Source organism: Prunus avium, chromosome 6 (assembly GCF_965620075.1).
Source record: "Prunus avium chromosome 6, drPruAviu1.hap1.1, whole genome shotgun sequence".
NCBI lineage: Eukaryota > Viridiplantae > Streptophyta > Magnoliopsida > Rosales > Rosaceae > Prunus > Prunus avium.
The window spans coordinates 4084483-4143122 of record NC_142289.1 but is presented as its reverse complement, the minus strand read 5'-3'; the positions used below and the strand labels follow the sequence as shown (position 1 = coordinate 4143122).

The 58640-nt window shown below is 40.3% G+C and overlaps 4 protein-coding genes across 4 annotated transcripts; 2 read left to right on the top strand and 2 right to left on the bottom strand.

The window, feature by feature from the left end:
• Positions 1-2209: 2209 nt before the first annotated feature.
• LOC110771955 (putative LRR receptor-like serine/threonine-protein kinase At1g06840) lies at positions 2210-8635 on the top strand. The gene is made up of 21 exons (XM_021976306.2): positions 2210-2252; positions 2404-2506; positions 2641-2791; positions 2897-2968; positions 3087-3158; positions 3278-3421; positions 3516-3587; positions 3692-3763; positions 3907-3981; positions 4272-4340; positions 4452-4520; positions 4720-4791; positions 4886-4969; positions 5080-5148; positions 5700-6223; positions 6446-6604; positions 6708-6976; positions 7125-7176; positions 7368-7618; positions 7761-7895; positions 7986-8635. Exons 2-21 carry the CDS (start codon positions 2413-2415, stop codon positions 8307-8309), a joined length of 2829 nt encoding a protein of 942 aa, XP_021831998.2. The 5' UTR covers positions 2210-2252; positions 2404-2412; the 3' UTR covers positions 8310-8635.
• Positions 8636-24996: 16361 nt separating this feature from the next.
• LOC110771960 (ZIP metal ion transporter family) lies at positions 24997-29656 on the top strand. Its single transcript, XM_021976314.2, has 6 exons — positions 24997-25265; positions 25899-26531; positions 26802-27086; positions 27564-27692; positions 27852-27949; positions 28077-29656. The coding sequence occupies exons 2-6, from the start codon at positions 26067-26069 to the stop codon at positions 28888-28890; spliced, it is 1791 nt and encodes a 596-aa protein (XP_021832006.2). The 5' UTR covers positions 24997-25265; positions 25899-26066; the 3' UTR covers positions 28891-29656.
• A 6911-nt stretch (positions 29657-36567) lies between these two features.
• Positions 36568-38019, bottom strand: LOC110771970 (alphavirus core family protein (DUF3411)). Its single transcript, XM_021976333.2, has one exon. The coding sequence runs from the start codon at positions 37829-37831 to the stop codon at positions 36737-36739; it is 1095 nt and encodes a 364-aa protein (XP_021832025.2). The 5' UTR covers positions 37832-38019; the 3' UTR covers positions 36568-36736.
• A 5671-nt stretch (positions 38020-43690) lies between these two features.
• LOC110771971 (RNA-binding KH domain-containing protein) lies at positions 43691-48384 on the bottom strand. The gene is made up of 7 exons (XM_021976334.2): positions 48031-48384; positions 47782-47870; positions 46483-46634; positions 45357-45473; positions 45142-45258; positions 44825-44968; positions 43691-44433 (listed from the first exon to the last, which is right to left on the bottom strand). Exons 1-7 carry the CDS (start codon positions 48108-48110, stop codon positions 44287-44289), a joined length of 846 nt encoding a protein of 281 aa, XP_021832026.1. The 5' UTR covers positions 48111-48384; the 3' UTR covers positions 43691-44286.
• Between the last annotated feature and the right edge of the window lie 10256 nt (positions 48385-58640).

Below are 58640 nucleotides of genomic sequence, written 5' to 3'. Positions count from 1 at the left end.
CAAATTGGATATGTCTGTTCCCCATCATCTTTGAGGGCATTCTGTTATGTCCGCTGCCTATTTGATTCATCGTACTCCTAGTCGGGTTCTTGATTTCAAGACTCCACATGATGTGTTTGGTGACCATGTTTCCCATGTCTCCATCTCCAAGTTGCCCCCTAAAGTTTTTGGGCGTGTTGCTTATGTTCATGTCTACTCTCATCAATAGAGTAAACTTGATCTTTGTGCTCTGCGATGTGTCTTTATTGGTTACTCTTCTACTCAGAAGGGTTACAAGTGTTATCACCCACATACCCAGAATGTGCATGTTACTTTGGACGTGACTTTCCATGAAGAAGTGTCATATCATCGTTTGTATAAGTCATATGCGTCATATTTGTGTCAATTATCTAGTGTATGTGTGCCAACTAAGCTGCAGGATGCTTTATCTAACCCTAAATGGATGGATGCCATAAATGTTGAAATGGATGGCTTGAACAAGAATAAAACATGGGATTTAGTTCATTTGCCACAATGGAAGAAAGCTGTTGGATGCAGATAGGTGTTTACTTTGAAGCATAAGGCTAATGGTTCCATTGACTGTTACAAGGCTAGATTGGTAGCAAATGGTTATACTCAGACCCATGGAGTGGATTATTTAGAGACCTTTGCTCAAGTAGCAAAGCTCAATATTGTGCGTGTACTATTATCCCTGGCTTCTAACCGCGACTGGCCCTTTGCAATTCGATGTCTCAATACTGTGCGTGGATTATTTAGAGACCTTTGCAATTCGATGTCAAAAATGTGTTTCTACATGGTGACCTCAAGGAGGAGATTTACATGGATCTCCCTCCTGTTATTCATATGACCTCTAAGGAGGGTGTTGTGTGTAAGCTGCAAAAGTCCTTATATGGATTGAAGTAGTCTCCAAGAACATGGTTTGGGAGATTTGCAGCATCTATAAAGAAATTTGGGTATGTGCAGAGTAACTTAGATCATACTTTGTTTCTAAAGCTTCATAAAGGTAAATTGACAGCTTTAATTATTTATGTTGATGATATGATTGTGACTGGAGATGATCAGGCAAAAATGCAAAATCTTCAGAAATATATGGCTTCCAAGTTTGAGATGAAGTCATTGGGTGATTTGAAGTACTTTCTTGGGATTGTAGTTGCCAAATCTAAACATGGTATATTCCTGTCTCAAAGAAAGTATATTTTGGATTTACCTGCAGAGCAGAGACTGGAATGTTGGATTGTAAACCAATTGATACCCCTAGTGAACAGAATCATAAGTTTGGGTTGTATCCTGATCAAGTCCCTACAGATAAAGAGGGTTATCAACGACTTGTGGGGAAATTGATTGATTTAGGTCATACACGTCCTGATATTGCATATGCAATGAGTGTAGTGAGTCAGTTTATGCATTCTCCTAGTGAAGATCATATGGGTGCTGTGATGCGCATTTTGAGGTATCTGAAAGGCAAGGGGTTAATGTTTTGCAAGTATAGTCATACAGATGTGGAAGGGTATACGGATGCTGATTGGGCTGGTTCAGTCATTGATAGATGTTCTACGTCTGGGTATTTCACATTTGTTGGTGGTAATCTTGTTACTTGGAGGAGTAAAAAGCAAAAAGTGGTGTCTAGGTCTAGTGCCTAGGCAGAGTATCAAGAGATGGCTCAACGTGTGTGTGAGTTACTATGGTTGAGAAGATTGTTGAGAGATCTTGGGTTTGGACCCCAGAAACCCATGGATTTGTATTGTGATAATAACGCTACAATTGCAATTGCAATTGCGCAGCGCATAACCCTGTGCAACATGATTGTACAAAGCACATGGAGGTTGATCGACATTTTGTTATAGAGAAGTTGGATGCTGAAATTATTTCTTTTCCGTTTATATCAACCGAGTATCAACTGGCAGATGTTCTATATCAACTGGCAGATGTTCTTACGAAAGCTGTGTCTACTACGGTCTTTCTCAACTCGCTTGATAAGTTGGGCATGCGTGACATCTTTGCTCAACTTGAGGGGGAGTGTTAGCAAGATCCTAGCTTAATTAGGAGATTTGTTTTCTAGTTTATTAGAAGTTTAGAACTATATTTCTTTCCTTTTGTACAAATATTGTGTAATTAGGATTTTATCTTGTTTCCAAGTTTGACCCTACTAAGGTTACATCCTTGTATTATAAATACCTCCTTTTGGAGAATGAAATACAACCTGAAAATACTCTACCCATATTGTTTGACTGTTCGTGTGTGCTTCCTGAGCAGTATCTTTCTCTCACTTCCAACTGTTTCCTTATATCTTTCTTTTGTGTTTTGTTGCATGTTCTAGTTTTACTTCTTATGACAAAGAAGTCAAGATTTTGAATTTAGTGTTTGCAAGTTTTATGGAAATTGCTCATTGGGTTGTTTCCATAGGGTGTTAGAATGCTAAGAATGAGAGTCTGTGGATGTGTCATTGCTCTGTTGTGTTCTTGCTTCGTCCTCCTTGCGGTTGCACAAGTTACAAATCCTTCTGAAGGTGAGTTTGCTGCACATATGCTATATTTCTTACTTGTTATATCCAGATTTAATTCAATGCATTTCAATCATTTATATATGATTCTTATATGATTCAAATGAAAAGTATGAATTATGTTTTGTGCCCTTTTGCAGTCAAAGCATTGAGAGCAGTTAAGAGCAGTTTAAGTGATCCTAGGAAGCATCTCACGAACTGGAACAATGGGGATCCTTGTAAATCTCACTGGACTGGAGTTTTTTGTAATAATACTGTTGGGGCTGATGGGTACTTGCACCTTGAGGAACTGTATGCATTCTTTTTTCATACTGCTCTTACCTTTTCCATTCCAGATTACGTTACCCTCACAGTGAGTGATAATGGTTTTTTTTTCTTAATTATGATTTGATGCAGCCAACTGCTGAACATGAATCTCTCAGGAAGTTTAGCACCTGAGCTTGGCCAACTATCTCACCTTCTAATATTGTGAGTCTGGCCTCTCAAAAATTGATCTGTGATTCCACTTTTTTGGAGGTTTTTTTTCCTGATTATCTTTTTAATTGTTTTCTAATGTTTTGTATTTCGTTTTCTTCTCTTCCGGAAGAGATTTCATGTGGAATGAATTAAGTGGCACTATACCAAAGGAGATAGGAAACATGACATCCTTGAAACTCTTGTAAGTTGAGTTCAACCAATCTATAGTTCTGGGTACACTTGTTTTTGGAATATCAACATAATTTTCTGTTTTACAGTACACAATTTTCATAATTTTTTTTGTGATGCATTTGTATGCAGGCTCTTGAGTGGAAACAAATTATCCGGTTCTTTACCTGATGAGCTCGGTTACCTTTCAAATTTAAATAGGCTACAAGTTGACCAAAACTATATGTCAGGTCCAATACCAAAATCATTTGTTAACTTGGTCAAAGTAAAACATCTGTAAGTACATGTTCAAGCTAAATGCTACTTGAAGTTAGCTAGCATTTTATATTTCTCATGTTTGACAGCTGCATGTACATTAATTGCTTTGCAGCCACATGAACAACAACTCCTTCAGTGGTCAAATTCCGTCTGAGCTTTCTAAAGTACCCACTCTTCTTCATTTGTGAGTTCTTAAAGCCTTATTTCCTTGTGTTTTGGGGAAATTGTTCTGTATTGATACTTGTTGACTGATACCTGATGGTGTATACTTGACGCAAACTTTTACAGGCTTTTTGATAATAATGACTTATCTGGATATCTTCCACCAGAATACTCCAACTTACCAAACTTGCGCATAATGTACGTCCTAATTCAACACTGTCCGGATTTTTAGTTTGGAGTAACTTGTTTCCTTTTGTGTGATCTCAGTAGGTAATCTGTTTTTTCTTGACGATATTTTCTTCTTGGTTGATGGAAATTATTGTTTTCTCTTCCATTTGCAGTCAATTTGATAACAACAACTTCAGGGGGACTGAGATTCCAGCTTCTTATGGAAACTTTTCCCAATTAGCAAAAATGTAAGTTTTAGTATTCGTATCTTTCTCTTGTTGAATCGATGGTTCATGTTTATACTGCTTTACATTAGGACTATAAGCAAGTTGCATTAATTTGGTGATCCAGGTCGTATGCAAGGTAATTCCAATAGGAATTTTAGAATTTCACTGATATCCAAATGACCTCTGTAATCCAGTATTTCCACTTCTCGAGATGTTTTAAGTGCTTTAATTTTGTATTTATTACATGTTGCATAAATTTGCTTGAAAGGGTTGCTAATAGTTTTACTTTTTCCTTCTTTCTGATTTGGCAGAAGTCTTAGGAATTGTAGCTTGCAGGGAGAAATTCCTGATTTTAGCAGGATACCTAACCTTCTTTATCTGTAAGTATGGAGATGGCTCAACAACCTTGAATTAATGGACACTATAATGCATTTATTTACTCTTCTATTTATACCTCTATTATCTAACCTTTTACTGGGTTCATTGCACAGAGATCTAAGCTGGAATCAACTGAGTGGATCCATACCTTCACATAGACTCTCTCACAATATGACAACAATGTATGCAAATGGCCCAAGTAAACTTTTAACTTGTCTGTCCAAAAAAAAAACTTGTAACTTGTTCTATTTATACTTCTTGCTGCATCAGCATGTTAACTTTAAATAAAAGTGACACAAAAAAATTATTACATATCACTGTCTGTGTTTAATCTGAGTAATTTATAAACTTTTCCTGTTTAATTTTCATTATTTATTGCAGCGATCTGTCAGATAACCAGCTTAATGGATCTATTCCTGAGAATTTCTCTGATCTTCCTTCACTTCAGAAATTGTGAGAATCTCCTAACTTCCCTAAATCTGTATTTCGTATAATATTGCACTTCTATGCAGACTGGATCTGATTTCTGTAATGACTTGTATTACAGGTCACTCGAGAATAATTTCTTGACTGGTTCTGTCCCTGCTATATGGTGGAACATATCTTTTAGTACAAGAGCAAGACTTAAACTGTAAATTCCTTTACCAAAAAAGTAGCATGAACATTTAAAGTTTGAGGACCTTAATGATTTAGTGTAAATTTTTAGATTGAGCTTATTTAGAAGTTTGATGAATTTTGCAGTGATCTCCGGAACAATTCACTGTCGAACATATCGGGAGAGCTAAATCCTCCAGCAAATGTCACCTTGAGGTATGTTTCCAATGCAATGGCTTCAATCATATCCCTATTTTCAGAGTTGTTTCTTATATATTGTTCTGGATTTATTAGAGAAGAAAGAACAAAAAAGAACTCTGCATTGTTAAGGATGTTATTATAGCTGGACATCTTATTTTTCTCAGTGCAGTTAAAAATGGGGACTTTTATAGATACACAAATTGATTAAATAGTTTCATGGAAATGAGGAAATGCACAAAATAATTGCATGCAAATTAAGAGTGGCATGAATGGTACAATTTCAATTAGGAGAGATATGTTACCAAATTTTAAAAAGCAACACACATTGTTCTATAGTTGTACTCTCTACACAGGTGGATATAGCTAGGATTCCTTGGAGCTTTTTTCTTTTCTCGTCTTTCATTTCCCTTATCCAATGGCATATATTGGGAATTTTATGCTTGCTTTCATGTTATGGAGTGGTTAACTTGCCCATAAATTATGTCCTGTATTTAAAATTATTAGCAAAAATATACCATGTTTTACTTCTAGAAATTCAAATTCTCACTTATACCAGATTTTCTCAGACTTGAAGGAAATCCTATTTGCAAGAATGCAAGCATACAAAATGTACGCCAGTTCTGTCGATCCGAAGCTGGAGGAGATGGAACCCCTGATAGTTCAACAAATTCAACTCCAAAAATGACCTGCCCTAGTCAAGCATGCCCAATAGATAATTTCTACGAATATGTCCCATCTTCCCCAGTGCCATGCTTTTGTGCATCACCTATAATAGTTGAATATCGTCTGAAAAGCCCTAGTTTTTCGGATTTTCCTCCACATATTCAGAACTTTGAAATATGCTTCACTAGATCTCTCAACTTGAGCCTTTACCAATTATTTATTGATTCATTTGTCTGGCAAGAAGGACCTCGTCTACGGATGCATTTGAAGCTTTTCCCTATGTTCATTAATCCCCACTCAAATACTTTCAACTTTAGTGAGGTTCATCGAATTAGAGGAGTTTTAACATCGTGGGAAAATCCTCTACCTGATTTCTTTGGACCTTATGAGATTCTCGACTTCACTCTGCTGGGACCTTATTCAAATAGTATGTGCTTTAGCCTGGACATCTTCGTTTCAAGTCATTTTGGTCTAATTTATGAAATTATGCTGCATTTTTCTGTTTGCTCATCTACCAGCACCAGCCTATGAGTATATTGGTCAATGTTCCTCCTGTTTCTTAATTTTATTTTGGAATCAGGTTGACTGCAGGTTTCTTGTTCTTAATTTCATTCTGCATCATGGTAACTTCATTATATTGTTGTTATAGTGATTGTTGGGCCACGAAGGATGGGCATTAGGAAGGGAATTTGGGCAGCTATTATAACAGGGGCAGTTGCATCGTCTGTCATTCTTTCTGCCACTGTCATGCTTCTGATCACAAGATGCTTGAGACACCGGGACAGACCACCTTCTAGGAGACATTCATGTAAGTCCTGAATACTTGGAGATACTATCAGGTTGAATATCAATTTATCATCCTAGAAAGTGGTATAAGTTCTTATCACTCTTTGCATACTCGAACATTACAGTGAAAATTGATGGCGTAAAGGCGTTCACTTTCAAAGAAATGACACTAGCTACCAGGAATTTTGATAATTCAACTCAACTTGGTCGAGGAGGTTATGGGAAAGTTTACAGAGGTATTTTATCTGATGACACAATTGTCGCCATAAAGCGTGCGAAAGAAGGATCCTTGCAGGGTGAAAAAGAATTCTTGACCGAGATAGAACTGTTATCGAGATTACATCACCGAAACTTGGTCTCTTTGGTGGGATATTGTGATGAAGAAGGGGAGCAGGTATGAGGTTTGCAGTCTTGGGAAATTAGTCATTGCTTCCAAGTTGCAACTAGTTTTTTTGTGCAGATGCTGGTTGAGTGCTTCAATGTATTAGAATCACATGAATGTAAATATCATTGATCAAATTATGTTCTTGGTGCTTGTGCAGATGCTGGTTTATGAGTTCATGCCCAATGGTACCTTAAGGGACTGGCTTTGTGGTATGAAATTTCCAACATTCCCAGATTCTTAAATGGCTCCTTCTATTCATCCATGCCTCTTTGGTTATTTCCATTGTTCTTCTCATCATTCCCCATTTTGGGACAAGATTTCTTTCTGCAGCTTGAGTTTCATCTAGCTAATTCTGCATTGAAATTTCTTCTTAAGTTCTGTACTTGCTGTGATATGATAGTTACGGCCAAGGGAAGCCTGAGCTTTGGTATGAGGTTACAAATTGCATTGGGTTCAGCTAAAGGCATTCTTTATCTCCATAATGAGGCAAATCCTCCCATATTCCACCGAGACATTAAAGCCACCAACATACTTCTGGACTCCAACCTTATGGCTAAAGTAGCTGATTTTGGACTCTCACGGCTTGCTCCTCTACAGGATGATGAAGGGACCGGACCTTCATATGTATCTACAGTTGTGAGAGGAACACCGGTACGTTTAGATTCTGCAAAACTTGAAATCAATCAAGAATAATATAATATCTGCTACTTTCAAATCCGTTGTGAGAAATTGAGAACCAAGAAGTATGCTTTGTTCCATTACTCTTTTGTTTTGGAACCAATCATACGTGCAGGGTTACCTGGATCCAGAGTACTTTTTGACAAGTAAGTTGACAGACAAAAGCGATGTCTATAGCCTTGGGATTGTGTTTCTGGAGCTCTTGACTGGTGTGCTGCCAATATCACATGGCAAAAACATTGTTCGTGAGGTAACATATTAAAACACCACTGCTCTTTCTGTGATCCGTCTGCATATACCAAAAAAAAAAAATTCATAAAAAATTATATTTATTTGTCAGGTGAATCTAGCTCATCAGGCCGGGTTGATGTTCTCCATTATAGACGGCAGAATGGGCTCCTATCCGTCGGAATGTGTAGAGAGGTTCCTAGCTTTGGCCCTTAGATGTTGTTATGAGAAGCAAGATAAGCGGCCAGCAATGCTGGAAGTGGTGAGGGAGCTTGAAAACATAATCAAAATCATGCCGGAAGCTGACACCATACTTTCACCATCTGCTGCCTCAACCTCATCATCCTACTTGACTAGAGACACACCCTATATGTCCTCCAGTGTTGTAGGAAGTGATCTTTCCAGTGGTGTCGTCCCAACCATCGCGCCTCGATGATGAAAAATCTCCTCACATGCTAGTCACGTGACGCTGTATATATTCGTGTCGTATGAAAAGAAGTTATCCTTGAGGAGAATCTAGGGGGTTTCTTTGAACCCTTTTCTCTGTTTTCCAGATTACAGACAGAAAAATAACATCTTGTAGCTGAGCTTCGGATCTAAAATGTAGTTTTGTCTCTGTTTTTTTGGCTATCTAGAGAACGAAAATGTGAGTAATAATGAGTAGTGTATGTACATAGGTTAGCATTTGAGATGTTGTGGTGTAACAAAAGAATGATGGTCATTTTACTGCATACTGAATTTTGAGTTCTTAGTTGTTACTAACTTTAACTGAGTCAAAACTGCACCCTCTTCTTCATTTTTTCTGAGTTTCGGTCAGTGAATCAAACCGAATCAAACCGAACCGGGTGCCAAAAATCCTTAACGGTGCATTTGGATGAGGGAAATAAACTTAGGATTTTGACAAAAGTCAGAATTTCTAAATTGATATGAACCAATTCCCGTGTTTGGATTAAAAAAAACATAGAAATTTAGAAATTTCACGTGGGAAAATACATGGAATTTGGAGATCATAAATCTCAACTTTAAATTCTATCTAAAAGTCGTCATTTCTAAAATCCTAAGAGAGATTGAGTTTTAAAAAAAGATAACTTTACAAATAAAAGTTAAATCCCGTGTTTTAAATCCGTCACCCAAACAAGAAACTTTACAAACTCTAGAACATTAATTTCCGTCATTTTAAATTCCGTCATTTATGAAATCCTTTGCACTTTTAAATTTCCTCATCCAAACGCACTGTAATGTTTCTGATTGAAAAAAAAAAAAAAAAAAAAAGTTACCAAAATCTTTACTCTTTATAAAGTGCACACAAGCCAGTGGGTGTTTACCCCAGTGGTTGAGGTCTTTATTTGCAAACCTCATGGCATCAGTTTGAATCCCCTTGTGAGTGCCCCTCTCCCCTTAAAATAGAATTCGCCCTTCCTTTAGAGCATTTCCAGCAAGGGGACCAAGGGGAGGGGTGGGGGTGGGGGTGGGGGGGTTGTTTTGGCCCAAAATGGTGTTTCCAGCAACAAAACAAGGCCCGGGCAGATGGTGGGGCCCAGCAACCTGGGCTGGCCCGAGGGCAAGGCTAGCCCGAGCTCCAGCCCGAGTTTTGGTGCTAACATCAGCTCGCTGACGTCACGACGATGTCGGCCCTGACGTTCAAATTTGAATGCGCCGCTACAGTCAGAGCCGGTCCATTGATTTTGGGGGCCCTGTGCAAATATGGATGTCGAGGCCCTACATATATACAAGTAGGAAAAAAAAATCCATATAGAAACAAAATTTTCTGACACGGGAGGAACACCTTCGGAAAGAGCTTCCCAGAATTTTTTTTTTAGTCACTCTTCCAAATCACAGAGCTAATAAATTGATTTCCAATTTCAATGCTCGGTGAATTCTCATGTGAATGAGGGAGGGAGAAAAGAACTGTGATTTTGGGGAAAGGGCTAAAGCTTGGGTTTTTACAATCCAAAATTTGATGGAAGAGGGTGGTACACTGGTACTGAAGAGAAAGGGATGATTTATTTTGACGGAGGAGAGAGAGAGACTCACTAAAAGAGAAAAGAATATTATAATGGTTTTGCAGCGCAAGAGTTGGGAAGAGGAAAACACAGGTTTCAAACCATAATAAATAAATAAAAAGAAGAGTTGCAGCGTGAGAGTTGGGAAGAGGAAAACGAATTAAATTAGGGTCTCTACTCTCTAAGTTGTGGAGGTTGTTGATAATTAATATTCAATTCAATTTTGGTTTTGGTTTTGGGGCCTTGCATGTGGCGTTGTGGGGTGATATTTAATATTTTATTTTTATTTTCATGTTTTAATTAATTGAATGCGTTGACTCGGAAAAATTTGGGGCCCTTAAATTTTGGGGGCCCTGTGCGGTCGCACACCTCGCACACCCCATGGGCCGCCTCTGGCTACAGTGCCGCCAACTGCTCTCTGCCACGTGTCGGGGTGGGGGGGTTGTTTTGGCCCAAAATGGTGTTTCCAGCAACAAAACAAGGCCCGGGCAGATGGTGGGGCCCAGCAACCTGGGCTGGCCCGAGGGCAAGGCTAGCCCGAGCTCCAGCCCGAGTTTTGGTGCTAACGTCAGCTCGCTGACGTCACGACGATGTCAGCCCTGGCGTTCAAATTTGAATGCGCCGCTACAGTGCCGCCAACTGCTCTCTGCCACGTGTCGCATTTTGGGCTCTTCAATCAGAATTTTTCCTCCAATCCAACGGTAGCCAATTTTTGTGCAATAAAAAAATGAAAAAAAATGAAAAATACCCAAAAATTCTGAAATTTTTTTCTATAAATACCTACCAAAACTCTTCACTTTCAACACCAAATCCTCATACATTTTCTTCTACTTCTACTATTATTCACTTTTTACTCAACATTTTATTCACTTCCAAATTGTATTTTTATTTATCATCTTATGGCTTCTTCTACCGACGGTATTGGGGCATGGAGCACCATGGAAGATGTTTTGTTGTGCGAGTGTTGGCTCCAAATTAGTCATTGTTCTGTCTCAGGTAATGAGATGAAATTCTGTCATATGTGGAAAAAAAAATTCATTAAGAATTTTGTAAAAGATCGAGTTCGACCCGTACGGAAATGGCATTATCTAGTAGGTGGAAAATTCTCAATAAAGAGTTGGGGAAATGGAGAGATGCCTTGGCAAAAGCGATGGACAACCATAGGAGCGGGAAAATCTTACCAATGAGGTAAAATATTTGTGATTTTCGTTTTATTAATTTTAATGTCCTAGTAATTTTTTTTAAGTTTCTTGCATTGCCAATATTTTTTTAAGTTTCTTGCATTTCCAATATTTTTTTATATATAGATTATGCAAGCACAAATGTGGTATGGTGCTACTGGGCAAGGCAAAAAAAGTTTCAACTATAACCAATGTTGGGAGGTGGTGAAGAATTGTCCGAGATTCCGAATTATTCCAACGGGTCCGACTGTGGTGTTGAACGAGACGCCACTCCATGATTAACCGGCATCGGATTCGCCTATAGATTCCCCGATGAGTCAAGACTCACCCATCCAAAGGGAGTCGAGGCCTATTGGGAGAAAGGCGGCAAAGGCGAAGAGAGAGAGTAATTCTACTACTAATACATCTAAATTTTTGGAGGAAATTGCAACGCAAAGCGCCATGAGACTTGAAATAGACAAGAAAACCCAAGAAGATGAGAGGGCATTTCAAGTGGAATATGCAAAAGAAGGGAGTATGTACGCAAACAAAACATTGAGAAGAAGGATCGGGAAACCATGGCCATGGATACAAGCCATATGTCCCCTGAAACAAAACAATTTTGGAAGCTAGAACGAAGGGATGTTATGAGACGAAGACTTTTTCATGACTATGGACCTAGCAACACGGATTGGTTAAATGATGAAAACCATTAAGTTAGGTTGCTTGCCTTTTATTTCATTGTATTTTAATGTTTTGTTTTCAAAAGTAGTTGTAATTCATGTATTTTATTTCATTAGTAGTATTGGTTTTATTTGAGTGAATAAAGAAAGCATTCAATAAAATACCTTTTTATTCAAGACATTCCATACATAAAAAACAAACCAAATCCAAAGCATTAAAAATAAACAAACCACAACCAAAGCATTAAAAAAACAAAGCATAACTAAAAATAAAACATAAACATAATAAATATAAATAAACTTCTTCACTTCACTTCATTCGCCGTCATTGCCTTTCACCGCCCATAAATGCTCCATCAAGTCAACTTGACGTCGTTCACGAATATAAGACGATTGCATCTCCGTATATCGATCAATCATACGGGCCATTACACGACCGTCCCTAAGCAACGGTTCATGCTGCACTAGTTCTCCATTTGGCTGTTGGTTTTAAAACATTTTTAAGAAGTTCATTTGAATATTAAACATACAATTAATCAAATTAATCGCAACGGAAGAATATGGTGGTTGTTTAAATTCAAAACAAAACTTCTTCCCAGTATCTTAAGCCATGAACATTGATATGATTTCATAAAATGAAAGTACAAGAGAAAGGGATAAGTTCTCATTACCCTTGAAGAGCTATAATATGAACCAAGTTGTGTTTTGGTCTTCTCTTAATGATTTCCCTTTGTTGATCTCCTCTTTGATCTTTCTCCTCCTTGTGAGCCACAAAAGGATATGGCCTCTAAGTCTCCACACCAATGGAACCTTGAGATGAGAAGAAGTATCTTGAGAATACAAGGATGCTAGTGCAAGATTCTCAAGATGGATTTCAATCTAAACCCCTTTTAAAGATGAAAGTGTTTCACTCTTGAAAACTATCATTTTTCTCTCTTTGATCTCCCAAACCTATTTGGTTGATGTTGGATTGTGTTTGTGTGTGAATGAGCTTATGGAAACAATTCCCATACACATTCACTCAAGCATTTTCGGCCAAACCCCATTGGGCTTCCAAAATTGGGCCTTATGACACTTAAACCATAATATTTAGTTGTCTTAAGCCCTTGGGCTTGATACCCAACCATTTGGGCTTCCCGTTAATTATTACCGAGACCCAAATATGTTTTTACACGTAGTAAATCATCCACATCAAATCAATCAAATTGATTTCCTCATTCTCATTTGTATTACTCAAAGTTAACCATTTAAGGTATGTGATCCATTAGGTTCTAATTAGCAAGGCAGTGGGAAAATATTAAAACTCTTTCTAACCGACTAGAATTAAAACCCTTTTTTAATTCTTCCTTTATTTGGATCGATCACAATCAATCCTAGGACTTCCACAAGCCAAGAGTGACATCTAGCAATATATCAAGGCTACCCAAGCTAACCAGAATAGATGAAGAACCTATTCAGTTGGAATTGCAATGCAATACGGTCCTTCTCTTATACAATATTTCAAATCATATTATTAGGGTATGGATTGATTATGTCAAACCCCTAATATGATTTATAACCTCATGTGATTCAAAAGAACATGATTAAGGACAACTTTCTAAATCAAGCTCAAAATACTTTGGCCAAAGATTTGCTGAATCACATCTTGAAACATTCTCATTCTTTTATCGAAAGTAGAGATTCCTTATTGTACATTCACATGCCCCTATGATGAATTAAGAGATCCCAACAACACTTAAGACAAATCTTTTACGGCTTGCCTTTAAGAGCTATCAAAAATCAATAACGCATCACAGGACAACCATGATGCCTCAGGTCTAAGGACTAATTTGCATTATTGCAACTATGAGTTCTCGTTTGACATATAGATAAATACTCCATACGAGAACTACGGTTGATCGCGTTCAGTGTACTCATTCACTAATGAGCACCCACATATTCGTATTAGTGTCAACTACACAAATGGTTTGAGACTAATGTTGTGTAGATACAGCTGCACCAAAATGGATTCAGTTGCATCCTCAACTTGTGATACTCGCAAGTGCACGAGCCGTTTGGTAGTATAGCGTATGTAAGTGCGAGGTCGATCCCACGAGGATTGGTGATTGAATGATCCAATTCATTTCTCCTACACAAAACAGAAATGAAAAAGAAAGGAAATAAATAAAACAAGGAAGAAAGAAAATAACTAACTCAAGTAGATAAGTTCCCAAGTTCAATTAGATTAACGGATTGATTCTAGCTAATGTATGATTAAGCCATGGTGTTTGGTCATAACCTTGTGTTCCTAATTCCCTAATTTGATCATTTGTTGTCTAACCTAAAATTAAGCATTAGGAACCCATTAAGCATAGAAGAACAATTTAAACAACCAAGCATGTATCTAATCCCTGTTGTCGAATGTCCATACATACTCTTCCTATTCATAGTTCAATTCGAATTAAAGCATGGTGTCTACTCTTAATTCAAACCAAGATAGCTAACATGCAAGCCTAAATGGTGATCAATCATTCAAACTAGCACATTAACTTATAAGCATAATGAATAAGAACAAAAATCAAAATTGAAACTTGGAAACTAATCAAACTTGAAACTAAAGAAAAGAATTTACATAACAATGAAAATTAAGTAGAACTTGGAAAAACTTAAGGAGAATTTCAACACAAAAGATTTCATTACAACAATTGAAAACTAGAAAGAGAAACTAAGAGAATTTGAGGGAGAGAAGGGAAGGGAGCTCTAGAGAAGTGTTTGAGAGCTCCCCCCCTTGGGGTGTGTTTACAAGCTTGGGAAACCTCACTATATATAGGCCTAAGAAAGCTGAAAATCTGAATTAAGTATGGCTAATGCATACAACACTTGTTTTATAAAATCTGAAATGGTTGATGCACTTCACTAATGCATACAACACTTCCATTATAAAATCTGAAATGGTTGATGCACTTCACTAATAAATCTCACCAGCAGCCCTAGCTCATCTTCATGTCACCATGACCAAGCTTCCAACCAGAAATAATAGCTCATCCTGAGGTCAGCATGACCAGCAACTTCAAGGGCTTACGAATTGGGCTTCCACTTAAGCAAATTAAGACTTTAAGCACTCAAACTTGAAGTTCAGAATGTCCTCTTTCCAGCCATATATCATTTGGGCCAATCCAAGGTCGGAGGAGGAAGTTAAGGCCAAAACAAATTGCTAACTCATTTTGCGCGCTGATAAAATCCATCCTGAGCATGGCTCTGTGTTTGCTAGGTAACAGACTCCATATTTATCCAATGGGGCTGAATTTTGGATATGTTATATTACACACCCATTGGAACAACTTTCATGAAGAATGTGGCCTCATCCGAGCTATGTAGGTTGCTGAAACAAAGCTTGCAATATGACCTACGGAACTGGACTGGCAGGGGGCTGTAGCCATAATGAATTTGTCTTTAAGCTCTTCATCAATTCATCCAAATTAGGCCTTAACATGCTTGAATTGCATGAATTATGTTCTCCAAAGCCATCATTGTTACCTAAAGCTCAATTAACTGAAAGATAAACACAAAAAGGATTAAAAGCACAAGTTTAACTCAAAAACATAACCAAATCATAAGCTAGAAGGGTAAGAAATAATATACAATTATGAACCGATCAAATACCCCCAAACCTAGATTTTGCTAGTCCTCGAGCAAAACAACACAAAACAAAGTTAAAAACAAAACTAGAAGTTAACTAAACCACTTTCGTAGGTAACTCGATTGCATTTAGCATATGCAACAAGCCTTTAAACCTCTAGGCATCCCTAGTAGGAGGAGTTGTGTCTCCTGAGGGTTTAACAGATACGATACCCACAAACGTTTTACTGACTCTATAAAACAAGGTAATTAGAAAACTTAAAAGATTGTTAGTCCTTAAGCAAAATAAAAAAACAAAAACAAAAAAAATAATTACATTAACAAAAAAAAACAAAAAAAAAAAACAAAACAAAACAAAACAAAAAAAAATTACAAAAATAAAAAGAACTCAAAACAATCTTTCCGAACATTTTCTGAAGAGAAATGACTCATGCACATGACTCAAAAGTTTTAACAATAAAAGCTCAATTTTAAACATTATTCACAAAGCGGCAAAGTTCAAAACATAATATGCTCAAAGTGTGGTAGTGTGATAGCCAAATGCAACAAATTCCCCAATCTTAGTTTTCACACAATTTCAAAAATCATACAAAGCACAAGTTCAACTTCAAATCTCACCAAAGTTGTCCTCTCACAAATGAATCACTCGGAAGAGGGCTATAATGCAACACTCAGTTATAAACATGAGATTAGAGTTAAACCATAAAGACTTAACTCGAAATAGAAAGATGAAGAACTTGCATTAATATGATCTCAAGAAGGATGCCAAACACTTAAAAGTAGAAAAATGAATGCAATTCAACCACATGACATTTAAGATCAATTTAGGTCTTTAACATAGGTTGTAATGGGGCCAAGGGTGTAAGGTGAGTAAGAAATGAAAGGTATGGATAAAACAAAGTCCAAGGAACTCAAAGCATAAAACAATTGTTTACAAGACTTCGAATCATCACAATGAGAATTTATTTTTCTTTTACATGATCAAAACTCCTTATACCTTCATTTACATTGATTCACTCCTTTCCTGAACAACCACCAATTTATTTTGAAGGCCCAAAAATGAAATTTCATTCAACCACCACTTAATCACAACTTTTCTCTTTTCTTTCACCAATTGTGTGATTTTTTTTTTTCTTCGAAATTCCCAAACTTAGTATGAAAAACACATCCCAATTAAAGCTCATGAGTTCTTTAGAAAGGTAAATATTTGTTTTTCAGGCTAAGGCGAGGAAATATAATTGGTTAAATGAAAGAAAAGGTTTACATGTAGGCTCAAAATGGTTAACAATGGAAAATCATGCTTAAGCATGCATAAGGTTAGCTTGAAAGGCACAAACGATCCAAAGAGGGCCTTAATATCACTTCTTAAATGTCGTGAAGTCAAATTGCATAAGAATGAATGACTTTTAAGTGTTCAACCAAATCAATAAATAATGAGATCAAACAACAACTTTGATGACAAGAAAATAAGAGTATGTATATAACACTCATGAATTGAAGTACAAGGCTCAAAAGCTCACTTTATATGGTTATATAAGTCTAATTTGTGCTTGATACAATTCTTTGGGTCATGCAAATCCTTTAATTGGAAAATTATGAAACAAATGGCAAGTGTAAAGAAGGTTTCAAACATATCATGCTAGAACAATGCCAAATTTTTTTTAATTTTTTAATAAAGAAAGAAAAAAAAACACTAAAATAAAATGAAATCCAATTTTTATTTAAGTCATGCAAACATTTATCACTATCTCATCATAAGTGTTCGGAAAGTGACTCAAAACAAAAACAAAACAAAACAATACTTAAAATAAAAACAAGCAAAAAAATAAATAATTTTTTTTTTTTCAATTATTTTTTTTTTTTAATTTTAAGAAAAACCAAATTTACTTGCTAAACTCCAATACCCCCAAACCTAGAAATGAGCATTGTCCTCAATGTTTAAAAATTAGCCACAAACAATGTCATAACAACAAATGAAAGGTATTAAAGCAAATAAAAAAAAAAATCACAAAATCACAAAAGAAAACAAAAACAAAATAATTATAAAATAAAAATTACAACACAAACAAACAAACAAAAAAAAACAAAAACAAAAAAAAAAAAAGAAACAGTAAACCCTAATCACACAATTCTGAAACCCAAAAAAAATTTTGAAGCCCAAAGCCCACAATTTCGAAACACAAACCACGGTGAATTTAACCCACTTTGAAACCCAAACTAAAGTGAAACCCGACCCACAATTTGTTTTCATTTCCGGCTTTTTATTATTATTTAGTTTTGTAAAAACAAACTATCGAACCGTGAATAGCAACACAAAGAGCGGGATTTTAACATGGGTCATGATGTCTCGGTTCAGTGTAAGGGACCAACAGACAGGGTGAGACACGTGTCGACACATAGAGGCGCCGCAGACTCCACAAGCAAAAATTACGGGCTCATGGAAAGGCGCGAAGACTTTACTGAACGCGTTCGTTCAGAAAAGACACGTCGTGATAAATGAGTTGGGTATGGTTGGAAGGCGAGAAGGTTGTGGGACTCAAGGAATGCTGGAGATTCAGAAAATGCTCAGATGCTGCAACGGCTAGGGTTTGTCAAAGACTAAGTCTATAAGAAAGGGTGAAAAAAAACGCAAACTCAGAAACACACAAAAGAGAAAAGAAAGAAAGAAGAAAAGAGAGTGAGAAATCAAATGGCCTCTAACTACCCATTTTCATTGGATCTCAACCTAGCTCCACCGACTCAGACACGAGGCCAAGCAGCGGCACCAGTATGGATGCCCTACTTTGCTTCCGCACGGGGGCCTGTGACAGTAACTGACTCAATACTCCTGGACAACGATGTTGCCATTGGAGTGGCTAGAAATTTAGTGACTCCTAAAGATATACGTGTTCTGGGGACAAGGGATGACAACCGGGTCGTGAGCGATGCCCTGGCACTGAGCGTGCAGAGTACGGCAACAGTCGCAAGTTTGGGTCATCGCCTACTTGCGAAGTCCCATGAGGTAGAGGTGCTAAAGGGTCAGTTGGCGGCGGAGCGAAGTATGGTTGAAGAGTGTCAGACTGCTATAAAAAGCTTGAAAAGGGAGAGGTCAAGGATAGTGGAGGTGAATCGACACCAGCTAGAAGTATTGCGGGACGAGAATAAAAACCTATCAAAAATGGTAGAGTTGTACTCTCGCGACATGCGAAAACAGCTGGAGGACCTAGACCGACCGGGTAAACGCAAACAAGCAGATCGCGAGAGTAGTTACGCTCAAGCTAAGATTGCGATCTTTGGGAGCTCAAGTGATGAGCCCCAAGAAGCTGTGCGTGAAGCCCCGGAAGAGGACAGCCAGAGGGCCAACCTCAAAGCTCCAATGGTCGAGACACCAAGCACCGAGAAGAAATGATTTCCTACTGCATTATTGTTGTTTTTATTTTATTTTGTTGTTTTTGTATTTTCGTTATTTTGTTTCGGAAATAAAAGAGTAAGGTTGCAGAAAGAAAAAGAAAAAGAAAAAGAAAACACACTTCCCAACTAAAATAAAAACAAAGACGACAAACGGAAAAGAAAACACATTTCCCTAACTAAAATAAGACAAAGATGATAGCCGAAAGGGAAAGGCAAAAACACAAAGCACTAGAAAATGAAAGTAACGGGCAAAAACATTAAACACCAGAAAACACGGAGGAAAAAAAAGAAAAGTAAAGTAAAGGTGCTCCCCCTTGAAGCGATTAGGTCGAGCATGCCCGGGAAATCCGAAATGGTGTTGGCTCTCTCTCATCAGCATATGTCTATTTAAACCACACCTCTGCAAGCGGATGATACCCAGCATTTCTTCCTGCAAACTCAAGGAAAAACATCAAAAAATTCAGAAGCAAAACAAATGGCATCCTCTTGCACTTACCTTGATGATCTCAACCTTGAGCTCTCACTTGCACCACCGAATGCCCAGACAAGGGCTCTTCCAAACACTGTCTTTCCAAACTCTTCATATCATCACGGCACGGCCTCAAACTTTGCTGAGGCAATACCGAACTTTTCTGAGGCACTGTCGAACAGAGCAGTGCTGCTAGGAGGCATGATTAGCAGCAAGCTCACTCCGACAGATCATCTGCATGTGGCACAGAGGTCTGATAAGGCAGCGGTAGAGGAGTCCCATAATTTAACTGTGCTCCACGCGGTCTCCGCTACCAATTTGGGCATGCGATTACTGGCGAGGACAAGGGAGTGTGCCGCGATGAGCGAGGAAATAGCTTCCTTGAAGGCTATGGTGGCGGACTTGCAGAAGCGGCTCTACTGTGCCAATCAGCACGTGGAAGCACTGCAGAGAAAAAATGAGGACCATGTGGAGCTGCTGCAGATTCTACAAGTGCGAGAAAATAGAGGCAAGCCATGATGATGATGGAGATGAAGAAGATGAAGAAGATGATGAAGAAGATGATGATGATGTTGTTTTTTATTTTTATTGTTTTTTTATTTTTATTTTTTATTTTGTTTTTTTTTGTTTTTTTGTTTTTTTTTTATGCAATGTTTGAAATAAAAATGTGTTTTAACACTCAGAAATAAACTAACTAACCATACCACGTAAATAAATAAATAAATAACATAACAACACAAAAACAGAAACAAAACAAAAACAAAGACTCAACAGAAAAGAAAACAAAGAAAATAAAAAAAACTTAATTTAAAAACACACAATATACAAGCAACTCACAGATGACCAGTTAAGGGCCTCAGAAAACACAGCCAGGGGATCCGGGAAGGTTGGAGGGGTCACAATGGTCCCGCTTAAAACCCAAACTTCTTAGACACCGAAGGTGTCGCCTAAAGAACTCCTAGACACTGTATTAACGGAAGTGCTCACTGGGGTTACCATAAGTCGGCTCATATGAAAAATCTTTTTTTAATTATTTAAAATTTTTAAGATAAGAAACAAAAACAAATTAAGATAAAATGAAACAACAAACCATAAACGAAAATGAACTAAGTACTGTAAACAAATTCAAACAAACAATATAAATTGTTGTACTAAAAGAAACAAACCAAGAAACCAAAGAAAAACAAAAAAAAAACCAAAAAAAAAAAAAAAAAACCAAAAAAAACAAACAGCACTTTCTATCACCCATTTATCACCATTTGGACAGATTCGTTTCTATGTTTTTCAGCTTCGACCTATGTTCAGTTTTTAGGCTATAACTTTCCAACCGTAAGTCCAAATTTTACGTTCTTTATATGGTTGGATTTAGCATAGAAAAACAAAGAACTCAACGCGGACCAAAAGGCAAAAACAACTACGAAAATAAACAGAATTCAAAGAAGAGAAAGGATTGAAATGCTCCCCCTTGAAGCGATTAGGTCGAGCGTGATGCATTTGGAGGTCGCGACTTCTCCCACTACTCCACACTTCCCATTCTTATGATTGAGGTAGCCATCTCTTTCCATTTATTATTGAGCTATAATAAATTGCTAAAACAAACATAGAAAACTTGAAATAGAATTAAAAGGATTAGGAAATAAAAACTAAAATGAAAAGGAAAATCAACACACATCCAATTCCATGTTTCAAAGCAACAAGCACCAATGGGTTGTGTAAGCTGGGACTTAAACCCAGTTCTCTTGCTTGTTGGGCAATTGTCCTTTTCTGTTGGACTACAAACACAACTGGTCCATTAACGTCATTAACTTTAAAACAAGAAATTGTCTAGAAAAACATGAAAATGAAAAATAAAAATAAAACAAGTAGGGAAAAGAAATAGAACCAAACTATGTTGCCAATCCCCGGCAACGGCGCCAAAAACTTGTTGTGTAGATACAGCTGCACCAAAATGGATTCAGTTGCATCCTCAACTTGTGATACTCGCAAGTGCACGAGCCGTTTGGTAGTATAGCGTATGTAAGTGCGAGGTCGATCCCACGAGGATTGGTGATTGAATGATCCAATTCATTTCTCCTACACAAAACAGAAATGAAAAAGAAAGGAAATAAATAAAACAAGGAAGAAAGAAAATAACTAACTCAAGTAGATAAGTTCCCAAGTTCAATTAGATTAACGGATTGATTCTAGCTAATGTATGATTAAGCCATGGTGTTTGGTCATAACCTTGTGTTCCTAATTCCCTAATTTGATCATTTGTTGTCTAACCTAAAATTAAGCATTAGGAACCCATTAAGCATAGAAGAACAATTTAAACAACCAAGCATGTATCTAATCCCTGTTGTCGAATGTCCATACATACTCTTCCTATTCATAGTTCAATTCGAATTAAAGCATGGTGTCTACTCTTAATTCAAACCAAGATAGCTAACATGCAAGCCTAAATGGTGATCAATCATTCAAACTAGCACATTAACTTATAAGCATAATGAATAAGAACAAAAATCAAAATTGAAACTTGGAAACTAATCAAACTTGAAACTAAAGAAAAGAATTTACATAACAATGAAAATTAAGTAGAACTTGGAAAAACTTAAGGAGAATTTCAACACAAAAGATTTCATTACAACAATTGAAAACTAGAAAGAGAAACTAAGAGAATTTGAGGGAGAGAAGGGAAGGGAGCTCTAGAGAAGTGTTTGAGAGCTCCCCCCCTTGGGGTATGTTTACAAGCTTGGGAAACCTCACTATATATAGGCCTAAGGAAGCTGAAAATCTGAATTAAGTATGGCTAATGCATACAACACTTGTTTTATAAAATCTGAAATGGTTGATGCACTTCACTAATGCATACAACACTTCCATTATAAAATCTGAAATGGTTGATGCACTTCACTAATAAATCTCACCAGCAGCCCTAGCTCATCTTCATGTCACCATGACCAAGCTTCCAACCAGAAATAATAGCTCATCCTGAGGTCAGCATGACCAGCAACTTCAAGGGCTTACGAATTGGGCTTCCCTTAAGCAAATTAAGACTTTAAGCACTCAAACTTGAAGTTCAGAATGTCCTCTTTCCAGCCATATATCATTTGGGCCAATCCAAGGTCGGAGGAGGAAGTTAAGGCCAAAACAAATTGCTAACTCATTTTGCGCGCTGATAAAATCCATCCTGAGCATGGCTCTGTGTTTGCTAGGTAACAGACTCCATATTTATCCAATGGGGCTGAATTTTGGATATGTTATATTACACACCCATTGGAACAACTTTCATGAAGAATGTGGCCTCATCCGAGCTATGTAGGTTGCTGAAACAAAGCTTGCAATATGACCTACGGAACTGGACTGGCAGGGGGCTGTAGCCATAATGAATTTGTCTTTAAGCTCTTCATCAATTCATCCAAATTAGGCCTTAACATGCTTGAATTGCATGAATTATGTTCTCCAAAGCCATCATTGTTACCTAAAGCTCAATTAACTGAAAGATAAACACAAAAAGGATTAAAAGCACAAGTTTAACTCAAAAACATAACCAAATCATAAGCTAGAAGGGTAAGAAATAATATACAATTATGAACCGATCAACTAACCATCCTCCCAATTGAGCATACATAATATGTGCTAATCTTGACGGTTTATCAATGCCCATTTGATAACATATGATTAGGAACATTTTGGGATTCTACAGTTAGAGATTAAAGGTCTCCCGAATCTAATCTTCTTTAGATTACTTTATCTCTTATTTAGTATACCCTGGACATTTGTTTCTTTACACGAGGTAAAAGATAACAAAATAAATTTGCCCTTTATATATCATAGACGAAATGTATTCTAAGGAGATTACATCAAATGTATTGTCTCTTAGGGCACATTTCTAATATTGGCCCCATGGGTTTTTCATAAATTCTTGTCAAGATCGTGCTCATTGGATCCGGTTCATACACGTCTGAAGATTCGTAATCATACTCATCCTCCACAATCATGTTATGGAGGATGATGCATGTCATCATTATGCCCCTCAGCACCTCCTCATCAAACAAACATGTTGCACCCCTAATAATAGCCCACCGGGCTTGGAGGATACCAAAGCACCACTCCACATCTTTTCTGTAACCCTCTTGATAGGTAGCAAATGTGGTCCACTTCGGGTAGATGTCGTCAGCTAGATAATACCCATTCTAGTAGACGGTAGTGTTGATTTCATATATGACATTCGGGGCTTCACCCCTCAAAACATCGTTGAACACCGAGGATTGACCCAAGACATTCAAGTCGTTTTGAGATTCGGCAACTCCGAAGAAAGCATGCCAAACCCATGTATCAAATCCAGCAACGGCTTCAAGGATGATACTTTTTTGCCCTTTCCGATTCTCATAATCTCCTTGCCAAGCAGCTGGGCAATTCTTCCACTACTAGTGCATGCAGTCGATGCTACCAACCATTCCTGGAAATCCTCGAGCTTCTGCTTTTTGTAGAAGCCGTTGCAGGTTCCCTAGGCGTAGGTCTGCGCAAGTAGTCCCTGGTGTATAGAGTTTCGACTGCATCACAAAATCTCACCAAGCTCTCCAAAGTAGTGGACTTCCCCATCCGGGCAATCTCATCCACCTAATCAGCAGATGACCCATACGCCAACATTCGTATAACGGCTGTGAACTTTTGCTCGGGAAGAAGTCCCAAATTTCCAGCACAATTTTTCTTTTAAACAAAGTATTCATCATAATTGCATATATCATGCATGACTTTATTGAATAAATGGGGTTGGATTATACATCGCGCTCGAAAATGAACATCAGAGTATAGAGAAGTTGGGATAAAATAATCTTCCAGAAGATTCTTACCCCGAGAATGTCTATGTCTGTCAACATTCGGGCCACGGCTTTCTCATGAACCACGGTGGCTCTGGTTTTCTTCATCAAGCAAAGCCACTACTGTGACAATTTGCTGATCTAGTTCTCTCTGCGCCCTTTTGCCTGCAGCTCGTCTACGTCTTCTTTCTCTAGTTTCTCGCTCTTACCTCTCCAAGATCTCGTTCATGTCTGCCATTGAGAATGTAGTATGAATTCTAAAATCTGAGAAATGAAAATATAGAGAAGATCTGTTGTGAGAGGTATGAGTTGAGCCTCTAGTTTTATAGAAAAATTTAGGCCGATAGAGATGACACGTAGCGCAATTTTAGAGGGTGAAAATCTTATCTGAAATTTGAAATTCAAATGAAATTTATCTGAAATTCGAAATTTGAATTTTATTTGAATTTTGAAATTTGAAATTTATCTTAATTTTGAATTTTGAAATCTTATCCGAAAATTTTATCCGATTATGAGATATGAATTTTATAATAAATATTGACAAGTATGAACCCAAATATCTTATCCGAAAATATTGTCCAAATTAATTGTTTAGGTAAAAAAATTTGTGAAAAAAAAAAAAAAAAGAATAGTATTTGCCCTTTGCCATGACAACTGCTGAAAACACAATGCTTTTTACAAGGACAGCCACTATTCACATGAATACTAGCTATCCTAGTCCCCCCTTACCATGACAAGGGTTTCACTGCTAAAAGTGCTCTTAGAATGGACTATCGATGGAATCAAAAAATATAGTGCACACAACAATTTTCCTTCGCAACAATACAATAGTGACATCATAAGTCATTTTCTTTTTTTAATTTCTTCAACTAACCCTTCTCTTTTTTCTTTTTTCTTGTTTTTTAGAGTCGCTGGTTTTGGACAAAAACAACGTGCTGCTGAGTCTGCTGAGCGCTGACCCACAATATTAAATTAAAGTCCCAACAAATTTCTTTTTGCTAATAAAATAAAAGAAATCCCACCGAGGGCCAAATACCAATTGCCCCTAACTTTACTCCCACGTACGTCCAATTAGAATTTGATTTCTTTGTCCCCGAATTTGACGTTGTTTGATTTTAATCTGAATTTATTTGTAACCCAAAATCGGCGCAAGGGGTTTTTCCCGGGAACCTTCTCTCCTCTGTCTCCATCTGAATTCTTGTTGACTGACGTTGAGGCAAGCCCCGCCCCGCGCTCGTTTCCTTTTTGGGGCTCTTTTGTTCTGTCGGTAAGTTTGATTTGCATTTCCTTTGTCTGATTGTTAATTTTGGATTTATTTTTTTTTCAGTGATTGATCCTCAATTCTAATTAGGGTTTGCAATGTTCATCGTTTCCTTGATTGATTGATTGCTATGATTTCGTCGGTAAAGATAAGAAATTTGATGAAATTTCCGTAAAGGGTATTGGTTGATCAATCTCTTTCCAAATAAAAGAATTGAATTGTTAATTCTTCTTTAGGGCATAGGCATAAGGATGCTTGAATAGTTGATTTTACTTTAATCAGTTCTGTAGTTTCAAAATTCTATTACCATTTGGATTTTGCAAAGCACATTGTTTGTGAAGGTGGGATATATTTATATGAGCTTGTGATGATCCCCAAAGTCACCATCCTCCTATGTTGAGGCCTTGAGATTTTCGGGTTTTAATCTTATTCTTATCGGTGAATATTTGTCTTTTGTGCTTCCTTTAGTCCTATAATTAATCAGTAATTTACTTATTTTAGCAGTTTTTAATTTTGTACTTTTTTTTTTTTGGCTTTAACCTTACAGTTTTACAACATAATTTAAATAAAAAGGTGTGGGTGGTGTGTGACTGAGGAATTTTTGGTGATAAATTTTAAAAGCTCTTTTGCAATGAGCAGGTTGACCACACGGCTCACATCATACAAGGAGTGGTGGCTTTTTGTGGAGGAGTGGTATCTGATGGTTCAATAGAGCCCAGTGCATCCAAGAGAAGAATATAGTGGGCGTCTCTCAAGATCCCGAAATTGATGTTATGATCTTTTTGTGAAATCTGTGTCAGTGTGAAAATGCAGTTCACATTTGGGAAGGTTCTATTATTTTCACTCTTCTCCATAGTTCTCTTTGGGTATGCTACAGCTGAGTTTGAGAATGAAGTTTCGCGAAAGCTGATATCTGCTCCACACAAAAATGTGAGAAGCAATGTTATTGATGGCGCTGGTATAGAGAATTCCTTAAGTTTTGAGGATTCAAATAATGGACTGGGTGAGTTGAAAAGCGTGAACAGCAAGGTCTCAGTCTCAACTGTTGCATTATTCACGTTGGCAATGGCTGCTGCCACTGGTTTAGGTGCAGTCCCATTCTTCTTTGTGGAGCTTGATCCACAATGGGCAGGATTATGCAATGGAATGGCTGCTGGTGTAATGTTGGCTGCAAGCTTTGATCTTGTACAGGAAGGGCAAGGTCATGGTGCTGGGAATTGGGTTGTCATTGGGCTTTTAGCTGGCGGCCTTTTTATTTTACTGTGCAAGAAGGTAGTGAATTGCTCCCTCATTTTCCTCTGTCTTACTGTGTCTTTGCTATTTTTGTAAATTTTGTTGCATTTTCCCTTTAGTAAATTTGGTTCCTGCTTCATAGAATTCACATTTCCGTTGCATTTTGCAGAGAGATTTAACAAATATTTCCCTTGTAATATCTCGTTCAAATGTCTGCTTGTGTGCAGTTATGGGTTTTTCTTCTATACAATTCTAGGATGTATCAAGCTCTCATTATTCCTTGCATAATTTTAGTACATCTGTTTTCAGTTTCTTGAACAATATGGAGAAGTTAGCATGTTAGACATTAAAGGTGCTGATGCAACTAAAGTCGTTCTTGTGATTGGGATAATGACTCTTCATTCATTTGGGGAGGGCTCTGGTGTTGGGGTTTCGTTTGCTGGCTCAAAGGGTTTCTCTCAGGGCCTTTTGGTAACTTTGGCTATTGCTGTGCACAACATACCAGAAGGATTAGCTGTGAGTATGGTGCTTGCATCCAGGGGTGTTTCTCCACAGAATGCCATGTTATGGAGCGTGATTACCTCATTACCACAGGTAATTTGTTAGTTTTCAAAATTCATGGGGTTTGAGAATAGATAACCAGCTCTAGTGGATTTGCATTCTGATTCTGTTACTCTTTTTACCTTAGACAAACAAATAGGATGGTAATCCGTTCAATCTGGTTCAACTTCAAGTGCATGTTTGTGGTATGACTGAAATGTCTTGATTTATAATTACATTCACTTAAAGAAATAAAAAGGTGGAAGAAAGTGGAATTATGAGTTACTTGTGCTTACAGTTGGATATTGCTCACTATTTTTAATCAATATGGGTCTTTTTTGGTTCATTGGAGGGCCATTGGGTCTATGGGCCACACAACTGGAGGTGGCCCTCTCATCCCATAAACTGCCTTATCGTTGGTGAAGCAGGATTCGATTGCATAACCAAACCAAAGGACTTTACGAAGCTAGCTGAAACCTTGAAAATAAGCTTGTTTAACTAAATGGCCTCCTATGTATATTGTTGTTGCAGCCCATTGTAGCTGTTCCTTCATTCATATGCGCTGATGCGTTTAGCAAGTTTCTTCCTTTCTGTACGGGCTTTGCTGCTGGATGCATGATCTGGATGGTTGTTGCAGAGGTGCTTCCTGATGCATTCAAGGTAACATTCCTCATGAGACTTCTCCATGTTGGTTGTTTCTTCAAGTGCTTATGTCCTTTGCAGTAGGCTTTTATAACTTATTAAAGTAGATTATCAAAATGTTCGCAAGATTCTATATTAATCTCCAACACATTTTTTTCTTTTGGGATTTGGTTGTAGGAAGCCTCTCCATCGCAGGTTGCATCAGCAGCTACTCTCTCTGTAGCATTTATGGAAGCTCTTAGCACCCTTTTTCAGAATTTCACCCATGATTACAAGTGAGTTCATTTTAATGTTGAGGAGAATTCTGTCACTTTGCTTTTGTGTTCCCCTTTTACATGTTCTTTTGATACTTTTCACTCGCCTTTTGGAGTACTCTTATTTTTTACATGTGCTGTTTTGCAGCTCAGAGGATGCTTCTGGCTTCTTTGTTTCATTACTATTTGGTCTTGGACCGTTGCTCGGTGGCAGTGTTCTTGTTGCATTTGCATTGGCTTTCCATCTCCAGCATGCTCTTCTCATGGGTGCAGCATCTGGCATTGCCTTTGTCCTTGGTGCCTGGAGACCATTGCAGCTACTTTTGTCGTTAAAGATGGGATTTTTATCTATTATGTTTCTGCTTGCAATGGGAGCTGCGTCTGTCCATATTTTGAGCTCCAGTATTTTGAAGATTGCAGGTCGCAAAAGAACTTCAGTGCATAACTTACCCGCAGTAAATGGTTTTCCAGTGAGCGTTCACACCCTCCAATCATTCTTGGCATGTGGAGCAGTTGCCCTTCATGCTTTGGCTGAAGGGCTTGCACTAGGTGTTGCTGCACCAAAAGCTTATGGACTTGGTCGACACATGGTCCTTCCTGTCTCTCTACATGGACTCCCTCGGGGTGCAGCTGTGGCTAGCTGCATCTTTGGTGCTACAGACAACTGGCAAGCGGCCCTTGCGGCGGCTGCTTTAATTGGATTCATGGGTCCAATATCTGCAATCGGAGCAATACTCGCAGGTATTGACTATAGCGGTTTAGACCATGTGATGGTTTATGCATGTGGGGGGCTACTCCCAAGTTTTGGAAATGTAGTAAAGAGAGCAGTTAGGTTGGATATGCGTAAAAGTAGTTGCGGGATTTTGATGGGTGTGGGGTTTGCAACTCTGTGTTTGACTTGCACTAAGTTGGTCTGCTTGCACACACCTTATTGCAATTCTGCTCCAGAGGCTGTCAGATGAGATATGGTACTCCTGCGGCTCATGCAATGTAATAGCTTAGGTGCTGAGCGTGTATAGTAATGAAAGGTTAAGCACATTCATGCTCTGGCATATAAGTTTGGCATCTCTGCTTGGGAAAGGAAGGAAACCCTTGAGGAATTGTAGAGGAGATGCTGCAAGGACTGAGGATTGGGTGACATCAGAGGAAGCTGCTTTCGGTTCAGAGGAGGATGCATCAACCTTTGCGTGGATAGCAGAGCTTGTCTCTTGTACAGACGTTAGAAAATTATGTTATGCTCATTTATGCTTACAGAGAAGAAATGGGGAATTGGGTTTATCCCTTTGACACTAAAATTTTATCTTTAAGCAGTTTTGATTCAGACAGATTTTACATTGAAGCAGTAGAATTCTGATGCATTGTTTCATTTGGCAGTGAACTTTAATACCAGTCTTGATTCAGACAGAATGTTCTTTTGTTGGGTTTGAAACGCAAGGCGGCCAAGCCTGGAATATCGAACATTGCTCCTAAGTTACTTACAAATCTTCTGATTGTTGTAAAGTCAAGAATGTGGAGCCCAAAATGATAGGGTCCACTACTTAATTGATTGAAGAAAATTCTGAAGATACACTGCACATCCACGGGGAGCCAAGAGACCTTCACGAGTCTTCTATTTACCGAATAGTTAGCCAAAGCTTTGCATATAAAACTATGGCTTCATTCTCGTTTGTATTGTGAGAGAGATACAGAGAAAGACTCAATGAAAATATCAGAAGAATATTTCTATCACTATTTGAATTCTCTAAATTCTCTCCTCAATCTCTTTAGTTTTATAACACGTTATCAGCACGAATATCTCTAAAATACCAGCTGGGATATTCGATCAAAACACTCTGCTTCATTGTTTTTCTTTCTTGGGTTTGATTGAGTTGCTCATGCTCTTTCTGTGTATATCAATACAGCTTCTGTGAAGCTTTGTTCTCACTGTCTCAGCCCTTTTACTCTCTATCTCTCCCTCTGTGTGTCACTCTTCATAGCTTCACAAAGAGCTGTCTGTGTCACCTTGAAACAGAGGCAGTCCATGGTGTGAGGACCTGATCCTCCGTGGCACAATCCTCACCGTACACTTCCTCAACACCTCCACCAAACCCTGCCTTGCTTTCAGTATCAGCCACTGAGTGGCCACCGTTCTGCTGCTCTAATTGTGCTTGCTCAAAGGATCACCAAAGTAGCAAAGGTTTGCCAGGGACTTCATGAACAAGAAAGAAAGCAGAGGAAGAAGAAGAAGCAAATCTTCAAACCTTCCAAGGAGAACAGCAAACCCACCGAAAGAATAATCAATAAGCTCTCTGCCCCTTATACTCTCTATTATTTTATTATTAATCCTATAATCATATTGATTATAAAGTAAGTAAAGGTATGCAGGAGAAGCTTGTGCAGGTTCATGTTCATCTACTTTATTTATGAAATTATCAATTAAGGGAGCAGACAAACGGAAGGCAGACTAGCACTATATATTAATATAATAATATTATATCGTTTCCTATTTCCTCTAGTTTTGAGAGGAATTCCATCGAAAGGATGAGCTTTCCTTTATCTTTTCAATTATCTTATTATTATTCTATACTACTTAATATTGACATTAGTGCATGTGTGTGCTGGTGGCAGGTGGAAAGTTGAAAAAGACAAGCGTGATATTCATCATGCACTAGTTCCTTTACCTGCATGATTACATATATAAGGCCCATGTAAAATTTCATGGGCTATGAGAACATACTGATTTATTATATCCATACATATATACATAGTAATTCTATGGACGGTTACACTTTGCGGTGGTTTTTAACCCCGCATTTAATTTATTTACTGTATGGTGTAGGTTTATTACCCATACAACAGTATTTATTTAAAAGTGTGGCGCGGGTTTATCGTCCACACAACTGCCTTTACTTTTATTTAAATGTATGGAGCAGAATTAGTGCCCATACCAGCACGTTTACTTTACCGCACATTTACTTTATTATTTAAAGTATGGTGCGGGATTAACGTCCATACATGAGGCAATTTCATTTATGAATTTTACTTTACCGCACATTTACATATATTTAAAGTATGGTGCGGGTTTATCGTCCATACCAGCAATTTATTTACAAGCAATTTATTTTATGAATTAATTGTGCGGTATGATGAGTTTTTACAGAATACAGAGATCAGGACCAGAAGTTCCTTGATCCTCATCATACAACTACATCAGGACTTGAAAGATCCTTGATGATGATAATGATATGAGAGCTGGCAGTCTCTCCGGTACTGTATTTGTAAATAAGAGATCGGATCCTTGATCCTTGATCCTTGACATGTAAATAAGGACTTGGAGTTCCTTGATAATGTAACAGTACCGTATTGGTTAATAGTGCCGTACACATGAATAGTAATTGTACTGGCAAATGTACTGTACGCATGAATAGATACGTATTCATGACCTGATGAATAGTACCATATACATGAATAGTGACGTATGCATAAATATTAACCATTTGGGGTAAACCGTCACTATATACAAAAGGGGACCTACAGTTCCTTAAACTCATGGATGAGTAATTAAATGAGATGCCAGGAGATCCTCAAAACATGGACAATTATGTAAAAGACTAAAGTCCTGAAATATGTACAGGAATTTATTAAAATGTCCATACCATGAGAATATGTGATTTTGGCCTGAAGTTCAAATCTGGCAATATTGAGAACCTGAAGTTCCAACAATTAAATGGACAATCCTTGAGGTATTATTGCGAATTGTGGAACACCACATATTTCTTTGGGCATAAGAAAATGATGAATTTGATAAAGTTCGATTCTGTTACAATCGACACCTCAAGAAAGAAATATATTTTGTGAATTCCGGTTGTTAAGAATACACCGTGAAATGGATAATATCAGGATAAACCTCAAAGAATGAATTGAGGCTCCCCACATATTTTGTTATATTATATGATCTCGGTCGGAAACCCATGGATCCAAATATATGAGAGATCCCGAACTTGAAGTTTTGGGTATATAGTAGTTAATGCTCCTCACTACTATATTGCAATATTATCATGGCTTTTACTCAATTCATATTTCATGCCCATTTGAAAAAGGCAAATAAATTTTGAAGTCGTGTTTAGCCCTGGGCAGAAGTTCCGGACTCACATGCATAGAAATATGTAATTTGAGAGATTTGTTGTGGTTATTTGAACCTATAAGGCACAAGGTTCCAAACCGTCATTTTGAAAAGACGTAAAAACCACAAGGTGCAAGTTTAAAATTTTGCCCAATTATTATAACAGAAAAGGAGCATACAACAGATAGATTTTCTTCACCTGCAAGAAAGGAGCAGGCTCTGTAAAATCTATAAAATTCCATTATGTTCTGGAAGCCTCTGCAGGAAGAGGACGACGCCTCTTAAGCTTAGCCATGAGCCACTCGTGTTCTTCCAGAATCTTTTCATTGGAAATCTGCAGCATGTCAAGCCTTGTCTGCGTATCAGTGGAGTATGAACTCACTAGTTTCAACAAGGCATTATTCTCCTCTTTAAGTTTCTCAACCTCCTGTTGAGACTCATGAAGCTTTCTCTGAAGAGAAGAATTTTCAGTGTTCAACTCCTGAATCTCGTTTGCTCTAGCACGCAAACGATTAGCCATGTTAGAAACAGAAGCAGCACTCTGAATGCTAAAAGCCAATGAGTCATCAATGGCCTCTTCTTCAGACCTCCAGGTTAACAACATGTCATCCATAGGAATAAGGAAATTCCTAGCTACTGTGACACCAGTAGCATCATTCATCATCACAGAATCATCAACTGTGAGATGACGATTTTGGGATACAAAGGATGGGTGCCAAACTTTGGCATCGCGGGTTGTTGTGGGAGCATCATTTAAATTGAAATGATTTGGGCGGGAAGAAGTGGAAGCCATTTTTAGAAGGTTTTTGAGGAAAGCTTTAGAAAAACTGGACTTTCAGAGAATGAAAAGGAATTGAGTTGAAACACAGTTGCTCCAATCAAATCTTGCAGATGCAATATCTATAGGTGGAAATGTGGCACCGTATCCAGGATCCCAATATTTCCCCGGATCCCCATATTCCTTTTCTTTTCCCAGGTTCCAAAAACTTCACGTGGTCTCCAGTAATGTTTGTCGGCACTTTCGGCGTTTCCTGGATTATTTTCATCAAAGCCGATCCTGCTTTGCGGATTTCACGGAGTTACTTTTTCAAAAGCTCCCCGAGAATCTCGCAAATCTCTACGGTTAATTTAAAATTCACCGGATTTACTTATTCCTCTTATTTGTGTATAAATATGTTACTAACGAAATTTTCTTTGCAGAACACACTTAGTTTCCTCCAAATTTTCTTCATATCCAATGATGCAATATCTACTTGTTTTTCATATTAGTGAGCCCTCGATGTGCTTGAGAAGCGAGACTATCTCTGATCATCAATTCAGGAAGTGAGACTATCCCTGATCACATTTCAGCAATGTCAGGGAACTGTAAAGGCGACCACATGCTCCAATCTCCTGAAGTTCCTCTAAATCAGGAGAAATGAGAGTTTGTTGTCTGTGCTCATCAGCTTCCTCACCTGATTGCTTACCTTATCCTGCAATTAATATCATAATTTTTGCATTTTTTCTCTTTTTATAACTCTCTGTTCATAAAGGATTTTATTTTGTTTAGAACGAACATCCGAAGAGAGAATCCATGGAATAATCCTAACTCTGAGGGTTATTTGTTTTGAACAGAGAGAAGAATTGTGACTTTTGATCTTGCAGGATATAAGTAGATCATCAAGTGTCACATCATATTTGCAGGGCCGATACGAGCTTGAATGATACTTGAGAAAAGTTTCTCCCACCTAAGGATGTAAGAAATACTTGTGTTATTTCATGCTTATACTATTATTTTGATATTTTGTACTACATCCTTAAAGGTAACCAAATGAGGAGAAAAGGCCGTTCCGGGATAACGCCGTGCAAATGGCTATTCCAGAAGAGTGGCTTGTATCGTTCTAATATGTATCCATGAATTATTAATGCAAATTTCACAGATTGCAAGTTGGATACATTGACAATACACTGCACAGATTAAAGTCCCATAAGAATAGAATATGGGTATAGCAGTGATCAATATGATGCACGCCTGTTGCGTAGCAAATGATATGGATTGAAGTCCCTAAAGGACAATCCTTTAACATGTCAATGGTAATACAGTGCACGCTTGATGCGTAGCAAATTATATGGTTTCAAGTTCCAGAAGGACAATTAATTGACATGTATGTATTAATCTGTGGCATGCCTGTAGCATGACAGATATATGGGTTCTAAATGTTCCAACTCCTTAAATGGAGATTATCCACACCCTACTGTAAACTAACGCTCCACTGGAGGTTATGATCCACATTCTCACATAATTCATTCTATAAGATATGTCTGTCTGGAAAGAGACAGTAAAAGCCCCTTGAAGTGGCTTGGGTACCCAAAAGCAAAGAAATGCTTATAATTGATGCATGCGCATGCACATGAGAATGGTGGGATCATGAATTGATGAATGAAAATTTTGATTTTGGAGTAGCTACTCAAATCATCAATGGGCTGTGTTGATTGGAACCACGTTCTATTATTAAATGTCGACAATATCATTGGCCAAAATGGAAAGAGGCAATTCCATTACAGATGAGAATGAACGTGAAAGAACAAACCCATAGTACGAACCCCAAAAGATGTTATACTGAACGATATACTTGGGTGTTCATAATAAATGGGAATATACCCATTTTGTATGACACAATGTTTCTGGCAGAAACAAGGAATGTTGGGTTTCTCCATATTTACAGATGCAATTGTGCTTTCCTATTGCACATCTATTGAGACCAACATATTATCTTTAAGGGTTATTAAATGAACGTAGCATATCGCCAGACGCGATTCCCTAAAGATGTATCAGCAAAACAAATAGCTGGATATAAAGCTATATAATGTGTCATGAAGTATAATCTCTTAAATCCATGAAGGATTGAAATTGCATGAAGCAAGTCCTTGAAGGACGTGTGCCTGAAGAACAAATTTTGTACTCAATACTAATATGTATAAATTGCCTCAGTGAGTACACTAATTACGATATGGTTGCAACCCATTACAGCTCTTAAAGAGTTGATAATTGATCAAAACTCATGAAGAGTTAATACTTGGTTAAAACTCCTGAAAAGTTCAAGTAACATTTGTCTCGGCTTGAAGATCGAGCATTATGCCAACGAGATTTTTGCTTATACTGAAGAAAGTATTGAAACATTTTATGTGGATTATCCGTTGGGCACTTAAATGATTTTCCGGAAATATACTGGACTGGACATTGTATTTTCCAGATTGAGCTCAACTCCATCACCATCACTTTGGGATGATGTGAGGCATATGTGATACTATCTCCGCATAACACCATATACGGGCATAATCTTTTCAAGTGAACTTACAAATAACCCAGGTTTTGTTACATAAGCGGACTTTGGAAATTTCTATGATTTACATAGAGATAGCTCACTGGAAATATATTTACTTACTCAACTACATGAATTGTTTGTGGCTACATCATTCACTCAATCCGAAAGATACTTTGTCAAGCATCAGGGGGAGCGTGCTGTCAATAAAGACTTTCACACACTGTACTCTTTTTCCTTCGTCCAGGTTTTTATCCCACTGGGTTTTTCCTGGCAAGGTTTTAACGAGGCAGTGTCGCACGCGTGTCAATATACACAGAATTCTATGTTACACATGGTTATGTACTCTTTTTCCCTTCGACCAGTTTTTGTCCCACTGGGTTTTACTGGCAAGGTTTTTAACGAGGCATATTTCATATCATTTGTGGTCTCCAAGGGGGAGTGTTGTAAAGTCAAGAATGTGGAGCCCAAAATGATAGGGTCCACTACTTAATTGATTGAAGAAAATTCTGAAGATACACTGCACATCCACGGGGAGCCAAGAGACCTTCACGAGTCTTCTATTTACCGAATAGTTAGCCAAAGCTTTGCATATAAAACTATGGCTTCATTCTCGTTTGTATTGTGAGAGAGATACAGAGAAAGACTCAATGAAAATATCAGAAGAATATTTCTATCACTATTTGAATTCTCTAAATTCTCTCCTCAATCTCTTTAGTTTTATAACACTGATTTCTTTTTTCTTCTTTGTTTCCTTCTTTACCGTGGAAAAGACAAAAGTATTAAGGAAGCAAATCATACGGAAGGGGGCCAATTTGGGTGGGTCGACATGTCGTTTAGTACCTGTAGGCGGTAGTTAGGTGAAGTGGCAATGTCAAAAACATGGACCACTACCACATTGAAAAACCCAAAAACAAAGTATTATTTGGTAGGCAATGAATCTGAGAAATGAAGATCTACGAAAGTATAGCCCCTAACCCAGAAAAATTAAAATTAAAATCTTCAGCATCCATCAAGAACTGTTTCATACAAGCACATCTTCGTCTCAAATGTGCTAAGAAAATAAGAAACCATCCATTTTCTGAGAAATCGCATTCGTCAACCAAAATGCATACTTAGTTGAAAATTAACCATCTCAGGTGTAATGAACAAGAATTGCAAAACTGAAAACCTCCAGAAAAATGGGCATAGCTAAAATATAATATGAAGCTTATTGTAAACTGTAAACACATTCATTCAGGTTGAGCCAGCATTTCATTTCCAGATGAACTTTTAACAACGCCTAAAATTTCATCAAGCCTAGGATTTTCTTATTATTATAGCTACAAAACACCAGTCTCCGCAGAGTTCATAGTTATGAACAAAACTGATAGCAAGACAATAAAAACAAGAAGAAAAACCAAATCACTTGTAAGTCGACTGATTGCTCTGCAAATCCTCACTCTCCTCCACCAATTTCTCCTTCTCTGCAGCTGATCCAACCTCCCCTCCTCCTTCCACCGATTTCGCTTCACCGACACTCTGAGAACCCGTCAACCTCGCCAACATCACAAACGAAACCCCACCAAGCACATTGTTCAAGCACCTCAGAACCACCACAGAAGTCTTGAATGCCAGAGGGGGAAGCCCCTTTTCCAGCAAAAACTCAGCCCCATTCAAAGTTTGGTACCTTAAATTACTGCTTATACCCATGTGAGCTGCCCAAGTGAGCGCATTCAATAAAGTTGGTGGTGGCTTGTTTGGGGTCTCGAAATTCGGGTCCATCTTCTTCCTCAGTTTGATCAACCCATTTGACAAGGCAGTCCCAGCAAGCCCAGCAGCGAACCCAACAGCTGCAAAGACGGCTCCTTTGTAAACGAATGTCCCCAAACGGTTCACCAACCCATATGAACCCGGTTCGAACATGTGGCTAGCCGGGCAACTGGCGAAGATCGAAGGCAGAGTGGCAGCTGAAGCAGACAAAGTGGGTGCTAACAAATACATCAGTGTGAAATTGAGTATGGAGCCGACGACGAGAGTCGAGAAGACGAAGTCGAGCTCGTTGAGGCCGAAATTGGGGCGAGAAGCCATGTCTCCGAGAACGCAAGAGCTCACTCCGACCACTTCCTCCATCAGAACCTTGAAAGGGAATTGGGGATCGGCTGCAACTCGAGATCTCCAACCGTTGAGAAACATACCCAGAACTCCAAAACCCTGAAGCGCCGACGAAGATGAAGACGACGAATCATCAGAATTCCCATCTCCGCCGCCGCGGCTCCAACCTCCGCTGTTTCCACCAGCTCCGGCGCCGGAGTGGCCATCGCCATTGCCGCCGGAAAACGAAAGCTCTGGCTTTCCATCCCAAATGGTCTTGGGAACAAACGAGATTGCCCGATTTAGGGTTTTAGAGTAGGGGAAGGAGATGGAGGAATTGGGGTTGTTGGAGAAACGGCGATTATCGGAGGGATTGTAGTGGTGTCTAGCAACAGTAGAGTAACGAAGCTGGGCAGTGGCTGCCATGATTGATCTGAATCTGAATCTGAATCTGAATCTACTAAGCTCAGCAAGTGAGTGATGTAATAAGAACCCTAAAAATGAAAAATGGTGAAGAAGAAGGCCCCAGGCAGACAATTACAAAAAAGAATATCAAGGGCGGCGGTCAGTGTCGTCTACACTCGCCAACCCTAAAAATGAGAGACGAGTATTTTTAGTGTCATTTCTACGCGCCTGTGAGTTCCATTTTGATCACACGTGGACATTGAACTTGGACGCTATTGTGGAAGTTGGTGAGCAATTTGGGCCCCAAATCCCACCAAACCAAGTACCGGGTCATTTTGGCTTAGTTGGTGTAAAAGGGCTTTTTGGTCATTCTACACTCCCGGGACCCTGGTTCGTATCCACTATCTGTCGGGCCGGTCTGGCAGTGTATGCGATTATATGATTACAATCCACTTTCCCACCTCGCCTTTATAATGCATTACACTCTTGATCTTTCGATAAAAAGGCAATTAGATTAATAGACTTAACAATACAAATGACACATGTGATAAAGGGAGTCATTTTAATAACAATATAATGGATATGGGTAAAAAATTTCTAGTGATTTTAGCCAACTAAAAGCTAAAACGATCTAAAGAGAATCACTCTCAAAAATAAACTTTTCTATAACCCATCTCAACGCCATAATTTCCCCGAATCTAGTCTAATGACACTAAAGACCAAAACTAGTTGCTAACCGGCATGACTCTCCTAGAGAGACTAAGAACACCAAGCAAACTCAATTATGTTTCTAGAATCATAACAGAAAAAATATAGAACACTCATAGAGTTTCTGGACTTTATTAAACAAACTAAACCAAAATAAAAAGTCAGCAAAAGGAAAACCAACCATCATAATCTTCCCTCGAGACATAACATAAAAAACGCCAACTAGTTACTCCAATGCCTCAACGCACCAATTGAGCAGTGGATTTACCATGTCCAAACCGCAACACCTCAAAAAGCAGCCTTGTAAGATAAGGCACAACCAAAGGCAGCTCAAATATGAGACAATAAATATGCCAAAGAAAGAGTAGATCAACTTAAGTCCACCAAAAGCCGAAGATCTGAAGGGGTTCGGGGGCATGATCTAAAGTTTTCTCTTCTCTCTCTCTCTCTCTCTCTCTCTCTCTCTTACCGTTTAGAGTTTTTCAGTCACATACACTCTTGTTAACTACAAGAGTAGAGAACAAGTCAAGTATTACAAGTTAGGAATCTCACTAATTACAAGAAAGTAATTAAGGAAGGTAAATCTCCTAAATCAATTAGTATAGTTGTCGTAACACTCCCCATTAAGTTGGTGCATACATATCACTCATACCCAACTTGGCAAGAGAGCCATAAAATGCTTGAGGCTTTTATGGATGAAGCCAATTGGACAAGGTGCGGCTGCTAAATGGTGTTGAGGGTGTTGATATGCACGGTGGGGTGGAAGTTATAGATATGATGGACTTAGATGAAGATACTCAAGTGGAAGAAGAAATGCTTGATGTTCACAATGAAATAGGGGATCAAGGTGAAGAAATGCTTGATGTTCACAATGACATGGTGTGGTGGAAGCTATAAATATGATGGACTTAGATGAACATGTTGTTGGTGTTGAGGATGAACATGTTGGTAATGTTGTGGGATCTTCATATAAAGATCATGTGATGTCTCCTCTTGAACATAGTCTATGCGCTCTTTATGCGGGTGTTAATCATCATGAACAAGTCGTTCTTGATATGAATGGTGGGGTGGAAGCTATAGATATGATAGACTTATATTTTAGCATTTGATCCACAATTGCTAGGCGATGAAAAATAGACTTGATGGATAGGGTTTCCACCTCATTTTCTCTAGAGCCCCCATGTTCTAAGTATTATTCTCACATAGCATAATGGCACAATTTGATGGTCTTTTCATCTCTCCAGCTCGAAGGTTGCAGAAAAAATTTTGGATCATCATAAAGGAATGCAAAGGCTTAGTCGAACTCCTTGAAATCCCAAATCAAGTAAGGCTTTTGCTTGGATTCTATTTTCTTTCTGATAGTTTTCATGTATGTGTTCAATCTAACAATATGTTTTATATGAGCAAATGTTTTTTGGATAAATCTTTCTTGGTGGAATTCGTTTTGTCCATGCGCATTCTACAGGTTATTACTATATCTTAAATGATTGATTAATCTCTCTTTCGAAACCCTACAGGTTATTAATCATCATGAACAAGTCGTTCTGGATATGCAAGGTGGGGTGGAACCTATATATATGATAGACTTATACTGTAGCATTTGATCTGCAATTGTTAAGTGATGAAAATTAGACTCAATGTTTAGGGTTTCCACCTCTGTTTCTCCTGAGCCCCCATTTTCTTAGTATAATTCTCACAGAGCATAATGGCACAACCAGATGGCCTTCTCATCTCTCTGCCTTGAAGGTTGCAAATAGCTTTTTGGATCATCATAGAGGAATGTAGAGCGTTAGTCGAACTCCTTGAAATCCCAAATAAGGTAAGGTTTTTATTGGGTTCTTCAGTTTTTGGTTCTTGCTTGGGTTCTATTTTCTTTCTGATAATTTTCTTGCATGTGTTCAATCTAACAATATGTTGTTCATGATGATTAATAACATGTAAGGTTTCGAGAAAGAGATTACTTAATCATTTAAGATATTGTAATAACGTGTAGGATTCATCTGGACACAACGAATTCCACTTGGAAAGATCTATCCCGAAAATAATTGTCGGAATAGAACATACTGTTAGATTGAACACATGTAAGAAAACTATCAGAAAGAACATAGAACCAATCAAAACCTTACTTGATTTCGGATTTCAAGGTGGGGCCTCTTGAGAAAATGAGGTGGAAAACCTAAACATCGAGTCTAATTTTCATTGCCTAACAATTGTGGATCAAATGCAACAATGTAAGTCTATAATATCTATAGGTTTCACCCCTACTTTGCATATGAAGAACTAATTGTTCATGATAATTAATAAGAACTAGAAACCCTCAAATCATAACAAGAATCCTAGAAGAGCGAAAACAAGAAGCCAGAACAACGAAACCTAACCTTCATCTCTTCGCTTCTCACCATTTTCAAAACTCTCTCGTTTTTTTTCTTTCTTACTACGACATATGCGGAAGTGGCTAAAGAAGTCGGCTCTAATACTATTATACATAAGGTATAAAGGGTCAATTTTGTATATTTGGGATTTTGTAGTATCGCGAGTACCTAAGGCTTGAAAATGAAAATGAAAATGCCAAGTAACACGTCAGCAATTGAATCTGAAGTCCATTGCCAGGCTTGGATATGGGAAGGGGCTTGCTGTGAGAAGAAACATTTGCCTGAAGCCAAAGATATATATATGATTTGATTGATATATCTGAGAAGTAGTGTGGTGAGTGAGAGAAGTGATGTGATTAATTGCAAGTGGACAATATCGCTCAAATTAGTATAGTAGTAAATAGAGTATCGTTCCAATAAGGATCAAGTTAATCTATTAAATATTAGAGTAATTTATTTCTAATTATATTTGAATTAAACAATAAGAGAATTATGATGATTAAAATCTAATTAAGCAAGTAAAATAAATTGAGATTAAGTAAATAATGTAAAAGATGAAAACAAAGATGAAAAAGCACTAGGACACCGATTTCACCTAGCTAATCCCACCCAAATCTTTCTAGCTTGTTAATCCTAATTACCTAACATATTGATAATCGTTTTCCCTTACCCCACCAATACTCTCTTTCAAGTTATATTAGTTGTGTTCCGTACCATCAACCCACTCTATTCCTAGTTATGGATTTAGATGGCTAAGAACCCATTAAGATTTGTGGAAAACATTAAAGACTACACAAACCATAACCTAATCTTCCGAGTCAGCTATGTAATTTATTGTACTTGTTACAAGAAGCTATTTATTAGGAATCTCCTTCTGGTCTCAACCCAATTCTTCCAATCATGCAATTAGTGGCCAATTAATTGAAAGCATTAAGAACGGTAACAAGCGCTCAAACATGTATAGATAAATAAAATTAACAATAACAAAGAATTTGAGTATTCATAGCTAGGCTACATTGTAGCCCTAGTAAAACAAATTAGTTCATGAAGGACTTATTAAGAAACATGATGATTGATAAAGACATGGAAGACACCGAATTCTCCAAGTAGAACGTCAAGGTTGCGCAAGCTCTCTTTGTATTCTCCTTTGAGTGTTTCAGCTATGAGTATGAATGTGTGGAATTTGATGGTAGATGATCTTTGATCAATGGCCGAAACTCCCTATATAATACTCCTAGAAATCCTACATATCTAAGGTATAATTAGAATTGTTATAAAAATAAAAAAAAACAGGATTCCTTCTAATATAATTTCTTCTTTATTTCTCTTTGTTTGACTTGGTAAGACTTGAACCATCTTGAACTAGGAATTTTGATAACATTCCTTTTGATGAAAGGAATGATTTGGCTTATTTTTAATTAATATCCAATCTTCATCTTCTTGCCCCTTTTTACCTCAATTTCTCATATTTCACAATTCCTTCACAAATCTCACAAAACCAATTAAAACAACCAATTTAATCCAAAGAAATTAACAAATAAATAAGTAAATGAGGCATAAAATATAGGCTTATCAAGAAGGCAAAGATATATATATTTGTGTGGAGGCAGTTGTCACTGAAAAGGTGAGGGTTTGATTCGTGGCTAAAATGGGGGAATGGTCTACTGTGGACGGCAAAGAAGAATATATTTCTACTGTGGACGGTGGAGGGAGAGAAAAGGGTGGAGGTGGTTGTGGCAGAAATAAGGGAATGGTCTAGGGTTCCTACGTGGGTCAGGAGGATGCATCAGGCAAGATGAAGGGTAAAGAGAGAAACCAGTAATATATATCGTATATATAGCTTTGGCGTCTCTTTGGTTTGGCCGACTCCATCTTTCCAAATAGTCAATGTTTTGTCGACAAGTTGGTCAAACTCCAAGTCCAAGGTACAACTTAGGTTAGGCTAACCCAATCCAGATTAGAGGTGTCAAACGGGCCATGTTGGGTTGGCCCGGCCTGTTTAGAGTCGGTTCATTTAATAAACAAGGAGTGTCGAGCCCTATCCACTTATTAAAATCATCAATCCCAACTCAAGCCTAGTCCATATGAGCTCAGGCCGTGCTTAGACCAACCCAATGTGTTTGACACCTCTAATGTGGATTGCCAAGCCTACTTAGGTTTTTTCACTTGGTTTGGTTGTTTGACACCTCTAATGTGGATTTCCAAGCTTACTTAGGTATTTTCACTTGGTTTGGTTGCTTGCTATATCCGAAGTTCTTCTGCCAGTATTACAATTACTGTTATTTCTTTGTGGCTATGGTCGAACTAATGTAAACTGTAAACGTTTATAATTTGGAGATGTCATACGAGTTTTCTTAAGTTTGTTTTCCAAACTGTCATCGTAATTAGCGGACGTGTTAACTTGCACAAGTAGCTCAATCGTAAAAGAGCGAACATAAGACGATCTGTAAACTCAAACTTTTCATATTCGAGCAAACATGAGACAATTTATAAACTAAGACATTTTTTATTCGATGCGAATAGACTCGGATTTATTGAACACCATGCCCATGTGAAGTTAACTACGGACAACAAAAGGCCAAATACTATATAAAAATGTGAACTAATAATTTGAAGACAGCTCTCAAACTCGAGCTACCACCATGTGGGTTTGTTTGAACTCTGTTGTTTTGGGATCATTAAGCAAGCAATGCTGAGTTAAATAGCATAGATAGAATCTATCGATGGCCCCACTGGGAAAGAAGGTCGCTTCCTAATATTTAGAAAGAAACTTATCATCCAAAATCAAGTGATTAGGAGCTTAATGAATCGACTTGATTGCTTTGAGACCAAGCCAACTGTATTTCGTCTTATATCAATTCAACAACATTGAAGACTCCAAAGAGACAACTTAAATAATTCAGAAGCACATGTAAAGAATCCAGACTCTGTTTACATACTTATTATTAAAAAAAATATGGCATATGACATGCCCTGCAAAGCTAAACTCGACCCCATTGTCTTAAACTCTAATGGTTGCACAATTAATTAATATATATATTTTCACACTTCTCAGAAGTAACTAACACAAGAATAAATCCAATGAATGTATTAGGTTTACACAGAAAACTGACCTCACCAAACCTACTCGAGAGCCAACTATATAAATTTCATCATTTTTTTTTGGTTTTTTTTTTTTTTTGGTTGATATTTTTCTGTTTCGGGTCTTTGTCAGTCTGTTGTTCCAAAAAGAAAGAAAAACAAACCGAGCAAAAACCACCAGAAAGCTCACCAGCAAGAACTGTTAGCCTATTTTTCTCGTAGCCATGCTGATGGAAATGTGTATTGCAAGGCATTCTTGGCCATGAGTTTATGGAGCGGAGGAGTGAACATTTCAAACAGGATTTATATGAGCACTCATCGACCGGTTTTTGCGCGTTTCATTCCGCTTGAATTGAAAGGAGATACACTACCGCTTGGTCCAGGACTTTCTTCTCTGAAATTTGAGTTTAGCAGAGCCAACTCACGCAATTGCTGCCTCTTAATAAAATCCTGTGACTCATCCTGCAAGTGAAAGGTTTATATCCCAAAAGAAAGAAATGAAGAGCTAAGGTCAAAATTGGGACAAAGGTGTTTTTCTAGTTAAAATACAAATATAGAATTGTCAGTAATAGCATCCATAAACAAGTTCCTCTGAAGGGAAAGAGAGCTCATAGCCTTGTGGATCGACTGATCCTAACTTTATAAGTCTGCCTATCAAGCAGAAGAATTGGCGCCCATGCAGCTTAACAAGTGGATGTGAAGTTTTATCAAATTTCCTCTCAAGACATAAACAAGTAAATATGGGCCTAATAAAAAGTTCCAGGACAGAGATGCAATGAGAGTTAGCCATCCTGATTCCTCGATGATTATCAAGACTATCTAACAAGAAATTCAAAAGATTGAAGATAATTACCACAGGTTTGAGCAATTCTTCTATAATTTCCTGCGCCTGTCTCAGCCTTATATCAACAACATTGGCAGGTAAGTCCGCTTCAATTAAGATGTGGAGTGGTTCATTCAGATGCTCATACCCTGGTCTTCCCCGAAGCTTCTCCTCCTTGATATTGGAAAATAATACGAAATGATTAAGCTAACGAACCAAAAAGGAAATCTTATCAAGTAGCATTATGAAATATTCAGAAATTTTCAACATTCCAAAAGTCAATTTTGACTGATCATAGGTGGCAAATTCTTAGTATCAGTCTAGAAAAGAATGAACAAGTGTATTACCTTGTCTGGATCCTTAATAGATCCTTTGCCTCTAATGTATACGCGACAACCTGTAGTAGCTTCAACCCGTTTCAGAGAATTACCTCTCGGTCCAAGAAGTCGCCCAACAAAATTGAACTAACATCCACAAGCAAACAGAATGTTCAGTTATTTATTATTACATTGAGGTAACCAATCAAGCTGACTTTAATGCTACAAGTATGCAAATGACTTACATTGGGGTAAGTATCTACAGGAATTTCCAAACGTAAAATCCTCTTCACAGTGTATGAACTAGGGCTCGCAGGTGCACCTTGCCAGTCCATTGTCATTCCATGTGGTCCACCTAATCTCTGCTATGTAAAAGGGTCTTGCCATCTTAGAGATGTAAAATTCATAATAAAAACCAAAGATAATAAATAGAGAAGGATGGCGGGTGGTAAAGTTGAGAAAAAGCACGTGAATTCCGGTAGAATCACGCATTGGAGACACATGTTTATTAAAGAAAGAGATGACAGGATTAACATTCACACTTTAGGTAACAAATAAGAAACTTCTTGTTTCAATAGAGTACAACCAAAAACATAAATAGGAGATAAACATGTAAATACAGGTCATACCCAGCTTATGAGTCATAAATCCACATTCCAAGACAATCATTGTTTGATTTCTTTATATTTCTCACCTCACGTCACATTTTGTGCTTTAAATATTGTTAGACATATATATAACTTATTATCTGTGTTTTTATGAATTAATTACAGGTGAAAGAGACTGTCAATACCAAGTTCACCGCACAAGAAGATAACTCTAAAATGCACAACGAAGCATATTTCCTTTTGAACCTCCTCTCCAACAACATTTCACTTCATGTTGGTAAGAACTGGTTGTTTAAATTTCATATATAGCATTTGTGTGGGCTAAAACCCAAGTTCACATTAGGAATTGGGGGCCAAATTAGTTCATGATAGAAAGCAGAATGAATAAGAAGAAATCAAAATTCAAGTGGGTCTAAAGTACCAAGATCCTTGAATGAGTGCAAAGGACCCTGTATCAGTTTAAAACCCAATCTCAAGGGACTTCTTGCACAATATATAGGCATTATCAGTTAATTGCCGTGGTCCCAACCCTTTTCCTATAACCTTTTCTATGTACAAGAAATTTTAACTAGGACACACAACAATATAAAGACATGAAACACATTTTCACCTCAGAGATGGGTAGTTATGAATTGAATGAAGCTGGAGGAGAAACAGTATTAAATCGCAGCTTACACAGACAATCAATAAAATAATACACAAAATGCAATGCCGGGATTTCAAAAATCAGAGAAGTCTCTCTGAAAATTAAAAAAACAATCACCTCTTGAGGAAGTCCATTCCAGCCACCCAATCCTGTCCCAGTAACATTTGACATAAGGTTTGAAGAAGCCATTGGACTAGGACTTCTATGTCGCATTCTGTCAAAGTCACCAAAACCTTGGTTGGACATCATTCCAGAAACCCGTAAAATCTCTGCACAAAGAAACATATCATATGAGAAACTGGCCACGCTATTGGAAAGGACATTCCAAGGTGAAGTTATGAAACTATACAGAACTAAGTTAAAAGGCCATCATAACCATGAGAAATTGAAAAGGGGATGAAACCTCAGGATAGCGTAGACCTAGTTTTTGCAATGTAACACACAACCACTCCTTCATGTGGATACCACATAGGAGGGTTGGTCAACAGAAGAAGTTCAATGAGCTGCATTTTCGGTGAGTAAAGAAGCCTATTAAGGTCAACTAATCACCGAAGCAGAGAGTACATCACCTCTGTAAACTGATATCTACTATGAAACCAAGCCAATCTACCTCTAGCCGACTCTTATCCTAGAAGGCCTCTAGCCGACTCTTATCCTAGAAGGCCATCAAAATCAGCATTCCTTGGGTGTTCATCGTGTGTATATTACAAAATATATTTACCTTTACCTTTAATTCCCCTTCCATGACTTTTTACAAGTCATCCACATAGACCCATTTTGGCAGTTCAAATTAACTTAAGTGCAGACAGTTCAATGCATTCAAAGTCACATTTTAGACGCCTGCACTCCCTATTGCAACTAGGTGATGCATAAGACCTTTAGATGGTATAGAGTCTAGGGACATAGGGAAGGAGGGGGGGGGAATGCAAAGCAGGTACAATTGATGTTGCAACTTTGCATAACTCATCAATATACTCAGTTAAGATTAGGGTGGTAAGTAGTAATCGACCCTATTGTTATCATAAAACTATGAATCATTGAAAATGACTCAATTATACACAATGCTTTGAGTCTAATTTCAACGAAAATTCCAACTTCCCCATCGGAAAAGAACAAAAAACACAATGAACTCAGAATTAAGCATTAGAATGTGTTAAAAACAGGGCTGCAGACACTGTTCCACAATGAAATGTGGAGATGAATGCACGATCAGTTAAAGAACAGCCCTTTATAACTGAGGAAACGAGCAGCCAAGGGTCATGAGGTGAAAACCAATCAGACCGATCTGCCTAGTAAAGGAAGCACATTTCTTATTTCCAAAAAGACAGTCATGGGGACAAGAACAAACGAAAATGGAATAAACCCAGTATGCCCCATAAAAATCTAGATCCAAAACTCAAAGATGTGTAAGTAAACCTTGATTCAAGAGTCGGCTGCATATCGGAAGTACTTGCATGAAAGGTCCAAGCTTCTGGTGCTCTGCTAACAGCTCTGACAAGTACTGACTAGAAAACAAGAGGCACGTATAGATCAAAAACAGGAGCAAAATTTGTTCAACATAATCAAATTAAAACAGAGCAAAGTTCATTACCAAGACTGTATCTTTCTCAGGGCAGTTTAGTTTTTGAAGATTTAACAGAAAGGTTCTAGAAGGGATATACAAACCTGTCAACATCTGGGGTGCTTCTAATCTGAGGAGAAGCAGCTCTGGCAGGTGAGAAGTTGGGATTATACAAGCCCGACATGGCTTTTCTGTGCTTTTCTCAGAGAATTTGAACACACAAAAGAATGGAAGGAAAAGGGTTTTAGTTGGTGTTGTTGCAGAAGAAAAAGGAGAGACAAAGCACCATCAATAAAGGGGGTTTGTAATAGGAGAAAAATAAAAATTTATATAAATAAAATAAAGATAAAAGGAAAAGAAAAGGGTCAGACAGCTCTCTCTGAATTTTGCAGAAAGGAAGGAAAATCTTTAATTATTTTCTTCTGCTTTTTCACCAGTTTCCCTTTATACATATTCACCCTTGTCTATGCAGAGAAGGGAAATAAAACAAAATCAAAAAATGTAAAAAAAATTAAAGGGTGGTGAGAGACTGAGTGTGAGTGCAAATAAAAATTGGATCTTTTTGGTTTTAAGGAAGCTAAAATTAAGGTGGTAAAGATTCACTCATAGGAGACTTTTCATTTCACAGTGACCCATGAACTCAGAGAGAGAAAGAGATAGAAAGACAGAGACACAGAGAGAGTTTTTACTGCTAGTTGAATGTTGGGGTTTCAGTGTTATATACCCAGAAGAAGTCTATTAGAAACGGGTGACACGTGTTGACCATGCAGAGAATCAAGCTGTGTAGAACTCAACAGAGAGGTCCCAGACAAGCAAATAGCCTCGATGGCCAATGACAATGATGTTGCCAACGAAAGCTTAGCTGGTCAGAGACAAAAAGCCGTACCCAAAACTGCGTCGTTTTGCTTGGTCAAGGAAGTTTCCATTCACCATGTTTTTGGTTTTGTGTAGAGTAGGAGTGGAGGAGTGGAACTCTTCTTTGACCGTTTTTATGGCTTCCTAATCCTACTGTGCTTCGAAAGGTCCTCCTTTGGTTGGACTTTGGATCACTCCAATGTTTATTTTTTATCTCAAAAATGAAATTGTTAATCTTTTTAACCACCATTGTTTTTGTGAATTCATGGTAAACAGAAAATTGGAAACCAAAATTTTTGCTATGTTTCTGGCTGTCCAGTCAAAATGACCTGAAGTAAACAATAGCCTCCTCCCCTCTCATGTATTTAAAACGTCTTTCCTCTTACAACAATGGAGGCAAATCATCACCTAATATGGAACCAATATGTTCTTTTCTTTTTTTTGTTCCTCTCCTTCCTTTTTAGGGCTTATTATTCATGAATACCCTTTATTGTAAGGGTGTCTCATTGATGTTTAACTTATAAAATTTAATTTGTGTCTCGATTGTCTCATATGAAATGAGTCTCGTAATATAACGAATCTCACTTTAAGAGTAACAAAAAGTGCTTTCCAAAGCTTTTTCTATTAAGAGAGATTCTAACGATAAAAGTACTGCAAACATGGACAACTGTCAAGGATAAGTCACTTTTCATATGTGATTTCATTAGAAGAGTTTTACAAACAATAAAAAAGTATTGGGGGTTCGAAGTGGTCCAAGTGGAAGGGGCTTGGATCCTTTAAACAAGAGGTCCTGAGTTCGATCCCAGGCGCTTGCGAATAGAGCAGACTTTGTTGGGAGAGGTCCCCGCTTTGCGCCCGACAGTACCTCGAGGGTTAGTCCCCGCAATCGCGCGGGGGATACCTTGGTTTTCACCCAAAAAAGTATTGGGGGTTCGAATCTTCTCTGTATTTCTCATAATGATAATGTATATCGATAACTAATCACGCGCTCGTGGGCAATTATCAAAAGCACGAGAAACACTTGTGTGGAACGGGAATAACATTGTTTGTACCATATCTGACCCTCCACTCGTACAACGACACGTGGATCTCATAAACTCGCCCAAGCACCCAAGGCCTCGGACAATCGGCATAGGCTACTGATGATATTGTCTCAAAGCAGCAAAAGATCATTACAGGGCCCAACACAGCCTACAATCGGTATCCCCTACCGATTCTGCAGAATCAACCTCGAAGCACCCGCCTGAAATATCTAAGGACTCGTGTCAACCTCATAGGGCCCTCCCACGAGTCCCACATCGAAAATGAGCGCTAAGAGCATACTAAATGCCCTCTATAAGTATGCCCCTCCCACTACAATACAGGGGTAAGACTTTTCAGCTTGACTTTTATACTACTATATAGTCAACAGCAAGAGCTCTTAAAAGCAATCTTACTCGAGCATCGGAGGGTCTTAGGCTGGTTCCACACCGGTTCCATAGACTTTACGAGCTTCGCTTATCTTCTATTCAGGATCAGCATCCAAGGACAGGAAGAATCGGCATCCAACACCCAATCGATCTCTTGATCGTCCATCCCACTTGTAAGTTGCACTCATCTCTATCTATTCAAGATTTAGCGCCAACAGATTGGCGCTGTCTGTGGGAAACGACACAAAATGCTATGTCGTTCTCCTTCACGAGTGCTCTCGGCACCCTTTTGAGCCATGACCTCGGCACCTCCTACAATCGGCCTACGGCCTTCGGCACCCCATCATCATTCGGCGCGTGCGATGTTTTCACATCCCCCCAATGATTCGGCATCTGCCTTTGGCCTTCGGCACCCATCATCATTCGGCGCGTGCGATGTCTTCACATCCCCCCAATGATTCGGCATCTGCCTTTGGCCTTTGGCACCCATCATCATTCGGCGCGTGCGATGTCTTCACATCCCCCCAATGATTCGGCATCTACCTTTGGCCTTCGGCACCCATCATCATTTGGCGCGTGCGATGTCTTCACATCCCCCCAATGATTCGGCATCTGCCTTTGGCCTTCGGCACCCATCATCATTCGGCGCGTGCGATGTCTTCACATCCCCCCAACGATTCGGCATCTGCATTTGGCCTTCGGCACCCATCATCATTCGGCGCGTGCGATGTCTTCACATCCCCCCAATGATTCGGCATCTGCCTTTGGCCTTCGGCACCCATCATCATTCGGCGCGTGCGATGTCTTCACATCCCCCCAAATGATTCGGCATCATGCTTCGGCCATCAGCATTAGCTTCAGCCATGCCGAACGGCACCTTCTAGGAGACACTTCTCCAGCGCCTTTTCTCAAAGCCATCAGCTTCGGCCATCAGCCTTCGGCCATCAGCTTCAGCCTTCGGCATCAGCTTCGGCCATCAGCTTCAGCCTTCGGCCATCAGCTTCAGCCTTCGGCCATTAGCTTCAGCCATGCCGAACGGCACCTTCTAGGAGATACTTCTCCAGTGCCTTTTCTCAAAGCCATCAGCTTCGGCCATCAGCCTTCGGCCATCAGCTTCAGCCTTCGGCATCAGCTTCAGCCATCAGCTTCAGCCTTCGGCCATTAGCCTTAAGCCATCAACCTTCGGCCATCAGCTTCGGCCATCAGCTTCGGCCATCAGCCTTCGGCCATTAGCTTCAGCCATGCCGAACGGCACCTTCTAGGAGACACTTCTCCAACGCCTTTTCTCAAAGCCATCAGCTTCGGCCATCAGCCTTCGGCCATCAGCTTCAGCCTTCGGCATCAGCTTCGACCATCGGCTTCATCCAGGAAGTAACCTACCCAATTTGGCTGGCAAATTCGGTTTTAGTCAAAAAATCAAACGGCGCCTGGAGAATGTGTCAAGACTATACCGATTTAAACAAGGCTTGCCCAAAGGACAGCTTTCCTCTGCCACGGATCGATCAGATGGTGGATGCCACGGCAGGCCATGAACTTCTCAGCTTCATGGATGCATACTCAGGCTACAACCAAATATTCATGAGCCCTACCGATCGCGAACACACGGCATTCATCACCGACAAGGGACTTTACTGCTACAACGTCATGCCGTTCGGCCTGAAGAACGCTGGGGCGACATACCAGCGATTGGTCAACAAAATTTTTTCCGACCTCATTGGCACCTCGATGGAAGTCTATGTGGACGATATGCTGGTCAAGAGCAGAACGGCCGATTCTCATCTCCACAACCTTTCGCTCATGTTCGGCGTCTTAAAAAAGTACAACATGCGCCTCAACCCGAGCAAGTGTGCCTTCGGCGTTTCCTCGGGCAAATTTCTCGGCTTCATGATCAGCCAACGAGGAATCGAGGCCAACCCTGAAAAAATCAAGGCATTACTCGACATGCAGGTCCCGAAGACACAAAAGGACATTCAGAGTCTGACTGGGCGTGTCGCCGCTCTAGCCCGGTTCATCTCCAAGGCTACCGATCGGTGCGCTCCATTCTTCAAAGCCCTCAAAGGAAGCAAACGGCAGATTGTCTGGACTGCCGAATGCGATCGCGCCTTCCAAGATCTTAAGGCCTACATGAGCAGAGCACCCCTATTATCCACTCCTCTCCCCGGCGAAGAACTCATCCTCTACCTCTCGGTTTCGGCAACGGCACTTAGCTCTGTGCTCATTCGCAAGCCGAACGGCATCGAACTCCCCATTTTCTACATTAGCCATGCTTTGCAAGACGCTGAGATTCGGTACCCCGAGCTCGAAAAACTCGCCTACGCTCTCGTCCTTTCAGCACGCAAGCTTCGGCCATACTTTCAGGCTCACAGTGTTACCGTCCTCACCAATCAGCCTCTGCGCCAGATACTCCAGAGACCGGAGACATCCGGTCGGCTAGTCAAATGGGCCATCGAGCTCGGCGAATTCGACATCCGCTACCACCCTCGTCCTGCCGAGAAGGGACAGGCTGTAGCCGATTTCATCTCTGAGTTAACCGCGTCCGAGGGGCCAGTTTCGAAGGACGCCGCATCCGATTCATCTTCGACGGTACCAGTCGCCCACCCGACCGAAGGAATCTTTAATCCGTCAATTCCACTTTGGACTCTCTACGTGGACGGTTCGTCCAACCGACAGGGCAGCGGAGCCGGCTTGGTACTCAAGGCCCCTGACCAGACAACCATCGATCCGATTCCAATTCCGGACTTCCAACAACGAAGCCGAATATGAAGCTCTGTTGGCCGGCCTTCGGCTCGCTAAAGAAATGGGCGCTCAGCAACTCAGGATCTGTAGCGACTCACAACTTGTCGTGAACCAGATACTGACTGAATTTGAAGCCAAGGACACTTTGATGGTTGCCTACTTGACACACGCTCGCCGATTGCTGCACCACTTCACTGCGTACCAAGTTCAACTGATCCCCAGATCCGAGAACAGCCACGCCGATGCTCTATCACGCCTTGCATCAGCGATCGACGACAACATAGGGCGCCGTGTGCCGATCGAGGTCCTCACTCGGCGCAGTACCACCGACCTCGAAGTACATGCCGTTCGGCAGGATCCAAGTTGGATGGATCCTATCCACGCCTACCTCGCCAACGGCACGTTGCCTGGCCCCAAACCTGAAGCAACGACTATCCGCCGCCGATCGGCACGATACCTCCTTCTGAATCAGATTCTCTATCGGCGTGGTCACTCCTTACCATTGCTTCGGTGCATGACCCCGCAGCAGGGAAACTACGTCCTACGAGAGATTCACGAGGGGGCCTGTGGGGACCATTCTGGGGCTAGATCATTGGCTTTCAAGACCATTCGGCAAGGGTACTACTGGCCGACTCTCCATGCCGATGCCACCACCCTGGTCCAGAAGTGCGATCAATGCCAGCGTTTCGGCTCCGTTCCAAAGCTGCCTGCCGAACCACTCTCTCCGATTGTTAGCCCATGGCCCTTTGCCCAATGGGGTTTAGACCTCATCGGCCCTATGCCCCAGGGCAAGGGACAGGTCAAATTCGCCATCGTCGCCGTCGACTACTTTACCAAGTGGACCGAAGCCGAAGCTTTGGCAACAATCACTGCAGCCAGGGTTGAACATTTCGTATGGAAGAATATCATTTGTCGATTCGGCCTCCCGAACGCAATAATCACCGACAACGGAAAACAATTCGACTCCTCTCAGTTCCGGCACCTATGCCACCGATTTGGCATCAACCTGTTCTTCGCCTCCCCAGCACATCCGCAGTCGAACGGCCAAGTCGAAGCAATCAACAAGATCATCAAGAAGACGCTGAAGAAAAAGCTTGGGACAGCTAAAGGAGCTTGGCCCGATCTCCTTCCGGAAGCGCTATGGGCCATTAATACCTCCTATCGACGGTCGACTGGCGAGACGCCATTTTCCCTTGCCTTCGGTTCCGAAGCCGTTGTTCCAGTCGAGATCAACGCACCATCGTGCCGAACGGCATCTTACGAGCCAGAGCAAAACGAAGCCCAGCTCACTCTCAACCTGGACCTCATTGAGGAACACCGTTCCCAGGCTCAGCTTCGGAATGCCGCCTACAAACAACGGACTTCCCGCTACTACGACTCGCGCGTCAGACGCCGATCGTTTAAAGTAGGGGACTGGGTACTACGCAAAATCTCCCTCGCCACCAAGGACTCCAACGACGGCACCCTTGGTCCATCTTGGGAAGGTCCTTACGAAGTTGTCACCATCTGCCGCCCAGGCACTTACCGTTTGCGTGGTACCGATGGTCAAACCCTCGGCCACCCTTGGAATATAGAACATCTCAAATATTACTACAAGTGAACGCCCCTTCGGTCATCACCTCTGTATCATACCTTCGGTCGTCACCTTCGGTCATCAACTTTTGTAATCGGTTTAATTTGGAACTCCCTATTCTATACATACGGCACTACCATTCAGCAATATTATGTCAAACATACTCTACATACGACATGCGCACATACAGAATTAAGGGACATGGCACATTAACCCGAAACAAACTGAACATTGATAAATAAGGGGCCACAGAAGGGCCATCTGTCTTTACAATACGCCGTTCGGCACGCTCAAAAATGTTAAAAACAAAAAGTCTACGAGGTGGGTGGATCGGCTTCGGTCGCTACAACATCGACATCAGCTGACGCAGGCACAGGATCAGTCGACGGCTCGGCAGTAGACGTAACGGCAGCCCTCGGCCCGGGATGACCTTCCTCCCCACTGCTTGAATCGGTGTCGTCGGTTTCCTCGGCCTCGGCATCCTCACCCTTGTAGGCCTCCACCATCTCTTCGGTCACCCCTTCCGGCAGCGGTGGTGGATCCCGGAGGAAGTTCAGGTTCAGCTTCTTGTCAGCATTATACCGTTTGACTCGATAGAGAAAGTCGTCACATTGCTCCATGACCTCTCTATCCACCAAACGTGTAAACTCCTCCGACGATCGGTAGTCCGCAACGGCCTTCGCCTTCTCCTCTACCAGCTCCCTGGCATGCGACCGCTCGGCCGCATCCATCGCCACCTCTACCGCTGCCTTCGCCTCATGGGCAGCCATCACGTCCAGCTCGGTCGCCGCCAGCTTCGACGCCAGCTCAGCAATTTTCGCCGCATTCTCCTCGGCACGCTGGTCCGCCTCCTGCAGCATCTTTTCGGCATCAGCGATCTTCGAACGGCCCTCTTCAAATCTCTTTTGGTACCGTTCGGCAGCATTCACAGCTCGCTTCGCGCAGAGCCACATGTCCATATTAGCCTGCCACACCAACGGACACATTAATACATGCCGAATCAAAGTATCCTTAAGCTACAAATCCTACACTTACCGCTGCTTGGAGACGGAAGGCCCGACCGGTTTGTTCACGCAACGTCTTCGTTGACAGTTGCTCCAGCTCAGCCAGCTCCATCTGAGCACCGTCAATCATACAGTTGATGAACGGCACAGCCTTCCGAGGACACGCGATGTTAACCGGTCCCTCCTCTCCCTCCACCTCATCATCAGGGATCAACACCGATGTCCCCTCGTTCGGGCCCCTTGGCCGTTTCGGCAACGGCGTCACATCGATGGGACCCTCGATCTGCCGTTTGCCCGTCATTTGGAGGTGGGCCTCCCGAACGACCTCTGCCTCCGCCGCCCTCTTCTCCCTCCGGCGGTCAGCCACCGTCTGCTCATCAGCCGACGTCCCTCCCGCTGGCCCTGCCGTCTTTCTCTTCTTCGGCCCGGGGGACTGAACCTTCTTCGTCTTTGGCGCCCCTTGCCCCTCCAGACGCCTCCTCGTTGCCTCGCTCATAGGCCTCCCTCCTGCCACTGCAAAACAGGAAAAGCACGAAGTCAGAAAGGAAACGGCAGCATAGAAAAAAAACACCGACCCTGCCGAACGGCATCTCTTACTTTGCCTTTTTTCTTCTTCCTCTTCCTCCTTCACCCTCCGATCGTGTTCGGCCCTACCGATCAGGCCTGCCTTGAACAGATTCCGGAAGTAGAGCAGCTCCTTACAAAACCGATCTTCTTCGGCAATCTTCGCTCTCACCCTCTCGATTGCTTCAATCTCTCTGATCGGTGCGGCCGGCCGTTTCAAGGACACTGAAACCAAAATACCAACGGTCAGTACCCAAAAAAAAAATAAAAAAAAAAAAACACACTATTAACCCTGCCGAACGGCAGGTTCTACCCTACCGACTGTCTGGAAGGACGTAGGAATCCTCCTCTCAACGATAACTCCGGGTGCCGATTCCCAATCACCGGAGACAATCACTCGACGCTTGCGCCACGTCTTTTGAGAGCTCGGCACCCCCACCACAAAGTGCCCACGCTGCCCTGCCGAGAGACAGTTGGACTGAACCCACCCTCCATGATCGGCACTCTTCGCCCTCGTCACACTGTACAGCTGGGCGAACTGTTCGTAGCTTGGCTCCCCCTCACCGGCCAAGCTGAACGCCGTGATCGTCCCGAGCAGCGTAATCCAAAAATTTGGGTTATACTGCCCTGGCGCATAACCGATCGCCGCCAGGATCTTCTGCACCGAATGCTTTAATGGCAGCCGAAGGCCATGCTTAAACACATCTGTGAAGAAGACCACCCCCTTGTCATTGTCACTTAGCGACTCTAAGGGCTCCGGAATTCGCATCCCTACCGATTCCGGAATGTTGTACTCCGACCGAATCTTCGCCAACTCGGATTCGGTCAGTGTGTTCGGCTCTAAGTCATCTACTCCGAACACAGGTTCCGTGGGCTTCGCCATCGGGATCCGTTGCCTACCCCTGACGACCCTCAGCACCCCTTCCCCGGGAACGGCAACAGAGACACCACCCCCATCGGCCTCACGACCCGAGGTCGAAGGCTCATCACCCCCAGGCACCCTCGTTGAAGTACCCCCAGCCTCGGCACGCCCTCCTGCCCCCTCCACTATCTCACAGCTCGAAGAGCTCGCAGATTCAGAACTCCCACTCTCTTCGGCAGAACTCCCCGAGGACGACTCATCCTCGTATGCCCTCGGACTACGCCTACGCTCGGATTCGGTATCTGACATCTACAAACAACACACGAACGTACACTAAGGGCTGTGCTAGAATCCAAATCCTATTCTACCTCCTAAAAACACTACGTTCATACGTGTTCATGCGTGTTCATGCTTGTTCATACATTGTTCAAACATAAATTCTTGCAATTCAACACTTTGATCCATGGGAATACGAAAACACGGCAACATACCTTGTTTGCACGGTGGCTCAAGTTCGTCGGAAATCGCCTCCGCCTTGTTCAAACTTGCCGGAAATCGCCTGCTCAGCCTCAGCACGGTTGCCGGAAATCGCCTCTCACAAGCTCTCTTTGCTCTCAAAATTTCCAAGTATTTGTACTCTCGTCTTCTCCTCACATTTATAAGGCCGATTTAGCATCGGGAAGCGAAGCGACGCATCGGGATACGAAACGACGCGGCTCTTCACAGCCATGCCGACACGTGTCACGCATGCATGGGAGAGACCAAACGTCAGTTGCAACGCTTCCAATCCTCAGAGACGCTTCAACTTCCCGAACGTGGCAGATCTAGCCACCTTCGAGCACAACTCCACTAACCAACGGCAGGCGCACATTGATGAGTTCTCACTCACCTCTCGTGCCGAACGGCAGGCGCACATTGATGAGTTCTCACTCACCTCTCGTGCCGAACGGCAGGCGCACATTGATGAGTTCTCACTCACCTCTCGTGCCGAACGGCAGGCGCACATTGATGAGTTCTCACTCACCTCTCGTGCCGAACGGCAGCCGCATATTCATGAGTTTTCACTCGCCCCTTTGCAACAACCGGCACATCATGCCGTCTCCTATCCAAGCTCACTCCCTTGGGCACTTGGGGGACTACATACCACCATCGGCAATTATGGGACCATTGTGTCCGGGTCAGAATGCCGAGGACAGATTCAAGTCCCCAACCGAGAAGCTTCTCAATCGGCAACTTGGGGGACTACTGTTTGTACCATATCTGACCCTCCACTCGTACAACGACACGTGGATCTCATAAACTCGCCCAAGCACCCAAGGCCTCGGACAATCGGCATAGGCTACTGATGATATTGTCTCAAAGCAGCAAAAGATCATTACAGGGCCCAACACAGCCTACAATCGGTATCCCCTACCGATTCTGCAGAATCAACCTCGAAGCACCCGCCTGAAATATCTAAGGACTCGTGTCAACCTCATAGGGCCCTCCCACGAGTCCCACATCGAAAATGAGCGCTAAGAGCATACTAAATGCCCTCTATAAGTATGCCCCTCCCACTACAATACAGGGGTAAGACTTTTCAGCTTGACTTTTATACTACTATATAGTCAACAGCAAGAGCTCTTAAAAGCAATCTTACTCGAGCATCGGAGGGTCTTAGGCTGGTTCCACACCGGTTCCATAGACTTTACGAGCTTCGCTTATCTTCTAT

What these genes read in the sequence shown, in the direction of transcription:
- LOC110771960 (XM_021976314.2), top strand. Translation starts at nt 26,067, where the DNA reads ATGCAGTTCACATTTGGGAAGGTTCTATTATTTTCACTCTTCTCCATA. An exon ending in TGATTACCTCATTACCACAG is followed by an intron (nt 27,087 to 27,563) that starts GTAATTTGTTAG and finishes TTGTTGTTGCAG; the next exon opens with CCCATTGTAGCTGTTCCTTC. An exon ending in TGCTTCCTGATGCATTCAAG is followed by an intron (nt 27,693 to 27,851) that starts GTAACATTCCTC and finishes ATTTGGTTGTAG; the next exon opens with GAAGCCTCTCCATCGCAGGT.
- LOC110771971 (XM_021976334.2), bottom strand. Translation starts at nt 48,110, where the DNA reads ATGTCGGGCTTGTATAATCCCAACTTCTCACCTGCCAGAGCTGCTTCT. An exon ending in GGAATGGACTTCCTCAAGAG is followed by an intron (nt 45,474 to 46,482) that starts GTGATTGTTTTT and finishes TTTACATAGCAG; the next exon opens with AGATTAGGTGGACCACATGG. An exon ending in CTATTAAGGATCCAGACAAG is followed by an intron (nt 44,969 to 45,141) that starts GTAATACACTTG and finishes TCCAATATCAAG; the next exon opens with GAGGAGAAGCTTCGGGGAAG.
- LOC110771955 (XM_021976306.2), top strand. Translation starts at nt 2,413, where the DNA reads ATGCTAAGAATGAGAGTCTGTGGATGTGTCATTGCTCTGTTGTGTTCT. An exon ending in ATACCTAACCTTCTTTATCT is followed by an intron (nt 4,341 to 4,451) that starts GTAAGTATGGAG and finishes TTCATTGCACAG; the next exon opens with AGATCTAAGCTGGAATCAAC. An exon ending in GTGATGAAGAAGGGGAGCAG is followed by an intron (nt 6,977 to 7,124) that starts GTATGAGGTTTG and finishes GTGCTTGTGCAG; the next exon opens with ATGCTGGTTTATGAGTTCAT.
- LOC110771970 (XM_021976333.2), bottom strand. Translation starts at nt 37,831, where the DNA reads ATGGCAGCCACTGCCCAGCTTCGTTACTCTACTGTTGCTAGACACCAC.